Genomic DNA, 71,028 nt, shown 5'->3' with positions numbered 1-71,028 from the left:
TTGGGCGTTTAACTCCCACTTTTGTGCCAGTTCCGGCGTTTAACGCCGGGATTTCTGAAGCTGACTTGGAACGCCTGTTTAGACCATCAAATCTTGGGCAAAGTATGGACTATTATATATTGCTGAAAAGCCCTGGATGTCTACTTTCTGACGCAATTAAGAGCGCGCCAATTGGACTTCTGTAGCTCCAGAAAATCCACTTTGAGTGCAGGGAGGTCAGAATCCAACAGCATCTGCAGCCCTTTTCAGCCTCTGAATCAGATTTTTGCTCAAGTCCCTCAATTTCCGCCAGAAAATACCTGAAACCACAGAAAAATACACAAACTCATAGTAAAGTCCAGAAAAGTGAATTTTAAATAAAAACTAATAAAAATATAATAAAAACTAACTAAAACATACTAAAAGCATACTAAAAACAATGCCAAAAAGAGTATAAATTATCCGCTCATCACAACACCAAACTTAAATTGTTGCTTGTCCCCAAGCAACTGAAAATCAAATAGAATAAAAAGAAGAGAATATACAATAAATTCCAAAAACATCTATGAAGATCAGTATTAATTAGATGAGCGGTGCTTTTAGCTTTTTGCCTCTGAATAGTTTTGGCATCTCACTTTATCCTTTGAAGTTCAGAATGATTGGCTTCTATAGGAACTCAGAATCCGGATAGTGTTATTGATTCTCCTAGTTAAGTATGATGATTCTTGAACACGGCTACTTTATGAGTCTTGGCCGTGGCCCAAAGCACTCTGTTTTCCAGTCTTACCACCGGATACATCCATGCCACAGACACATAACTGGGTGAACCTTTTCAGATTGTGACTCAGCTTTGCTAGAGTCCCCAATTAGAGGTGTCCAGGGTTCTTAAGCACACTCTTTTTGCTTTGGATCACAACTTTAACCGCTCAATCTCAAGTTTTCACTTGACACCTTCACGCCACAAGCACATGGTTAGGGACAACTTGGTTTAGCCGCTTAGGCCAGGATGTTATTCCTGTAGGCCCTCCTATCCGCTGATGCTCAAAGCCTTGGATGCTTTTTATTATCCTTGCCTTTTGGTTTAAAAGGGCTATTGGCTTTTTCTGCTTGCTCTTTTTTTTTTTGAATTCACTGCTTTTTCTTGCTTCAAGAATCATTTTTATGATTTTTTAGATCCTCAGTAACATGTCTCCTTTTTCATCATTCTTTCAAGAGCCAACAATTTTAACATTCATGAACAACAAATTCAAAAGACATATGGTCTATTCAAGCATACATTCAGAAGTCAAAAGTATTGCCACCACATCAAAATAATTAATCTGTTATAAAATTTGAAATTCATGCAATTCTTCTCTTTTTCAATTAAGAACATTTTTCATTTAAGAAAGGTGATGGATTCATGGGACATTCATAACTTTAAGGCATAGACACTAAGACACTAATGATCATAAGACATAAACATAAATAAAACATAAAGCATAATTTTCGAAAAACAGAAAAATAAAGAACAAGGAGATTAAAGAACGGGTCCACCTTAGTGATGGCGGCTTGTTCTTCCTCTTGAAGATCTTATGGAGTGCTTGAGCTCCTCAATGTCTCTTCCTTGCCTTTGTTGCTCCTCTCTCATGATTCTTTGATCTTCTCTAATTTCATGGAGGAGGATGGAATGTTCTTGGTGCTCCACCCTTAGTTGTTCCATGTTGGAACTCAATTCTCCTAGGGAGGTGTTGATTTGCTCCCAATAGTTTTATGGAGGAAAGTGCATCCCTTGAGGCATCTCAGAGATTTCATGATGAGGAATTTCCTCATGTCCATGAGTGGGATCTCTTGTTTGCTCCATCCTCTTCTTAGTGATAGGCTTGTCCTCATCAATGAGGATGTCTCCCTCTATGTTAATTCCAACTGAATTATAGAGGTGACAAATGAGATGAGGGAAGGCTAACCTTGCCAAGGTAGAGGACTTGTCCACCACCTTATAAAGTTCTTGGGATATAACCTCATGAACTTCTACTTCCTCTCCAATCATGATGTTATGAATCATGATAGCCCGGTCTATAGTAGCTTCGGACCGGTTACTAGTGGAAATGATTGAGCGTTGGATAAACTCCAACCATCCCCTAGCCACGGGCTTGAGGTCATGCATTCTCAGTTGAACCGGCTTCCCTCTTGAATCTCTCTTCCATTGAGCGCCCTCTTCACAAATGTCTATGAGGACTTGGTCCAACCTTTGATCAAAGTTGACCCTTCTAGTGTAGGGGTATTCATCTCCTTGCATCATGGACAAGTTGAATGCCAACCTTACATTTTCCGGACTAAAATCTAAGCATTTCCCCCGAACCATTGTAAGCCAATTCTTTGGGTCCGGGTTCACACTTTGATCATGGTTCTTGGTGATCCATGCGTTGGCATAGAACTCTTGAACCATTAAGATTCCGACTTGTTGAATGGGGTTGGTAATAACTTCCCAACCTCTTCTTCGGATCTCATGTTGGATCTCCGGATATTCACTCTTTTTGAGTTTGAAAGGGACCTCGGGGATCACCTTCTTCATGGCCACAACTTCATAGAAGTGGTCTTAATGCACCCTTGAGATGAATCTCTCCATCTCCCATGACTCGGAGGTGGAAGCTTTTGCCTTCCCTTTCCTCTTTCTAGAGGTTTCTCCGGCCTTAGGTGCCATAAATGGTTATGAAAAAACAAAAAGCAATGCTTTTACTACACCAATCTTAGAAGGTTTACTCGTCCTCGAGCAAAAGAAGAAAGAAAGGAGTAGAAGAAGAAGAAAATGGAGGAGATGGAGGGGGCTTTGTGGTTCGGCCAAGAGGGAGAAGTAGTGTTTAGGTTATGTGAAAATGAAGGAGTGAAGAAGGGTTTATATAGGGGTGGAAAGAGGGGTAGGGTTCGGCCATTATGGGTGGGTTTGGGAGGGGAAGTGGTTTGAATTTGGATGGTAAGGTAGGTAGGGTTTTATGAAGGATGGATGTGAGTGGTGAAAAGAATAGTGGGATTTGATAGGTGAGGGATTTTTTTGGGAAAGAGGTATTGAGGTGATTGGGTGAAGAAGAGAGAGAGTGGTGGGGTAGGTGGGGATCCTGTGGGGTCCACAGATCCTGAGGTGTCAAGGATAGCTCATCCCTGCACCAAGTGGCGTGTAAAATGCCCTTTCTGCCAATCCTGGCGTTAAACACAGGGCTGCTGCCCTTTTCTGGCATTAAACGCCAGTCTGGTGCCCTTTTCTGGCGTTAAACGCCCAGAATGGTGCCAGACTGGGCGTTAAACGCCCATTTGCTGCCCTTACTGGCGTTTAAACGCCAGCAAGCTTTTCCTCCAGGGTGTGCTGTTTTTCTTTCTATTTTTCATTGTGTTTTTGCTTTTTCAATTGTTTTTGTGACTTCACATGATCATCAACCTATAGAAAACATAAAATAACAATGGAAAATAGATAAATATAACATTGGGTTGTCTCCCAACAAGCGCTTCTTTAATGTCAGTAGCTTGACAGTGGGCTCTCATGGAGCCTCACAGATGTTTAGAGTAATGTTGGAACCTCCCAACACCAAACTTAGAGTTTGAATGTGGGGGTTCAACACCAAACTTAGAATTTGGTTGTGGCCTCCCAACACCAAACTTAGAGTTTGACTGTGGGGGCTCTGTTTGACTCTGTTTTGAGAGAAGCTCTTCATGCTTCCTCTCCATGGTTACAGAGGGAGATCCTTGAGCCCTAAACACAAAGGATTCTTCATTCACTTGAATGATCAATTCTCCTCTGTCAACATCAATCACAGCCTTTGCTGTGGCTAGGAAAGGTCTGCCAAGGATGATGGATTCATCCATGCACTTTCCAGTCTCTAGGACTATGAAATCAGTAGGGATGTAATGGTCTTCAATCTTTACCAGAACATTCTCTACAAGTCCATAAGCTTGTTTTCTTGAATTGTCTGTCATCTCTAGTGAGATTCTTGCAGCTTGTACCTCAAAGATCCCTAGCTTCTCCATTACAGAGAGAGGCATGAGGTTTATGCTTGACCCTAGGTCACACAGAGCCTTCTCGAAGATCATGGTGCCTAATGTACAAGGTATTGAGAACTTCCCAGGGTCCTGTCTCTTTTGAGGTAATCTCTGCCTAGTCAAATTATCTAGTTCTTTGGTGAACAAAGGGGGTTCGTTCTCCCAAGTCTCATTACCAAATAACTTGTCATTTAGCTTCATGATTGCTCCAAGGTACTTAGCAACTTGCTCTTCGATGACATCTTCGTCCTCTTCAGAGGAAGAATACTCATCAGAGCTCATGAATGGCAGAAGTAAATCCAATGGAATCTCTATGGTTTCGGTGTGAGCCTCAGATTCCCATGGTTCCTCATTAAGGAACTCATTGGAGGCCAGTGGACGTCCATTGAGGTCTTCCTCAGTGGCGATCACTGCCTCTTTCTCCTCTCCAAATTCGGCCATGTTGATGGCCTTACACTCTCCTTTTGGATTCTCTTCTGTATTACTTGGAAGAGTACTAGGAGGGAGTTCAGTAACTTTCTTACTCAGCTGACCCACTTGTGCCTCCAAGTTTCTAATGGAGGACCTTGTTTCAGTCATGAAACTTTGAGTGGTTTTGATTAGATCAGAGACCATGGTTGCTAAGTCAGAGTGACTCTGCTTAGAATTCTCTGTCTGTTGCTGAGAAGATGATGGAAAAGGCTTGCCATTGCTAAACCTGTTTCTTCCACCATTATTGTTGTTGAAACCTTGTTGAGGTCTCTGTTGATCCTTCCATGAGAGATTTGGATGATTTCTCCATGAAGGATTATAGGTGTTTCTATAGGGTTCTCCCATGTAATTCACCTCTTCCATTGATGGGTTCTCAGGATCATAAGCTTCTTCTTCAGATGAAGCATCCTTAGTACTGCCTGGTGCAGCTTGCATTCCAGACAGACTTTGAGAAATCATATTGACTTGCTGAGTCAATATTTTGTTCTGAGCCAATATGGCATTCAGAGTATCAATCTCAAGAATTCCTTTCTTCTGATTCGTCCCATTGTTCACAGGATTCCTTTCAGAAGTGTACATGAATTGGTTATTTGCAACCATTTCAATGAGTTCTTGAGCTTCTGCAGGCGTCTTCTTCAGATGAAGAGATCCTCCAGCAGAGCTGTCCAATGACATCTTGGACAGTTCAGATAGACCATCATAGAAGATACCTATGATGCTCCATTCAGAAAGCATGTCAGAAGGACACTTTCTGATCAATTGTTTGTATCTTTTCCAAGCTTCATAGAGGGATTCAGCTTCCTTCTGTCTGAAGGTTTGGACTTCCACTCTAAGCTTACTCAATTTTTGAGGTGGAAAGAACTTTGCCAAGAAGGCATTGACTAGCTTTTCCCAAGAGTTCAGGCTTTTCTTTAGGTTGTGAGTCCAACCATATCCTAGCTCTGTCTCTTACATTAAAAGGGAATAGCATAAGTCTGTAGACCTCAGGGTCAACCCCATTGGTCTTGACAGTGTCACAGATTTGTAAGAATTCAGCTAAAAACTGATGAGGATCTTCCAATGGAAGTCCATGGAACTTGCAATTCTGTTGCATTAAAGAAACTAATTGAGGCTTAAGCTCAAAGTTATTTGCTCCAATGGCAGGGATAGAGATGCTTCTCCCATAGAAGTCGGGAGTAGGTGCAGTAAAGTCACCCAGCACCTTCTTTGCATTGTTGGCATTGTTGTTGTTTTCGGCTGCCATGTCTTCTTCTTGTTTGAAGATTTCTGTTAGGTCCCCTACAGAGAGTAGTGCTTTAGCTTGTCTTAGTTTTTGCTTCAAGGTCCTTTCAGGTTCAGGGTCAGCCTCAACAAGAATGCTTTTGTCTTTGCTCCTGCTCATATGAAAGAGAATAGAACAAGAAAATATGGAATCCTCTATGTCACAGTATAGAGATTCCTTGAGATGTCAGAGGAAAAGAAGAATAGAAGGAGGAGGTAGAAGAAGAAGAATTCGAACTTATCAAGAGAGATAGAGTTCGAATTGTTGATAGTGGAGGAGTGTTAGTCCTTAAATAGAATGATGTGAGAAGAGGGGAAGAATTTTCGAAAATAAATTAAAAGATTTTGAAGAAATTTTGAAAAATTGAAGAATGATTTTCGAAAATTAAAGTTGGGATAGAAATAAAGTGATTTTTTGAAAAAGATTTTGAAATTAGAAATAAAAAAGATTGAAAATTATTTGGAAAAAGATGTGATTAAGAAGATATGATTGAAGAGTTATGGTTTTAAAAAAAATATGATTGAAAAGATATGATTGAGAAACAATTTAAAAAGATTTGATTTTTAAAATTAATGACTTGGCTAACAAGAAATTTAAAGGATATGATTCAAACATTAAACATTTCTTAACAGAAAAGGCAACATACTTGAAATGTTGAATCAAATAATTAATTGTAGGCAAGTATTTTTGAGAATGGAAAGAAATTGATTTTGAAAATATATGATTGAAAAGATATGGTTTGAAAAAGATTTGATTTTGAAAAATTATGAAACCTTAAAAAAAATTTGAATTAAAAACAAAATCTTCCCTCTTGTATCATCCTGGCGTTAAACTCCCAGAATGGTATCCATTCTGGCGTTTAACGCCCAAAATGCTACCCATTTGGGCGTTAAACGCCCAGCCAGGTACCCTGGCTGGCGTTTAAACGCCAGTTTTCCTTTTTCACTGGGCGTTTTGAACGCCCAGCTTTTTCTGTGTAATTCCTCTACTGCATGTTCTGAATCTTCAATTCTCTGTATTATTGACTTGAAAAGACACAAATTAAAAAATTTTGAATTTTTAATGATGAGAAATAATCAAAATGCAACTAAAATCAAATAAACAATGCATGCAAGACACCAAACTTAGAAGTTTGTATACTATTGACACTAACAAATTGAGATTGCATATGAGAAACAACAAAACACTCAAGACAAGAGAATTTAAAGATCAGAGCAAGGAAATCATCAAGAACAACTTGAAGATCAATGAAGAACATAATGCATGTAATTTTCGAAAATTAGAAGAATAAAGACATGCAATTGACACCAAACTTAAAATTAGACACTATACTCAAACAAGAAACATAAAAATCTTTTTTTGATTTTAAGATTTTATAAATTTTTTTGTGCTTTTTTGAAAATTGAGTGGAAAAGAAAAACAAGGGTTCAAAATTCTTAATGAGAATTCCAGGAATCATTGCAATGCTAGTCTAAGACTCCGGTCCAGGAATTAGACATGGCTTCACAGCCAGCCAAGCTTTTAGTGAAAGCTCCGGTCCAAAACACTAGACATGGCCAATGGCCAGCCAAGCTTTAGCAGATCATTGCTCACAACAGCAAAATTGATAGAAATCAACAAGCTCTTGCGATGATAAGTTGAAACCTCGGTCCAAAAGATTAGACATGGCTTCACAGCCAGCCATACTTCAACAAATCATCATGAAACTCTAGAATCCATTCTTAAAAACTCTGAAGAATAAAATAGAAATATTTTTTTGTATTTTTGAAAAATTTTTGAAAAGTAAAAAGCTTAAACATAAAACAAAATTACCTAATCTAAGCAACAAGATGAACCGCCAGTTGTCCAAACTCAAACAATCCCAGGCAACGGCGCCAAAAACTTGGTGCATGAAATTGTGATTATCAATGGCGCCATCAACATGGTATGCTCAATTGCAATCTCAACTCTTTATCACAACTTCGCACAACTAACCAGCAAGTGCACTGGGTCGTCCAAGTAATAAACCTTACGCGAGTAAGGGTCGATCCCACGGAGATTGTTGGTATGAAGCAAGCTATGGTCATCTTGTAAATCTTAGTCAGGCGGATTCAAATGGTTATGGAGGATTGATGATTAAAAGATAAATAAAACATAAAATAAAGATAGAGATACTTATGTAATTCATTGGTGAGAATTTCAGATAAGCGTATGGAGATGCTTTGTCCTTTCCGTCTCTCTGCTTTTCTACTGTCTTTATCCAATCCTTCTTACTCCTTTCCATGGCAAACTGTATGTTGGGCATCACCGTTGTCAATGGCTACAGTCCCGTCCTCTCAGTGAAAATGTTCAACGCGCTCTGTCACAGCACGACTATTCATCTGTCGGTTCTCGATCATGTCGGAATAGAATCCAGTGATTCTTTTGCGTCTGTCACTAATGCCCCACAATCGCGAGTTTGAAGCTCATCACAGTCATTCAATCCCTGAATCCTACTCAGAATACCACAGACAAGGTTTAGACCTTCCGGATTCTCAAGAATGGCCGCCAATGGAGTCTAGCTTATACCACGAAGATTCTGATTAAGGTTTATATATTTTTTATATTTAATAATTTATATATATATATATATATATATATATATATATATATATATAATATACTCCGGGGCGGGTGATGAGCGGATAATTTATACGCTTTTTGGCATTGTTTTTATGTAGTTTTTAGTATAATCTAGCTACTTTTAGGGATGTTTTCATTAGTTTTTATGCTAAATTCACATTTATGGACTTTACTATGAGTTTGTGTGTTTTTCTGTGATTTCAGGTAATTTCTGGCTGAAATTGAGAGACCTGAGCAAAACTCTGATAAAAGGCTGACAAAGGACTGCTGATGCTGTTAGATTCTGACCTCTCTGCACTCGAAATGGATTTTCTGGAGTTACAGAATTTCAAATGGCGCGCTCTTAACGGCGTTGGAAAGTAGACATCCAGAGCTTTCCAGCAATATATAATAGTCCATACTTTATTCGTGATTATATGACGTAAACCGGCGTTCAACGCCAGTTTCATGCTGCATTCTGGAGTCAAACGCCAGAAACACGTCACAAACCAGAGTTGAACGCCAAAAACACTTTACAACTTTGCGTTCAACTCCAAGTTAAGCCTCAGCTCGTGTAAAGATCAAGCTCAGCCCAAGCACACATCAAGTGGGCCCCGGAAGTGGATTTATGCATCAATTACTTACTTCTGTAAACCATAGTAGCTAGTTTAGTATAAATAAAACTTTTTACTAGTGTATTAGACGTCTTTGATTGTAAGGTCTTTGACCATTCGGTCTTTTGATCACATTTTGGGGGGCTAGCCTCTCGGCCATGCCTGAACCTTCATCACTTATGTATTTTCAACGGTGGAGTTTCTACACACCATAGATTAAGGGTGTGGAGCTCTGCTGTACCTCAAGTTTTAATGCAATTACTACTATTTTCTATTCAATTCGATTTATTCTTGTTCCAAGATATTCGTTGCACTTCACCATAATGAATGTGATGATCCGTGACACTCACCATCATTCTCACCTATGAACGTGCGTGACTGACAACCACTTCCGTTCTACCTTAGACCGGGCGCATATCTCTTGGATTTCTTAATCAGAATCTTCGTGGTATAAGCTAGAATTGATGGCGGCATTCATGGGAATCTGGAAAGTTTAACCTTGTCTGTGGTATTCCGAGTAGGATTCCCGGATTGAATGACTGTGACGAGCTTCAAACTTGCGATTGTTGGGCGTGATGACAAACGCAAAAGAATCAAGGGATTCTATTCCGACATGATCGAGAACCGACAGATGATTAGCCGTGTTGTGACATAGTATTTGGACCATTTTCACTGAGAGGATGGGATGCAGCCATTGACAACGGTGATGCCTTACATACAGCTTGCCATGGAAAGGAGTAAGAAGGATTGAGGGAAGGCAATAGGAAAGCAGAGATCCAACAGGGACAATTCATCTCCATACACTTATTCGAAATTCTCACCAATGATGTACATAAGTATTTCTATCTTTATTTTATGTTTTATTTATTATTAATATTCGAAAACTCCATAATCAATTATTATCCGCCTAATTGAGATTTACAAGATGACCATAGCTTGCTTTATACTAACAATCTCCGTGGGATCAACCCTTACTCACGTAAGGTATTACTTGGACGACCCAGTGCACTTGCTGGTTAGTTGTGCGAAGTTGTGACTAAGTGTGATTCACGTTTGAGAGCGCTACCAAGTTTTTGGCGCCATTGTTGATGATCACAATTTCGTGCACCAGCGGGTAGGGGCGGGTTCACCCTAGCCCCGACCCCCCCACGCCCCGCCAGTGCACCCGCCCCGACAAAACCCGTTCCCCGCCCCAACCGGGTAGGGGTAGGTCGGGTACTGCGGGTTCGGATACTCCTGCCACCCTTAGTCACCATAGCCCAAAGCACTAGAATATCTTCGTTAAACAAGATTTCATGATTATGTTTTCTTGGAATCAGCATGTATGAAAACAAATACATCAATATACGCTACTCATTACCCAAACCACTGCAACTTATGTTACCTCTAGCATCCATATGTGGATTCTCATACTGCAGACTCTGCAAACCAACTAATCTATTATATTCACCCATTCCTCATCTACCGCAATACCTCTAGTAAATTTTGCCCCATGATAAACTAAATTCCATTGTTCGGCTAATTATTCCAAAGTAACTCTATAATGCCATGACCCTAAATCAAACTTAATCAGCGGCATTACTTCCTCACCCTCTTCATTAGTTTCAGGAACAATAAATTTAAAGTACTATAAACAGCCCTAACCAAGTGGGGATAATAATCATCCTTAGTTTGTACAAAATTAGTCAAGTGATGTGTTTGCAAAGCATTCCAGACTAAATTATAATGTCTATCATGAATGAACTCAGCTGTTATGTACCTGGGAGGAACAATTGCCCTTGACTCGAACTTCTCCACATAGTTGTTCAATATCTTCGGAGACGGCAACCACCTTGCCATGTAATGGGATGAAGCAACTAGTCTGACGGATGCAGAACTTTCATCCTCAACCCTAGCTCTTTTAGCATTTTTAGTTCTAGCCATTTTGGGAATATTGGTTTGGTGGATTTTGTAGGGATTTGGATGCAGATTAATAATATGTATGTAGTTTGGAGTGGATGTTGGTGAGATTGGAGAAGAAGAAGAAAGAAGTTTTCTGGATTTAGAGAGAAAAGAGAGGAAAATGCAGAAATGGTGTTGCTATGTTTTAAAAAGAGGAGGGAGGCTGAATACGCATGGTTACCAGGTTTAATATATAGCACAATTCGAAATTCAATCGATTAGATTATCTTACCAATCGATTGAATGCAAAAAAAACTTATTTACATCACATTCCAATCGATTGAATGCTCATACCAATCGATTGAATTTGAATACACCTTTAGTCACGTACAAACTTCAATCCATTGGGCAACACAACCAATCGATTGAATTGTGAGACCTCAAATTGCTTTGAAACCTTTAATCGATTGGGTAATATAAACAATCGATTGAATTATAAAAAATCTACATTCTAGTCAATGTTCAATCGATTGGGTAATATGACCAATCGATTGATTTTTGCGAAAATTATACTGCCTTGCAATTTTCAATCGATTGTTTTGTGATAACCTGAAGTCCAATCGATTGAGTTATGGAAAACCTGAAATTCAATCGATTGTTTTGTTAATCTAATAGATTGATTTTCTAAGAAACACGATTTTACAACCCTCGACGGATCATGCGGATCAAAGATAAACTTTTCACGGTTTGAGATTGCCAAAAGTTATTACAATCAATGGAAGATCTAATTCGTTATTGTTTTAGTTTTTTATTGTTAATAAACATAATAGATGGCTGATAAAATAATAATTTATAAAATAAAAAATAATTTTTATAATTAAATAAAATATATGGGGTTAATTTGTAATTAAAATTAAATAACGAATATTTAGCAATTATTAAAAAACTTAAAAAACATGTTTTGTTATAGGACCATTTAATGGTCCAAACATTCTAGGACCATCGAATTCGATGTCGAGATAATAGAAGAGATTCAGAAGAGGCAATACTTATTTAAGTAAAAATGTATCTTTCTTACCACGTCCGACCTCTTTGGATGAACCTATTATCCTTATTAGATTTGATTTTTTTTTCTAGGCCAGGTACCAACAGTTTTAATATTTTAGGTTGTTTTCTGACCAAAAAACACATTTAGGTTGTTTTGTGTAAAAAAAAGAAAGAGATAATATTTTAGGCTGTAGGTACGTTGATACATTAGCCAGGACCAAATATTAATCGGGCTTTTATACGTGACGGTTCAGACGATTATTTCAGTCTGACAAAAAACTAAAACGATTACTTCGGCCCAAAACTAGGATTTGGCCCATCTTATGCGGCACGAAACGATGCGTTTGGGAAAGACTTTGGAAGAAACAAGTGCCAGATGTGGACACACTTCTTCTGCTTTAGTCTTGTTGCTTGTTCCTTCCTTTTCCTGCACCGTGTTAGGGTTTGGATCAGAATCTCTCGTTTCTTGCCTTGATTTCAAAGTTAGAAGTAGATTCCATAAAAGATGACTCAAGATCTTGAGATGAAGGATCGTTCAACGCCTTCCAACTCTGTCTCCTCAGCTGTTCCATCTACTTTGCAGCGTAAGATTTTTACTCTCACTACTCCTGTTGCGATTTCGCATATTTGGAATTATGATTCCTACTTTATCCTTGTGATTTTGGATTTTTGGAACTCGATTCGAACTCGCAGATTTGAAAGAGATAGCGTCTCTTATTGAGACCGGTTCGTACTCGAAGGAAGTTCGCAGAATTGCTCGTGCTGTTCGCCTTACAATCGCATTGAGGCGCAAATTGACAGCTTCCGTTATATCATCTTTTCTCGATTATGTCCTCACTACCGGTTCTGAGGCTCACGCCAAATTATCTGCCTATATTCCCAAGGTAAGATTTGCTTACCTACATATCTTAGATTTAGGGATACCTCACTATTTAAAGGGATTTAGATGTAGATTTTTCCTCCTGCTAGGTGTTCATCTGAATTTTTCTTTTAAGTGGATGAGCATGGATAATTGTATTTTCGCCAAATTATGAGTTGCATGGATAATTTTGGCTCCTGGAAATTTGTACTACTAGTGGATGAAATAGCATGAAAATCTATTCCCCGCTTCTTAAACTATGTGTCATTACTAAATTGAATGAGTGAGTAATCTGCAAGATAAATAGCTTGAGTTCAATACAGGTCATTAGGTCATACTACTTTGGTCCTCATTATACTAAAATGCTTCTGTTGACTTAGGAACATTGTTCTATTATTGATTGTGATTGACGAAGTGAAACATTCTTTTAATTAAAATGTCTAAGATGGGTGTTCACCCTGACTAATTACGCAAGTGTTGTTTGGTTATTTTCTTCCTATGCTCTTATTTGTTGCAGTGGTTTAATTATAGTCTTGACACTGATTGTATAGGATGAGGATCATGAGATGGAAGTGGATGCTGCTACGTCTGCAATTCAAACTCCAGCTAAACATTTGTTGCCGGAGATAGAAATATATTGTTACCTGCTTGTACTACTTTTTCTGATTGATCAGAAAAGGTACAATGAGGTTGGTGCCCATCTTGCCCTTTTTTTTTGTTTGCTCCCTCCCATCCCTGCTAATGTTGCTTTGATTTTTTGCCCCCTTAGGCCAAAGCTTGTTCGTCTGCAAGCATTGTTTTGTTGAAGAATCTGAACAGAAGAACTGTTGATGTTATTGCATCAAGACTGTACTTCTATTATTCTTACAGCTATGAGCTTACAGGAGATCTTGCTGAAATTCGGGGGTGAGTTAAATGCTTATCTATGTAGTGTATTTATTGAGGATGTTTACGGCTTAATTTATTTTACACGAATTTTGGAATACTTGTTTTCAGAAACCTTCTGGCTTTGCACCGTATTGCTACTCTGCGCCATGATGAGCTGGGTCAGGTTTGTTTCAAGCTTACCTGGTTCTTAATGCATAAGCCACAAGGGCACACAATCTTGTACTAACACAGTGATGCACTGCAGGAAACACTTCTAAATCTGTTGCTTCGTAACTACCTTCACTACAATCTGTACGATCAGGCCGAGAAGCTGAGGTCCAAGGCTCCACGATTTGAAGCACATTCAAACCAGCAGGTATTGTAATTTTTTATTGTGTGTTGAATAGTGATTTGGTTTGGGGGGAGATATGGCTTCTGTGGCCATTGTGTTGAACCTTAATGATTCTTAGTTTTAGTGTTTTAGCTGTCCCAATTTGTTGGTGTTGTTGTCAGTCTGTATTCTAGTTCATTTTCCTTCACTTATCCATGTTTGTGGTATTTCCCTTTCAGTTCTGCCGTTATCTCTTCTACCTAGGAAAGATTCGTACAATTCAGTTGGAGTATACTGATGCAAAAGAGTCTCTCCTCCAAGCTGCCCGAAAAGCTCCAGTTGCAGCACGTGGTTTTCGAATTCAATGTAACAAGTGGGCTGTGATAGTGCGTTTACTGTTGGGAGAAATACCTGAGCGAACTGTGTTTATGCAGAGAGGGATGGAGAAAGCTTTGAGGCCTTACTTTGAACTTACAAATGTAAGTTCACTTTATCCTGCAAAGTTGGCTGTATTGTTATCTCTCTAAACTAGTTATGATATCATGTTATGTGAACTTGACTAGACTGATTAGATATATCAGACTGTGACCTCAGAACAGATCTGCAATATTGGGGAAATTGAGATATCCTTAACTCCTTTTCTTTTTTCAATATAAACTCCTAATCTCCTCTCTTCTCTTCCTTCCTTCCATGCATAATTAACTGGAAGTTGAAATTCATGTGCTGGCTCACCTTTTAGTCTTTCTTCACCTATTTTTGGTTCTGGTTTTATTTTTCGTCTCCAACACAGACCTGTTTCTATTACTCAATTTCACCATTTGGTGTCTTTTTCTTTTTCCTTGTCATTGTTTCTTTTCTTTGCATAAGTCATTTCGTGCTTTGATTCAATTTACCTGTTATTGCAACATCAATCATTCCATACATTTCTGGTAAAACCATATTTAAAAAAATTGAGTGGAAGAAGCTTCATAAAAAAATTATTTACTGAAGGTTCAATAGATGTTAATTGTTTCTATACTTTGAGGTAATCAGTACCACTCTGGCCATTGATCATCTCTAATCTTTAAATATTTGTTTTCAGAAAGTCCTGTTATTGGGTATTTTAATTTTGTACTGAAGGAAATAGCCCACTGTAAATCTCACTTGCAAAACAGATATCTGAATTACTAATCATCACTTCATCGTTACCAAACAGAATTCCATGCATTTGATAGTATTCTTTTTGTTTGTGTGTATGTAGTTCCAGTTCCCCAATGCTTTATTGGAAGGATATTTCATGAATAGCTGAACACATAATCAGTGTTGTCATTTGATTGCGGGGTTCCCCTTGTCATACCAATCTAGTTATAGCTATATTCTTTCGTGGTTCTTAGTAATACTATTTGCTGCAGTACATCTTTGTGGTTGTGTTGGCTAATGCTGTGGAATTTCAGGCTGTCCGGATTGGTGACTTGGAGCTGTTTAGGAATATTGCAGACAAGTTCGCTACCACCTTTAGTACCGACAGAACCCATAATTTGATAGTTCGTCTGCGGCATAATGTCATCAGGACTGGTTTACGCAACATCAGCATCTCCTATTCCCGCATCTCACTAGCTGATGTTGCTAAGAAATTGAGGTTGAACTCAGCAAATCCCGTTGCTGATGCTGAGAGCATTGTCTCAAAGGCTATCCGCGATGGGGCGATTGATGCTACGTTGGATCATGCAAATGGGTGGATGGTTTCTAAAGAAACTGGGGATATCTACTCGACAAATGAGCCTCAACTGGCTTTTAATTCTCGGATTGCCTTCTGTCTTAATATGCACAATGAAGCTGTTCGAGCCCTTCGATTTCCTCCAAACACGCACAAGGAAAAGGAAAGTGCTGAAAAGAGGAGAGAGAGACAACAGCAAGAACAAGAATTAGCTAAGCATATTGCGGAGGAAGATGATGATGAATTCTGATATCCATTGTCCCGTTAAACTTATCCAGCTGCAGTCAGGATCTCTTTATTTTCAATCTTCTCTCATATTTTTCGTTCTAAGAACTTCCATTGCCATTTTATTTTGAAAAGAATGATTTATTCAATTGCTAAGTGGAAGATATCTGGAAATCTTTTAACAAATTGAAATCGTTACTATGCTTTTCATCCTTGATGACGACTGTGGTTTTTAGTAGTATTGTTTGGAGATGTATGCCTTAAGTTATGAAAGAGAAAAATCAACTATTTAGTATTATCATATTGATTTTATCCAAAATGTTAATCATTTGAAGGTTTTTGACGGTTTGTTGAACTATATAATGTGATAATCTCTCTCGACGGTTTAGTTCAGTTCCTCATCCACAAAGCTCAAGAAACCCGTTTTCTGTCGTCGTGGTCGCGGGCACACTGGTTTTATCGAGACTCTGGAAGCTTGATAAGTCTGAAGCGAAATATATTCTGCTGGAGTACACATTTTTTGATTACAAGATAATACTCGATCTAGTTTCTCAACTTGCGAAGAAATTGTTTTTATTTAGTTTTTAAATTTTAAAAATGTATGCACAAATGTTAATAGAACTGTTTATTAAAATTTGTTCTCTCAAAATAAATGATAAGTCGGTTGTTTTTAGATTAGTTGAGCATCAGAAACAAAGTTATATTATTTTACAGATTTTAGTATGATATTTGATTGTTTATTGCAGTGTTTTTTTAATATTTGTGTGTTAAAAATAATTTCAAAATTTAATGTAAAATATTTATAAAATTGAAGAACTAAATAAAGACTATTAAAATTTTAATAATTAAATTAAAACTCTGAATACAAATTTAGAGACTAAAATGACTAGTATATTAAATAACATTGTTGCAGTGGATAACTACTTTCTTCTTTCCTTTTTTTTCATGGCAACCAAAATAATGACTTTCTCGAAAAGAGCAATTGCTTGCTTTTTTATAGCCACAGACTGTTAGGAAATAGGAACTTTCAGGTCGGTTTGCTTGACGGATCTGGCTTATCGCTGAATAGCATCGTTAGATTAGATCAGGTAGATGTCATTTTCATAACTTTATAATATTCATTTGAATTAAATGAGACAAACGGGCGTCCAACAATCAATTAGGAATTACGTGACTCCGTACTCCCAAAATTCTAGGTGGCTTACTGGATATTATATTATATAAAAATATTTGGAGTTATAGTTTGAAAATCATTAGTTATAATTTGTTTTTTTATTTATTAGTTTCTGTTAAATATATAATATTAGGACTAAATTTTTTATATATAAATAATTTTAATGTAAAATATAAAAATATTTAATATTTTAGTACTTTATAGTTTATACTGTTATAATAATGGTATAAATTGTCATTAATATTTTGTAACAAATATTATTTTAATTTTATAAAGGTCTATAATAATATATAACACATAGTCTAAATTATTTTAAAAATATTCACTCTTAATAATTTAATATAAAAAAATTTTAATATTAAATGTAATAAATATATAATTATAAATATTAGAATTTAATTTTGATGTACTATTAATATAAAGTAATTTTATACGTACATTCAATTATGTAATATCATATTAATAGAAATAATTACGTCGGTTTAAACAAATGTTGAATGTATCGAAATTAAACTCTAAATATTATACATATAAAATTATAAAGGTTAAGTTACATAAAATAATTAATTTATTATTTCTCTAGTATTAATGGGGAGTTTCTTGCTATAGCTAACTAAAAATGACACCCCCAATAGGAAGCATTTTTCAATGTGACCGTGGGTGAATTGGCTCCAATGCATAGACTGTTGCGTCTCTCTTGTGTCCAGAAATAGCTACAGGCCAATTAATAAAAAATAAGGCGATAGAGCAAAATTGGGAAAGATAGACAGAGAGAAGACACGACCAAATGGGGTTGTGGGTTTCTGATAAGTTCACGCCTCCTGTGGGGCGAGGCATGTGGGTGTGAAGGGTAAGTGTAAGAGAACAGAACGTGGGAATTATTGAATGCATGACGCTCAGAACTCTTCAGATTTGCACATATCAATCTAGTACAAACAATTAACAAATAATAATTTTAATCATTTATTTGATTGCTCTCTTGTTGCAGCGCTCACATGGGCCTTCGTTGCCTTAGCGAGTCTACTTTTGTTCCCTTATAAGATTACCTCTGTGCTTGGAAAGGACTAACGAATGTAAAGAGAAATTGAGTAACCGCAATCACATTTCTTTTTTCTTGCTCTAGCTCAACTACATCTCATTGTGTCTTGAGCATTCAGTAGAGCAAGACAATGGCTAAATCCATGCTTGTTTTTGCTACCTTCCTTTCATTTTGTTTTACTACTAATACTTGCGCCTTCTCACCTTCTGCATGGACCAGCGGCCATGCCACTTTTTATGGAGGCAGCGATGCCTCAGGCACAATGGGTAAGCCACACTGCTTAAGGATGAAAAATTAAGAATAAATGATTGCAAATGTTAAATATATTGCGTGTTTTATGTGGGTGCAGGAGGTGCTTGTGGATATGGGAACCTGTATTCAGCAGGGTATGGTACTAGAACTGCAGCATTAAGTACTGCTCTGTTCAATGATGGAGCTTCGTGTGGTGAGTGCTACAAAATTATATGTGATTTTCGAGCAGACCCTAGATGGTGTGTCAAAGGAACATCCGTCACCATAACAGCTACCAACTTCTGCCCTCCTAACTTTGCCATGCCCAACAACAATGGAGGCTGGTGTAACCCACCGCTCAAGCATTTTGACATGGCTCAACCTGCATGGGAAAAAATTGGCATTTATAGAGGAGGGATAGTTCCCGTTCTGTTCCAAAGGTCTGAACATGTTCTGTCTTTGACTCTTTTCTATATCTTCTTAGGTTATCTTTGTTAAGCATCTTAAGATAAAGCAACCATTGACATTAAAATCAGAAAATGAGTTAAACTGAACATGTATATAAATACATGATGGCTGATTTGGTGACTGATTTTTAATATACACATGGCATTTTTAAAGATCAAGATATAAGTAAAAAAACAGGATAGAAAATATATATATTTTTTTTATGGGAAAATCAGATATGTCAATACCAAATCACATGAGCGCTTTCATTATTGTTTTGCAGGGTTCCATGCAAGAAGAAGCATGGAGGGGTAAGGTTCACTGTGAATGGAAGAGACTACTTTGAGCTTGTGTTGATAAGCAATGTGGCAGGAGCTGGATCCATCAAAGCTGCGTCGATTAAAGGATCAAAAACTGGATGGATGACTATGTCAAGAAATTGGGGAGCTAATTGGCAATCCAACGCGTATTTGAATGGCCAATCTTTGTCCTTCAGGGTCACAACCACCGACGGCGAAACCAGACTCTTCCAAGATGTGGTTCCACCAAACTGGTCATTTGGACAGAGTTTCTCTAGCAGTGTCCAGTTCTGAAACGCTTTGTTTCGTGATTTTGGAATTTCTCATGAATGGCAGAGGCGTGGTTTTAATTTTATAGGAGCAGCCCGCCAAACCCATGAACTGTTCTTGAAGGTCTTAATGAAGAGGCTTATATATGAAGTCATACGATTTACGTGCTTTGTTATCAATAAGAAAGAGTGATATGTCAGCTTAGGAGCATAGAACAAATATGCATTTTACATAGTTTATATCATACTCTAGATTGTTGTCCTATTGATATGCATACTGTTATTAGATTCTTAGTGTTTGTATCTGTATTGTGGGGGAATTAGGTGAAATTCTATGCTTTTGTTAATTTGAGTTTGAGTTAACTTCTTGTGTTTTGCCTGCTAAATACGCTATACATTATGCTCTTTTAGCTGAGGTTCATAATGGTTCAGGAATCTGAAAGATTTTAGTCTGATTAAAGCACACGGGTTAATAAAGAAAATGGAGAGTTAGCGCATTAGCTTTTCAGCAAGCTCGCTCCATTCTTTCTTGTGTAACATTTATATTGCTGCACATGTTTTAAGTGCTGAGGGGAACTGAAACGTATTTATCATTTATCAACTTCAGATCACTACAAAATTATAAAGACACGAAATCAAAAAGCATAAAACGAAAATAATAAAAGAAAATTTAAAATTTAAAATTTAAATTGATTTTTGGTGTAATTAAATAAAAAATATTCAAAAAATTAATTATATCAATTAAATAAAAAAATGGCTTATGTGTTTTTATAAATAAAAATATTATTAAATATATATTTTTATTTATTATTTGTGATTTTTTGATACATAATATTTGTGAATTCAGATATGTCTTATCTAATACTAAAAAGTAAAAACCAATTATATTAACATAAATTAGTATAGATAAATGAGAAGATTTCTATTTTTTAATCATCTTTTTTATATTCGATATTCACTAAAAAATAGAAATAAAACTTGCTAACTTAAAAAGGTTGTCCATTTTATGCTTCTACAATATCCGAAAAATTAGTCTCCGGCCTGATGGACATCATATTGCAAAAAAAAAAAAAAAACATTATGGCTTGAGAGGCTTTCTCACCATTTTTCATTTCACATGACATGTATGTGCATTTACTTTGACCTTAGCGTCTGATTCAATACTTCTCGAAGGTTTGGAGTATTAAAATTTAAAACTCTTCTTAAAAGAGTTAAATAAAAGTTAATGTATTTGGAGTTTTAGTACTCCTTAATTAAGAAGAGAGAAAAAAAATCATCATTTAATTATTAAGAAAAGAGAAAAGAATTATTAAATTCTATTTGGATTAAATTTTTTGTTTTAATTTAAATTTATTTTATTTTTAAATTAATATTAAATTATTATAAAATTATGATAAAAATAAAAATTTAAAAGAATTAAAAAGATATAATACTCTTATTATTCTAAATTTTTTTTATTTAAACAAACATATTCATATTATTTTAAAATTGATATGAATAAATTTATTTAAAATTTTTAAATTTTAAATAAATATATTCATCTTATTTTAAATAAATGTTCTCGTATTATTTTTTTAAAACGATTAAACATGATTTTTAAATATTTTAACAAAAGAGATAGATATATGTAATCTTTCAAATTAATAATATTAGAGTGTATATATAAATACATAATATCTGAAAAGATTAATAAATCTTACCTAGAAAATATAGTTAGAGATATTTTTTGCTTAAGATAATAAAAATAATACGAATATATTTATTTTTATTAAATTAAATTATTAATTTAAATTATATCTATCTAAATTTTAAATAAAAAATTTTAAAAATTTAAAATTAAAATATGTGAATAAAATTAGATTAATAAAAAAATAAAAATATACGAATACGATTCAAATGGTATAGAAATAGGAATAAGTTTATCAGTGAACAAATTCATTATTTTTAATGAAGAAAAAAAGATAGTATATTAAATAAACTTTATGAAATAAATTATAATTTTAAATAAATAATTAAAATAAATAAAATATAAAATTATTAATTAATTAGATTTTATTAACTAATTAAATAACTTATATACTAATAGAGCATATTAAATTTCTTATAATAATTATAATTATTATTTATTAAAAATATATTTTATAAGTTGTAATTAATATATTTGTAGTTTTTCAAAAAAAAATATTAATTATTTAATATTAACCTAAATCAACGTAAAGTAAATTAAATTTTAAATTTTAATAGTATTTTTTTTGTTAAAATTATATGAAATTTTAAAATTCCAAACATCAAGAGAGTATTGTAACATCCACCAATTACTTTACATCCCTTCATCTTTCTTCTCACAGTTTTCCATGTCTTCATCTTTCTTCTCACAGTTTTCCATGTACATGGCCTGTGTGCACATACTCTTTGATTAGTCATCTGGTCATCCTAGCATTTGATGCTATAATTCCATTCACCCACTTGTCTTCTTTGGTAGTCCTATGTTTTTTAATTTAGAATAATTACTCAAATCAGTTTCTAAAACTTTTAAAATTGAATATTTTAATTTTTATAAATTAATCTCCAAAATTTTATTCTAGCAAATAAATTAGTCTCTAATTCATTTTTTGGCAGAATAATTACCTAAATAAAATAAAATAAAATAAACATTTTAAAAACTAATATACAAATTAATCTCCAATATTTTTTTCTATTAGACATAATAATCTTCTATCCAAAAATAAAATAAAATAAAATAATTATTATTATTAATTACACAATAATATTATACTATATTTTTTGTATTTTTTTGAATAAAAATAATAATAAATTTATTTATTAAATTCTTATATATATATATATAGTCACTCATCAATAATAATAATAATAATAATAATAATAATAATAATAATAATAATATTTTAGAGATTATTTTACAAAAAATTCAAGGTTAAAACTATTTGATATTATATTTTGTATTTAATATAATCAAAAGATGTTTTATGTAAAAAAATATATATTTGTATTAAAAAATATGTATTAAAAGAAAAGATTATATATATAGTCACTCAATAATAATAATAATAATAATAATAATAATAATATTATTATTATTATTATTATTATTATAAGAGATTATTTTAAAAAAATTCAAGGTTAAAAAAGGTGAATGCTATCCTAGTCCTACCGTCTCTAAAATAACATGTAAGTTACCTTTCTGATGTGTCATATTCTAATTGGGTGTTTATTTTAACCTGAGTTACATGAGAGTTAATAATATCTTTGGAAGACGGTGACGGCCTGACAGAGGAAGAAAATGAAATATCCAATAAGACAACACAACGACGACAACAAAGGAGTGGAGAGGAGTAAAATGCAATTAGAGATAGTTGGAGTACCTTTTCTAGAAAAATGATTTGGGAAGAGAAAACAAGACACCCAATGAGACGGTGATGCTTGGGAGGCGTAATGACGACAATGAAGGAGTACAATGGGGAGGAGTAAACGCAATTAGAGAGAGTTGGAGTACCTTTTCTGGAAGAATGATTTGGGAAGAAAAAATAAGACACTCAATGAGACGGTGATGCTTGGGAGGCGTAATGACGACGACAAAAGTGTGGGAAGGAGTAAACGCAATTAGAGAGAGTTGGAGTACCTTTTCTAGAAGAATAATTTGGGAAGAGAAACCGAAACACCAATGAAACAGTGATGCTTGGGAGGCCAATGACGGCGAAAAAATGAAGAAGGTAACTCAGGTTAAAATAAATGCCCAATTAGAATGTGACACATCAGAAATGATAACTTACATGTTACTTTAGAGAGGGTAGGATGACATTACCTTTAAAAATATGTTTCCATTAAAAAAATATGTATTTAATATAAATCCAAATTAAAATCTTTTCTTTTAATACATATTTTTTAATACAAACATATTTTTTTATATAGGACATCTTTTGATTATATTAAATACAAAAATATCAAATAATTTTTACCTTGAATTTTTTGTAAAATAATTTCTTATTATTATTATTATTATTATTATTATTATTGAGTGACTATATATATATATATAAGAATTTAATGAATAAATTTATCATTATTTTTGTCCAGAAAATATAGTATAATATTATTGTGTAATTAATAATAATAATTATTTTATTTTATTTTTAGATAGAGGACTATTATATCTAATAGAGAAAAACGCTGGAGGATTGATTTGTACATTACTTTTTCTTGGGGACTAAAATATCCGTTTTTAAAATTTTTGAGAACTGATATGGGTAATTACTCTGCCGGAAAATGAATTAGGAACTGATTTGTCTGCCGGAGTAAAATCTTGGGGATTGATCTATGTATTAATTTTTCTTGGGGACTAAAATGTTCGATTCTAAAATTCTTAGAGACTGATTTGGGTAATTACTCTTTGGTTTAATTCAAGGTAGTAGTAGTAAATGCTTTGCTAATAGGGGTGTGCATGGACCGGGTGAAACCAGGTTTGATGTGACCCAAAGTCGACCTGAAATATATACCGGGTCTATCTATTATACCCGAACCCAGCCCTAGACCCGATGAAACCTATACACTTTCGGGCCACGATTATACCGGGTAAAAACTGGGTGAAAACCGGGCCATTAACATTATATTAACTTGATACCTTCTTATAAGCTAGCATGTGAAAATATCCAAATTTCTAAGGCTCCAACTATTATTTGACATGGTAAAATTCACTTAGAAAAATATAACAAGAACCAACTATTCTCTAAAATTAAAGCATAACCATAATCAATACTAATATTGTATAATAACACCAAATATTTAAATTAATACAAATAATACAACATTATGCATTAGTCTAAAATCTTATGCATTTTAAACATAAAGCATTAACTTATAGTCTTATAATAACTAATAACACAAAATATTAAGGTTTACAATACTTAAATTCCACTTAAGAATAGTCATCATCCATCACTAATAACACAAAATATTAATTGTGTATGATGACCGGACCACCGGGCCAACTTCGGGTGACCCGAGCCATGACTCGGGACCCGAAATAATAACCGAGTCTATTTTTGAGACCCTTACCCGACTTTAAACCCGATGAAATCATACCAAATTAACCCCTAAAATACTCGAGACCGAACCGAATCTTCAAATCGGACCAGACCATGCACACCCCTATTTGCTAATGAGTGATATTTTAGTGCTTCCCTGTCTCATACAAGCTTATTTTTTAACGTGAATATAATTTTAACCAAGTGATCGAATATAATTTTTATGGTTTGAATCATATAAGCAATGTCATAAAAATTATATTTTAATAAAATATCCCTTCACAAAAAAATAAATGTTTAAAATAAATATTTTTTATCACTTATTTAATATGTATATAATATGTAGATTTTATTAAATAAATAAAATAAATATTTTAATTATGAATATACATTAATTTGAGAGTATTTACTCGATTTTCATCGAGTGCTTTATCTTATTTGCAGTGTAAACAAGATAAGTTTGACCATATCTTATTTACACGTAAACGAGATAAGGCACGAACACGTGGTAACATATCACGTTTACAAATGTGATACGTGAGAAATAGTTGTTTATCTGTAAACGAGATATGACCAAACTTATCTTGTTTACTGAAAAAAATCTCATATCTTAAACTGTTCAAGCTGTGATGTTGGTGGTTTGAAGAACGGGAAGGGATTAAAACAGGAGAAAAAAATAAGTTATTCATTGTTGAAGAGAATGAAAAATCCTCTTAACAATATCTGTTGAGTTACTACACTTTATATACTATATACTCGTTATGGACTTCAATTAAAAAAATATATAACAAATAAGCCCTACATCTATTATGGATAAAAAAATAATATAGGTAACACCCTCTCGCAAGCTAGAATTGTATAAATCTAACAATCTTAGCTTGGAAACATTAGTAAGAAAAGGACCTGGTGACAGAACTTTGGTTAGAAAATCAGCAAGTTAGTCTTTGGAACGAACTGACATCAGATGAATAAGATCAAACAAATGCTTTTCACGAATAATGTGGCAGTTCACTTCAATGTGTTTGGTTCTTTCATGAAAGATGGGATTATTGGCAATATGAATGGTTGAATGATAGACTTTTGAAGCGGCAAACCAATGAAATCCATTAAGAAAGATAACCAACTAGCTTCACAAGTAGCAAGAGCAAGAGACCTATATTCAGCTTTTGGAGAGGACTTGGCAACGTTTGCTTCTTACTCTTCCAGTTAACGAGAGACTTTCCAAGCATGAAGCAATAACTGGAAACGAAACGACGAGTATCAACACAGGTAGCCCAGTCAGCATCGGCAAATTCGGGAGATGTAGATTAAAAGTAGAGGAGAAGAATAGACCAGTTGCAAGTCTGCCCTTTAAATATCGGAGTATGCAAAAAGTATCCTGTAGGTGAGAAGTGGTTGCACAGTCCAAAAACTGGCTCAAACGTCCCACATCATAAGAGATATCGGGTCTAGTGTTTGTGAGATAAATGAGTTGGCCGATGAGCTGTCTGTAAGTAGTAGGGGTGTTCGCGGTGCAGTTTGGTTCGATTTTTAAGGAAAAAGTCATCCGATCCGATCGTGTAATTAAACTGCGATTCGGTTTAGTTTGGTTTTTTATTGAAACCATCCGAACCAAACCAAAACAATTAAAATCAGTTTGGTTTGGTTCGGTTTATTCGATTTTTTCAATCAATTAAAAAAAATACATCACGATTAGCAACGCTTTGAGCAAGGCTGATGCCCCTTCACTATAATCCGTACCAGTCAAATCAAAGAACCTGAAAAGGTAGCAAGAGTAAGATTAATAACACATGCAATACAACATAAAAAATCTAGATATCTCTCACAAACTAATAGGCAGAATTTCCAAGTACTTATAAGTGTACCTTCCTTCCAAAAAAAGTATGTAATAGTATATACATTTCCATGCCACCTTAATGTAGCAACTTTCTTTGTTTACTTGAATATATCTTTGTTTTTCATGATTTTCACATATTCACACCTTGCTTTTGATGCTATGGAATTCTCATTTAATTAGCAATTAAATATATTTGTGTAAGAACAAATTTATATGGCACAAGATTCACATGCCTTCCGATTTCTAACAATACACATTTTGTTATAATAAATAGTAATTCAGAAATTTGCTAACTTTTACAAAGTCTTTCTTTTCTCTTTTTATATATAAAAGAATTATACAGCATATATTACTAAAAGTGCAGAACATCGCAAGAAATATCATACCCTTGTTTAGCTTATTCTTGGAGAAGCAAACCATTGCCTGTCCCAATGTCAAGTACACTCCAACTAGACAAAATTTTATTTCCTAATTCACTAGCTTCAGCTTTAACATCATCAACATGATTTGGTATGCGGCCTTAAGAGATGTCAATGCACAAGACTTTTATCCAAGATGCAACTACAAGCAAGATCAAATTACCAACATAAACTGAACAATAAACCATTAACCAGCATTCCAGTAATACCAAATTATCAAGAATAAAGTGAACAAAATCTGAACAATAAATTGATAACCCTAAACTGAACAAGAAATTAATAACAAGCAAGACCAAATTACCAACATAAACTGAACAAAAAATCAATAACCAGCATTCCAACAATACCAAATTATCAAGAATAAAGTGAACAAAACCTGAACAATAAATTGATAACCCTAAACTGAACAAGAAATCAATAACAAGCAAGACCAAATTACCAACATAAACTGCACAATAAATCAATAACTATTAACCAGCATTCCAACAATACCAAATTATCAAGAATAAACTGAACAAAACCCGAACAATAAACCAATAACACTAAACTGAACAAGAATGGTAAACAACTAAACATTACATGAATAGATGGCTCGGGCTCCATATTCACTTGAATCGGCTGCTGGGTGGAGGTGGCGAGGTGCTGTGTTGATCGTGGGTGCTGTTTGCTGTGCTGCCCTGTTGGGTCAGTGGGTGGTGGCGACTAGCGAGGTGTTGTATTGATCTGGGTCTCCGTGTTCGTGGTGCACCGGTGGTGGGGGGGTCTCTGCTCTGTTCGGCGGTGGGATTCAGAGGAAGGCTTCGAGGTGGTGGGACTTGGGAGGAACATCGGTGCTGCCGGCCTCGAACTCAAGGACGTGAGTGGCTGCTGGCTTGCTCCGTGGCTGGGTGCGCACTGCACAGAGGGCGAGATATGGTGCGTTGCGTGGTTACTGGTTAGGTTTCCATTGGGAATTTGGGGGTTAGGTTTCGATTGGGGATTTGGGGTGGGTTAGGGATGCAGTTGCGTAGCAGTAGCATTTAGCACACTAGGACTCGTTTGGGGGGGGTGGGGTCTGGGTTTGGTGGGTGGGGTTGGTAGTTTTTAGGGTTTTTTGGTCGAACCGGTTTGGTTCGGTTCAGTTAGGGTTTTCATATTAAGAACTGAAAACCAAACCGAACCGCAGAAAAAACAGCAAAACAAATTTTTTTTGGTTTTTTCAGTTTTTGGTTTGTTCAGTTCTCAGTTTTTTCGGTTCAGTTCATCGGTTTAGTTAGGTCCAGATCGGTTTTGAACGCCCCTAGTAAGTAGTGTTGTCCGTTAAAATGTTATCGGATTCCTTCGAGAGTTTCTTACTATAATCAAAAGGAGTGGAGAGAGGCTTGCAATCTAGGTAACCAAAATCCTTGAGAAGGTCCATGACGTACTTCCGCTGATAAATGTGAATTCCAGAGTTAGAGCGTGCTACTTCCATTCCCAAAAAGTACTTGAGATTACCAAGATCCTTTATTTTGAATTTGTCATCCAAAGTTTGCTTGATGTTATTGATTTCGCCAATGTCATTTCTGGTTAAAACCAAGTCATCAACATATACTAGAATGGTAGTGAAGCTTTCGGATTGTTTCTTGATGAAGAGTGAATGATCATAAAAAAATTGTTTATAACCAGCATCCACAAGAGTCTGAGTGAACTTAATGTTCCATTGTCTGCTTGCTTGCTTAAGCCCATATAGAGACTTTTGTAATTTACAAACCAAACCTGGTTGTCACACAGCCAAACCGGGTGGTATTTTCATATAAACTTCTTTGTCCAAATCTCCGTGAAGGAAGGCAGTATTGACATCCAGCTGTTTCAAATGCCATTTCTTTGCCGGTGCTAATGCTAACATTACTTGTAGGGTAGTCATTTTTACAATTGGACTAAAAGTATCACCATAATCTGCTCCTTGAACTTGGGTGAATCCTTTTGCAACTAGCCTTGCTTTGTGCCTCTCTATGGTGCCATCGGGATTGAATTTTACCCGAAAAACCCATTTGCAACCCACATCCTTCTTGCCTTTTGGGAGTTCAGTGAGACACCAAGTTTTGTTCTGATATAGAGCTGTCAATTCATCTTGTATTGCCTTTCTCCAAGATTCATGTGCAGTCGCTTCCTCATAAGTGCTAGGTTCTGGATTTGAGGTGATAGCTAGAGAAAGTGACTTATATTTTGGAGTTAGTTTATCATATGACAAGTGTTGTGAGATAGGATATAAAGAGTTAGAGTTACCAAAGTTGCTAGAGTGAGCTGTGTGGGTTATCATACAATGATAGTCCTTCAAATAATCAGGCGGTTTCTTGACTCTCTCAGATTTTTTAATGATGCAATCATGTGTGATGTCATAGTTTTATGATGCAGGTGCATTGTTGGTGTGTGGTGTGGTAATGGGTGCAATGGTGTGTGAAGAAATTGGTGAGTGCATTGAACTTGAGCAATATTCATTTGAATCTGTGAGTGTGGTAGGTGTGGGTGATTGCAAATGATGTGTGAATAGTGTATCATATTGAAAAAGATCAATGCATTGTGGAGTACGAGTGGATACCGCATGAATATCAGTGCTAGTGGAATGTAAAAATAAAAAATGAGTTTCATAGAAAGTTACATTTCTATATATGAAAATTTCCTTTGATTTTAAATCAATAAGTCGAAAACCCTTTGTTCTTAATTTAAAACCGAGAAAAACTGTTTTTCTAACTCTTGGGTCTAATTTTGTTCTTGAATTTGTTAATGTGGAGGCATATGCAAGAAAACCAAATACTCTTAAATATGAAAGGTCAGGTAAATTACCATACAAAAGCTTATAAGGACTAGCATTATCCAGTTTAGTGCTGGGCAGCTTATTAATTATGTAAATAGCGTGAGCAACTGTGTATTGCCAAAAATAATGTGGAATTCCTGATTGAAATAACAGTGCTCTAGCAACACCTAAAATATGATGGTGTTTTCGCTTTACAATTCTGTTTTACTCTGGTGTTTCTACACACGAGGTTTGGTATAAAATGCCAGATGATGCAAAAAAGAATTTTAGAGTGAATTCTGACCCATTGTCAGTCCTTATACACTTAACTTGTTTTTCAAATTGTACTATAACAAAATTCACAAAATTGATAACCAATTATGATACCTCAGATTTGGTTTTTATAAAAAAATCCAAGTGAATCTGCTCTTACCATCCACCACAGTAAAAAAATACCTATGTCCTTCATTGGAAGGGACAGAAATAGGACCCCAGATATCCATATGAACTAAGTCAAAACAGTCTTTTATTTCAGTGGTACTAAGATCAAAAGATAATTTCTTTTGTTTTGCAAAATGACATGAGTCACAAGGAAGTTTTGAAGCAATACAATCTATAAAAGGATAAAACTTCTTTAGTAAAATCAATTTATGCATGGGTATATGTCCTAATCTAAGATGCCAAATGTTGTTGTGCTCACTGTGTGAATGTGTTGTGGGATGAGTAGTAGTCGTAGTTGCCGCCAATGAAGCTTACTTTGTTGGAGGAGGGGAAAGTGATAGAATTCTGATTCTCTACTCATTGTATATAACCCTTCTATATACTCAGCAATGCCAATCATCTTTGATGTGGATCGATCTTGTATCTCACAACACTTATCATTGATTAACAGTTGACAATGTAGGTTTGAGATTAATTTTGACACAGAGATTAGTTTAAAATCAAAAGAAGGAATGTATAAAATATTTTTTAAGAAAAAATTTTTTAGAGAATGTGATTGTGTCAATGATGGTGCTAACAGATTTTGTTCCATTTGGCAATAACACATTGATTGGAGCAATATTTTAAAAGCTTACAAAATCTTTTTAAGTCAAAAGTCACATGATCTATTGCACCGGAGTCAATGACCCATAGTGCAGATTTTTGAGTGATAATACTCATAATTCTCACATTAAAATATAATGCAATGGTTTTACTTGGAGTGGAGGTCTGAATGGAATTAGTCAAAATTTGATTTGCATTATGAGTTTGTTGCTACACACTTTTATCTTTGATCAACTCTAACAAGACAAATCTTTGCTCTGGAATGAATCCAAATCTTGATATTTTAGTGTTTTCTTGAAGAAAATTGAGCTGGGATTGTTTGTCATTGAGTATATCATCATGCCCTTCAGTGATCACGTGATTAATGGTGGTGTTATATTGTTACCGTTGATAGAAATGGGAGGAGTACCCATGCTTTTTGTAGCACACATCTTCTGTGTGGCCTTGTTTGTTACAATGATAGCATGCCAATGTAGCTCCATGACCTCTACTACCTAAATTTTTTCTAGGGGGGAAGAAAATAGGAGTTTGATTAATATTGAATCGGACTTGTGGTGTTCTTCAAAATTTGAGATTGAAGATTTGTGAGTTGATGGAGGAGATTGGTATTGCTCTGGTTGTCAAAATTACCACTCGAGGATTTGTTTACCATGTTCGCCATTTTAAAAAATTAATAAATTCCATAATAATAAGGATTCAGATCTTCTTCCTTCCAACTCGTTGATCGGAACAGTTATGTTCACCAGGAAAGAATCTTGCAAAATAGGCTTTCACCAAACTCTATTGAATGAGTTTGAAGGAAGAGGTAAGAAAGGGGAAAGGAAATGTTGAAAGAAAAATTAGGGAAAGAAAGAAAATGACAAAATTGGCAACAATTGGATCTCAATTCACAACTTTTTCAATTTGATTCACAACTTTCTTGCTCTCCACGCTCATCGCACCATGAAGAAAATCTCATGTTGTAAACTATTCAAGCTGTGATGTTGGTGGTTTGATGAATCAGAAGAGATTAAAAGACGGAGAAAAATAAGTTATTCTCATTGTTGAAGAGAATGAAAAATCCTCTTAAAAATATCTGTTGAGTTACTACACTTTATATACTATGTACTCCTTATGGACTTCTATTAAAAAGATATATAGCAAATACGCCTACATCTACTATGGATAAAAAAATAATCTAGGTAATATACAGTGTAAACGAAATATGTGGGAGTGAAAAAAGTTTATACAATAAATGAGATAGAATAGGACAAAAATAACCCCTTGTAAAAGGATTAGGAAACCATTAGTATTCCTTAGAAATGTCTCAATTCTTCTTTCTCTTCTATTTTTCTTCAAAAAACTTAGGAAAAATGTCTAGTGGCAATGGTTTCTTTGTTATGATGATGTATCCCAACTGTCAGATGAGAAACAGTGACAATGGAATTATATTTGAGTGTGAAAGTCTTGCGCCATTCTGAACTCGAAGAATAAATTCGTTGTCCGAGTTAAAGAGTATGATATTGACGAACGTCTGTGGTGGTCGGAGAAAAGAAGTTAGTAGAGTTGGATATAGGATGCACTGATGGGGAATGGTGTATTTTAATTTCGTGTATTCTGGCTCGATGGTGATGAGTATGTGCGCCTAATGTTTGATGTGCACGACAGAATTATGGTTGAACAAGTGATGGAGCTTTCTGCGGAGGTTGGTAATGCTGGTGGTGGTGGTGCTGGCGGCTCGAATTTTGTACCGGATGACCTTCAGCTCGCACCACGACCGTTATGCTAGTCCAGTCCAGGACATGGATATTGAGAATGAGAAATCCGATGAAGAGTACGTTGCTGATAGCCATGAAAGTGGTTCCTCTAACGATGACGACGACAATGAGTTCATAGTTGAGACTTCTATTGGTGGATCAGTTTGATACTTTTTGCCTACTCTGCGTCCAATTCCAGACTTATCAGTTGTACCCAACCACTACCATACATTAGATTTGGATGTGATGCACGAGAAAACTCTGTTTTCTAATATGGGGCCCGATAATGGATTCCGGGAGTGCAAGTGTGTGACTAACCCGCCTAGGTAAATAGCAAGCGAGGCCTCTATTTAAAAGAAAAACTTTTATAAAGATTCGATTCCAAACTAAGTTCTCTAGCATGTCCAAATCTATTCTAACAAATCTAAAATGCAACTCAAATAAATATCACAACATAATAAATAGGATACAAAACCAATACTTAAAAATCCTCTCCTAATTTAAAGAAAATATTAACTAAAAAATATTTAATTAACTAATCAAATCAAAGTAATTACTTATCTAACTTTCACTGTAACGACCAAATTTTCGGCAGGTCCAGATCACTGCCAATCATCAGGTGTTACTTCCCAATAGCCCTATAAAATTCTAGACTCAATAATATTTACTACATATGAGCCTTTCGTACTAACGGAATTGCGTACGTTAGCTTATTTTTATTATATGCTTTTCTTAACAAACCCGTTAGCAATAAACAATAACATCATTAGAGATATACAATATAAAATAAATACCAAACTAATTGTAGAATCAAATGGCAGCAAGATCATGAATCTACGAATCCTTCGTATGGCTTGAGTGTAGTAGGCAACACAAAGTTCTTTGGCATCTGAAATTTGACGATGTCCTCTGAGAATGGATTACTTATCGTCAGTTTTTCTTTTGGTGGAGTGATCTCCTAAGGTCATGCATCATTTGAGGTTGCGTTTTTAGGATCCCCTCTGCCGAACATCCCGTTTTGGCTTAAGGCTAAGAGATCAGTCTTCTTAACTTCAGCCAAGAGGGTAGCGTTCATGGCTACAAACTCATTGTGAGTGGGGGGGGGGGATGAATTTGGGGTACGACATCATCAGCTATGATCCTGCAAAAAGATAGTAAAATAAAATATGCGTGGGGTTAACTTTAAACTTCGGGCCTCACGGTGGATGCCAAGTGTTTCGTTCACGTTGAGGTTGTTGAGCAATAGCGACTCCTTCTGAGCAATGCGGTGCCTGGCTTGGAGAGCTATACATCGACTTGGCTTGAACATCGCGGTAGGAATAAGCTAGAATGAAACCTGTTTATGCCGAGGTTAGTTCCTCGTTTATATAGATGCTTGGTTAACTAGTTTGTAAAATTTGGCCGAAATTTTAGGCAGAATTGTGAGTGTTATTTTTTAGGGTAACAGTTTGTTGATAATATTTTGACTAATTGTGTTTTATAATCGACCTTATCGTTTCTACCGAATTATATGGTTCATTATTGTTTCTTAGCTGAAGTATACGTAGCATTATATAATTAAGTTTTAGAATTATTTTATATATAAATTAAAAATATTACTATGTTGTTATATCTGTTTTGAACGCATTTTAAATAAAAAAACATATAATTCTATTTTAAAGACTAGTTAAATCTTTTTCATACATATCTTGCATATTTTTAATTATAAAACAGAGGTATATCACTTACGAATAATTTTAAATACGTTTAAATATCATTCATATATATATACGTTTAAATATCATTCATATATATATATATATATATATATATATATATATATATATATATATATATATATATGTCAAGATGTTTTTCCATATGTGAATTGCATAGGTTGTTAAGCTTACCTATATGTAAGTTCTTTTTTCTTGATTAGAGAAAAGAAATATTAACTAATTATTAATGAAAAAAGTTGATTCTCAATTTTTTTTAAATTTTTTTTATATGAGCTACTTTTCATTTCTTACTAGTATTTTGTCAAAACTGAGAAATTTAAAGGAAATCAAATTTTTTTTGGTTTTTCATAGTATTTTTTAATTTGATAGGTTAAAGACTAATTCGTTACGTATCAGAGTTCCATTTAAAGATTTGTCGATAGCCGATGTGTTGTTACATGCACAAGTCACAGTTTAAAATCCTAACACTTACTTAAGCGGACTAATAAACTAATTACTATACCAACCCGCCATAGAAAATAAATTTATTAGTCGATTGTTAACCTTTTTTTTGGTTCAGGAGTTAATTGTTAACATAAGCTCCTTCCCCTTTTCATTTCTACTATGTTTTGGTCAGAAGAGCCTGTCTCGTTTTGGTTTACAAAGAGGCGCCAAAGGCCCTATTAGAAGAACTCTTTGTTTTTATACGTTTTTATTGATTCGATTGGGTTTTCTGGAACAGGCTCAATGAAAAAGTCTGTAGGTCTAGCCCATTAACTAGTAACAATGAGACAAAAAATGAACAAATGAAAAAGAAGAAAGGGTTAGTTAGTATCAAATTTGGAGGATGGGAATGGAATTTGTTTTGCCTTTTCAGTATTTGAGGGATTAGCCATTAGACTTTTGGGCCGATGAATACCCGGTGCAAACAAAAAAAAAACTTGGATTGGCCAGTGTGAGAATTGGAATTCCGTTTTTGTATGCAACAACTTAACCGAATAAAAAGAAAAGAAGGGAGGGTTGAAAATTGGGATTCGCATGTTGTTCCTGCGATTTGAAGTACTTCTACAGTTCTACTTTCTAACTAACTGGTCTGTCTGGTCGGTTACGGGTTACCTCAACTGACCTCACCTGAAACCTTAACGTGGTGGTGGGCTGGTGGCAACTGCCTCTGGCTCTTTCCCAGTTCGTAAAGTGCTGCTTCACTCTCCTCATCTTCCTTTTTTTTCCATTTAAAAATTTATATACACACATAATAATTAATAATATGTCCAACCACGTCATCGAAGAATCTACCTCTTCAGCAACCAAAGAACTCGAACAAAAACAAGAGAAGGAGAAGGAAGAAGAGGAAGATGAAGATGAAGATGACGAGTTACAAAAACTCCTACTCCCCGATGTCTGTAATCTTCCTTCAACTCCTCCTTCCGCCGTTGAATCCAACTTCGCCATTTACTTCGCTCTAGGTACTCTTTTTTTTTTACACTCAAATTGAAACTTTTTTTCCCTTGACATAAACCCTAAACCTCTGTTCCATATTGATGTTAATGACAATTAATGAATGAATTAATTAATTAGTATTGTAAATCTAACTGCATTGCTCTGTTGTTTCGATTTTCAGATTTTATGAAGCCAGGGCACGATCAGTACGTTTACCGGCACGCCAATGGGTATAATATGATATAATTGTTAGCCTCTTAATTTTTCTTCCTTAACGTTGCTGATGGTTTTTCATTTTGATTTGATTTTAAAGCTTGTGTGTGATTGGTTTGGCTCCTTCCCACGTTTCTTTCAAGGATGAAGGTGGAATCACAGCCATAGATTTCAATGTGGGAAAGTCTGATCGCAGTGGGGTCAAGGTCACTGGAAAGCGTAAGAAGGTGTGTTTAAACTTGTCATCCATGACGAAAATACGCCAAGCTTATTCTGATAAATGTAAATTCATATCTGTTTGTTGACAATGTACTAATAAATCAATGAGGTTGCATCATAAATCATATTACTGCTTTCTATATTATTAAGATATGGTTTATTATTTATGTAGAATGCTCAACACTTTGAGTCCAACACGGCTTTGTGCAAAGTTTCTACCAAAAATGATTCCTATATAGTGAGGTAAGTTCCCTAGCATGTATGATACAACCTTTATTTATGTCTATGGGTTACCTCTGAATTCTTTGATAACCTGAATTGTGGGGATTTGTCGTAGGTGCTGTGTCAAAGGCTCCCTTTTGGAAGTGAACCAACAACTGATCAAGCAACCAGAACTACTTAATGCTTCGGTAACAATACTAAATTCTTATCCTGTTTCATTAGATCATTGCTGTGATAATGCAGATAAACTTTTACCAGTCCATTTGTCTTTGAGAACAATTGGTACTGCTGCTGAGTATTTGCAAGTCTGTGAATATAAAGTTAAAGCATATACTCCAATTTTCTGTTACTTGTCTTCACCTGAATACCATGTGTTGGTACCATGAATTATTCAATTTCATGTTATCAATACTGCAGGCAGAAAGGGAAGGATACATTGCTATTATAATGCCAAAACCTGCTGATTGGCTTAAGATCAAGGCCTCCCTTGTTAACATTGAGGAATACAAGAAATTGAGGGAAGTCAGTTGAATTAGAACGATGCATTGATTTATGATGACACGTACCATATTTCATTACTTAATCCATGGTTTCCCCATATGATGCTTCAAGTTCTGTGATCTCAGAAAGCTTCAAATTTGAAGAAATAAAAAAACATTTAGGTGCTTATTGTGGGAAACCTCTTTACAAGACTGTGGCACAGTCATTGGGGCTCGACCGTGTCAGTTTTCGGCACCAAAGAATAGATTGATTTTGATGCTACTGTAAGACCGTTCTTTAGAGTTTCCATTTTGGTTTTGGTTTGTTTTATGCTCTGTGAACCTTCTTTACCCCGCAAATCAAGATATCAGGATTCGGAATAAAAATTCAAAGCCGAACACATAATTAAATAAAAAGCTGTGTAATAAAAAATCAGTATTACTTGATCTGAAATTTTATCAGTATGAATATATTTGGTTCGCGGTAAAAATGGCATACAAATCATATTAGTTTTTGTAACATTTCATATTGATTTCATTTGCGTAAAATTCCATCTATTTTTACAGTTGACCAAATATACCTTTGTGTGATAATATATATGCTCTACGAAAGGCAAGTCAAAGAATTACAAAAAATGATTTGAAAATTGAAACTCGTTGAAACTCAAAACCACAATCTCAGTTAAAGGGATGAAGAGCCAAGCCACTTGTGAGACTTTCCTGTTTCAAAGGAGTGTGTGACGACACAGAAATTTGTTCTTGTTCCTCCATCACAATTTCTTGCATAACAAGTCTTCTAGATCTGTTTATGGTGAGGAAGCACAGGTAGGTATGCTCTTCAAGCTCTTCCAACTGATCCAAAAAGTTGGACTCATAGTCGTGAAACTCCCTCACAACCTGTTTGAGTATTTCAAACTTGCCATTTCCGCTCTTCAAACATATATCAGCAACCTCTCTTCGGTGTTCTACCTCATTGTGTAACCTATTAACCATACGGCTCATAGTATCCAAATCATTAATTAGTATATAAACCCCTCTTGCAGCAATATCAAGTTGCTCACAAAGCCTCTTATTATCATTAGAAGAAGGGGTTCTGGTGAAGTTGAACCTCTTCCTCATCAACCCAAATGAGCCACCTTATATACACGGTGCTGCCACAAAGCCAACAATGCTATGGAATGCAAACACAATTAAAGCAACAACAAGAGCACTATACGAAGCAATAATAGCAATTCCTCCAACTTTCTTGCAAACTCTCTTTATTGTTAACATTCTTCGAACTTTCCCTCTCTTTGACTTTAGCCTATGCAGGAGTACCAAGTACTTATCGTGAATTTCACGGAACATCATGGGACTAATAATGGACAAAGGGTTCTTTTGCAATGCAAATGAAGCAAGATCTCCACAAATAGCTTTGCGGGGTTGGTCATCCTCATCTATGCCATCCAGAACACTTTTACTTAGCTTGATGATCCTTGTAACCTTTGCATAGGCAATTCGAGTTTCATGGATACCTTGGAGGATTGTGTCGCAACATTGAGATGCTTCTAAGCTGGCTTTGAAGTATTCAAGCACAAGATGGTGCACCTCTGACCTCTCCACCATGTTTGCTATAATTTCTTGCCGCGGTTCAAGTAAATACTCTGTGAGATGCATGAAGAAAGGAAGCGGAGAAGACGTGGAAGAAGATGATGATGATGATGAAGAGAGGCCTGTGGTGCTTCTTATCTTTCTGAGCTGCCCTTGGAATTTTTTGCATATTTCGACGTAGGACTTTGTTCTGAATGCTTTCAGGTATTCTTCATTCACGTTCGGCTTCCTATAAGATTTATCTTCATCTTGGGTTTTCGGTGATCTACCTGCTGGATTTTTAGTAAATTAATTAATGAACGATTTCACTAATGTTTAATCCAAAAAGTTAATGATCATGTATATATATAGTAAATGAGGCAAGGATAAAATTAAAGAGCTGCAGAAATAAAAATTCACCTGCTGCTCTTTGCAAGGAAGAAAGCAATCTACTTCTTGTTGGTGTCATCATCTCTCGAACAAAGCATATATAAGAGGTCAGAGATATGATTTTTTTGATGATGTTGATTATATTAATTATTCTTTTGCTTCCTAAATAATGCTATATTGTACGGTATATATAATCCTATGGTATTATGGGGAACGATCTGGATTCTAGCGAAAAGAGAGAAAGAGAATCAGAGAGAGGTGTCTTGGGAAAAAATCTACAATAAGAGAAGTAACCCCGTTGGCAATCGGAAATGCCGCAAATACTAAATTACGTATATATGTTATGTTATATATGTTGTGATTATTATTATTGTTACCATTACCAATGGCTTTAATCACACGTTAGCTTAGCTCACACGCTCTGTTCTCCTACGTGGAAGCTGAAGAGATCCGATCCTTCTCCATCTCATAAGCTCATCAACCTATCCGTTTACATTCTATTGATTGATCCACAAGGTAACATAAGTCAACTGACACTTTAATTCCCATGGTGTTTATTGTTAAAGCCAAATAAAACATACATTTTCATTTTTTGTGAAGAAAATAATAGTATTTAGTGGATATTGATAAAAATATCTTCATATAAAAATAATAAATATAAATTAAAAAATGTTATATTTAATATTATTTAATTATTTTTTAATTAAAATATATTCTTATTTTTTAGATATACATTGATAATTAAAATTAATTTAAATTTTAAAAATTAAAATTTTTTTAACTTTCTACCTACTTCACATTAGTTATTGTTTCCTTCTTTTACGTTCCTTCTCTTTCTATAATACGATTTTCTTTTATCTCATTCTCTTATACAAGACCGCTTCTTTTACTATCCTTATTTATGTTATATTACTTAGTAGTTGTAAAGGTTAGGTTCATTGGTTCAAATGAATGAGTTTTAGATGTGTGCAGGAACCGATTTAAAAGATAGGATATTATTTTGGATGTGATGCAAGTCAATCTAGTTAGCGTTTGGAAAAAATTTTATCTGCTATAACTAAGTGTAATTTATGCACAATGAATAAACAATTAACAAGTTGGACACACTATACAAAGAAGTAAAAATACTAATTAGTAGTCATAGTAATAACTCCACCTTAAGAACTTGAAGACAATGCTTTAAATTTATTCCTATTACATATCCTAAAATTTATAATATTACACATATAAAATTATACGTTTACACAACCCAAATCACAAGCTTGCACACAAAATAACTAATAATCAATAAAAATCACCAATAAAAACAAATTAATCCTCAACACAAGTATGAGAATAGAACAACTAAGAAGCAGTAAAATTCACATAATATTTTTTTGCAGACAACTAAAACTCACGTAAACACATCCAAAACTCAGTGAAAAACGTAAATACTTTCAGAATACAGAAATTGCACGTACAAAAATAATTTAATATTACAATATATATGAGAATCTCTTCAAATCATTTTAATTAATTTTTAATTAAAAAAAAGAATATTATACAGAATAATAAGAAAAGAAATGGTGTCAGAGAATGCACAAAGAAAAACTCTATGAAAAGAGACCCATCCAAACTTTAGGTATGTTTTCGGCGCGGACGAACGGCGACGCTGATGCGGACGAACGATGAGGAGGAGGAGGAAGGCGGCAACAAAGATGAGCGCCGAGGAAGAGGAAGGCGGTGTTGTGGATGAGCGCCGACGAGGAGGAAGGCGGCGTCGAGGATGAGTGCCGAGGAGAAAGGTGGTGCGGATGAACGGTGGCGGATGACGAACCACGGACAGCGTGAGCCTCTGGGTTTATGATGTGCAATGAATGTGACTGCTCTGCTTTCTTCAAAGTTTTGTAGGTATTAATTAATAATTAGATTGTTTAAGATTTATTTTAAAATTTTAAAATCGAAATTTTTAATTTTAATTAATTTGATTTTTGGATGTGTATTTAAATTGTAATATATTAATAATTAAATATATTAAATCTGAAACAAAAATTTAAAAATTTTAAATTTTAGTTTTATTTAGTTTGTATTTTGGATGTGTATTTAATTTTAAAAAGACACTAAATCTTTTCATAATTTTTAGATGTGTTTATTTTATTTTTTCTTAATTATTGTAATAAAAAACTGAATATTGTACAATTTTTAAAAAATATCTAGTTGAATTTATATAAATTATTAGATAATAAGTTTTTTATTTTTTACGGTATCTTTAATTTGAGAGGCTAAAGACTAATTCGTCGCAAATCGAAGTTCCATTTAAAAGTTTGTTAACCAATAAATTGCACAAAGTAAAATTTAAATTTCTAATACTTATTTAAATAGACTAATAAATTGATCAATAGACCATTCAAATTAGTTATTAGATAATAATTTTTTTTGGATATTAGTTATTAGAGAATAGTTTAATCTGCAATATTGTTTTACGTACAATGGAGGCCCGAAAGTCGAAAAGAAAAACTACACTAAACGGGAAAACAATATCCCACTACAATCAGCAATGAGCTTTAAGGAGAGCTGAGCAAGAATGTGATCAATCATAATGAACTCTTGATTAGTGTCTAAGATCATATTGGCCAATCCATCAGCCACTTGATTTGCTTCTTTGAAAACATGGAGAATTTCCACCTTCTGTTCCTCTTGAGCATGGTTCGGATTCTTCTAATGCTACGAGTGAGAGAGGGATGCGGGTTTGAAGATGAGTTATCCCGCCCCTTTTGAATCCAAGCAAGCTCCAGCCTAGAGAGAATAGCTTCGTTCTTTGCTTCAATAGCCTTTGCCTCACCAATTTTCCTGGCAAAACCATACAACCAACCACCCAATTCATTTTGAAAAGCACTAGTGCAACTGGCCGGTCCCAGGTTCCCACGAGAGGCACCATCCATATTGAGTTTAACCCAATTGGCCGAGGGAGCAGTCCAAGCAATGGGAACAGTGGTGCAGTTCTTTTCCTTGTCACGTATTTGTCTGACATCCATCACCTCTTTAATTGTTGATTTAATGCGAATATCAATGATTCTCAAGGGCGGGTTACTATGGGAGTGAACTTCCTCATTTCTGAGTTTCCAGATCATCGAAGTTGTTATCATAAAAACATCTAGCCAAGCTAGATCCTTATCTCTGCCAATTTCGCTGGATAGGTTGTAATCTATCCAACTCTGAATATCAAGCTTGAAGGAATTATTAATAGCCAAAGAATTTGAGACTCATCCAAATAATAGAGACCTTTGGACAGTCCCCGATAGCATGTAGGGGGATTTCAACATATCAATTGCATCGACTACAATAAGAATTATTATACCTTGACTCCATTTAGCAACTTGAGATGCTGTCAAAAGTCTATTATGGTTTAATTGCCACATAAAGACTTTGACTCTTTGGATTCCATTCCACTTCCAAATTCTTTTCCACACTTGAATGGAAGGGGGTTTATGATGAATAAGGGCTTGGTAAGTATGCTTTATGGTAAATTCATCTTGAGGGTTTGGCCTTCGCTCTTCAGGAAAGATTGTCCTATTCTTCATCCGATGTGTGGCGGTTAATGGTGCTAAATCTATTTAGAACTTGATTGGGAAGTAAAGTGTCCAGCATATTAATATCCCAGGTACCGTCGCTGCAAATGTACTCATTCAACTTATAGTTTTCATCCCCTAACATAAGCATTGGAGATGCCAGATTAATAAGTATCATACCCAGTTCTAGCCAATCATCTTTCTAGAATTTAATATGACTCCATTTTCAATACGAAAATATTTAATAACAAAAAAGAATTAACCAAAGACAATCAGAATTTTTTTTATTTACTAAATAAAAAAAAAATTGGCTATTATTTTTTGTCCCCTTAACATTATTGTTTCTAATAACATGGCCAGTATTCATCAAAAGTTTGGCCAAATATCAACAATATTTTTACAAAGGGAGGAGTCTCCACTGCAGGCACGAACTCCTTCTAATAATGAACAACCTCTCCCATACTTCCCAAGCATGACATAGACCCATAGCTCTTGAGGTTTATTCATGATATTCCAACCTCTTTTCATTGACTTTGTTGAGATCCCGGAACTCCAATCCTTCCTGCATTTTAGGAGCAAATGGGCCTTTTTTAGTTGAGGCCGTGTCTCCACAAATCAGCAGTATTTTAACATCAACTGTTTTGGACACTACTAAAACTACGGCCAATACTTTGTTTTGCATCGTACATGATTATTCTTATCAACATTCCATCTCATGCATTCATTATAAAGCTCTAATGACGATTAACAATATGCGGACCCAAATATTGACATGTTCATTTATAGTGAAAACAGGTATATCAGTTATATTAAATATATATAAAAATTAACTACTAAAATTAACTACAATATAAAATATAGAATAAATAATTATTTTTAACAATAAAAGACTTTAACATGATCAAAATCGACAAAAAAAACAATAAAATTAATATTATAATAATAAAAAATGAGTTTCGTTTAACAAAAACATCCGAACATTAAATTTTTATCGACTCTACTAAAAAATTAATTAAAATACTCAAACTATTCTTATTTTTTTCGTTATCTTCAACCTTTCAACTTGTTAAGAACAAAACCACCGTCCTTCTTTCAAAAATTAAACATCATTGCCTTAACTACTTTTTGCATTATAACAGCAGTCACACCATCATTACTAAACTACCACCACTTTTAACACCGTCAACACTACACAATACAGCAACAAATTAAAGAGAGACAGAGGGAGTGAGATGGAAGTAGATAAACAATAACATGGCGAGACTAAAAACAATTTCAACAAAACTAAAAGACAATTTGAGATTGCACATTTCAGAAATGAAGAAGCGAAGCTGAATTGAAGAAAAATTAATAAAAAGTGTATAAAAAATAAAACAAAAATAAAATAGAGAGAGAGGCTTCACCAATAGATGAAGAATAGGGACAGAACAAAGCGGAGTATGCCCATTTCAGCAGTGACGTGATATAGGCGAGCTGAGGACAACACAAATCTAAGAAGGTGCATATCACGACGATTTTCAGCAGCGACTTGGTGGTGGCGGACTGAGCTGGAAGACACAAATTACGATGGCTTTAGCAATAGCGTGGTGGGGCCGACAGAGAGCGGCGCAGATATATTAAAAATAAATTAAATTACATATATATATATATATTAATTAATTTTTTTGTGTTCCCGTAATATTTTTACAATTATATACATGAGAGTAAGCTTAATGTTAAAATAGATGAACTAAAAAGTTAAAAATCAAAATCAAAACATTTTGTTGACACTCGTTAATAAAAAATATAACTAATGTAATATTCTGATAAAAAAAATCATATACTTTAGTTTTTCTCTAATTTATTGAATGTTTAACACAAAAGAATCTCATTTTACTTATTAAAATGTTATATGCACTTTTAAATATTTTTATTAATTAATGAACATGATTAATAATAATTAATTTTTTTTTTTTTCTAAAAAAGAAGTAACCAAAACTGATTTTGGTCATACATAGATACAAAAGAAAGGATCTACAATCAGTATACAGTCTACACTATTTGGTGTTTATGTTAAATTGTTAATAGTGAAGGAGAAAGAGAGGAGAGTGAGGGATCGCAGGTTTTGTGTTTGGGACTGAAGGGCGAGCGAGGCAACCATAATGGCCATTTCTTCCAATCATTAAAATCGTCCTTCTCAAACCCCATTCTCCCAACTTAAACCCTCACTCTTTCTTTCATTTATTTTTGGCCCCCTTCTCTTTTATCTTTTTCCTTAAATTACTGTTTTGTCGATTTTATTTTGATTTTGTATTCCGATCAATCAGCAATGGTTACCACCGCGGCTGATTCTTCCTCTAACCACCACTCTCCCATTGTTGCTGCCGCCACAACCACAAATGTTCCCACCAGTAACCTTAATTTCCCGCGAAAAAACCTACCTTCTCCTTGGGCTCAAGTCGTTCGCGGCACCGACGTTGAGCCACCCTCCGCCGCCGTCCACCAATTGCTGTCGCCATCGTCTTGCTCGTCCTCCTCTGCAACCGACCAACTGCTGCAATCCTCCGATCCCTCGCCGCCGTTTGAAAGTTCTAATTCCGATGGCGCCACCGCGGCTGCAGCAAGTGTAGATAGCTTGAATGCTGATAAGGCGGGCAATAATGCGGGTGGACCTAAGAAACCCGCGTGGAGGAGGCAATCAAACGGCGTAGAAGATGCTTGTGCTGTGAAGGTAATGGACGCTGTTTCTTGGCCCGCTTTGTCAGATTCCACCAAGCCTACCACTAAGTTGTCACCTGAGGCCTCATCTTCCAAGACTGCTTTTGATGGATCGCAACCTACTCCTCGGGTTAGATTTCCCTACTTAAGCTTATTGTTTATCCCTTATGATTATGATTGTATTTATTCATTTATTTTTTATTGGGTTGATTTGTGATTGTGCTACAAAACCACAAATTTGTGAGATGATGTTATATCTACAGAATATGATACATGACTTTGGCAGGGTCCGGTTGCTTCACACTCTCCTCGAAAGCAAGGAGTTGGCAATGCAAGACTTAATCCAACATCAGTTTATGGTGGGGCTGGTAGACAAAGACTAATAAAGTGTGGAGGCGGCAATGTCAATGGCAATGGCAATGGCAATGGCAATGGTGCTGGCCCTGTTCAAGCAATGAGGAGCTTCTCTGCTCCTCCTCCTCCCCCACCACCACCCCCTTTTCCTGTAATTCAGATGCCTCCAACTAGCTTTCCTAATGGGGTAGCAGGGGTGGCAGCCCTTGTTCCAAGAGATCCTTACAGGAATAGTAGCTGGGGTGCAAGGTCTCCGGTTGGGAGTTTCGTGCCACCAATGATTGAACATAGGAGTCCATCTCGCAGGGGAACTTTTGGGCATCATCCACGTACTGGTGGTTCTTTTCATAATTATGGCATCCGGAGTGATCAGGATCGCCAAAATTATGCACATACCAGAGATCCTCAGTTACACCCGCCAAGGATGTTTCCAACACGAGCAATGGGCCCGCTTCCACCTAATACCCCTTCATTTGCAGGTCCTCAGCCTATACCACCGTTTGTAAACCATGCTGGTTTTCCTGGTTAGTTGGTTATTGAGTTTGTTGGTTTTTTAATTCTATTAGGTGTATTCTCAGAAAAGCAAAAACAAATAATGTTTTTTCTTTTCAGAATATTGTTATTTTCCAACGTTACAATTTGAACCATTTGGGGGTATGCCATTCTTTACCCATGGACCTCCTTCTGCAATGTTCTATCCTGTTGCAGAAACTTCTCTTGTCAATGCAATAGTCAAGCAAATTGATTATTATTTTAGGTAAATTTACATGTTTTGTATTATATAATTTGAAAATAAAGCCTTTTAACAGTTTGCTATTATTTCTCAGTGATACTAATTTAGTGAAAGATGAGTTTTTACGTTCTAACATGGATGATCAGGGCTTTGTTCCAATTAGATTGGTTGCAAGCTTTCGTCGTGTAAGTTATTGGATTATTGAATTTTAACTGACCTAACATTTCTTTGTGAATATATATAGTATAATCCATGTGTACGACTTTTCCAGGTTAAAAGTTTGACAAGCAATGTTGAGTTGATTATAGATTCATTGAGAATATCTACTATTATAGAAGTGAAGGTAACCTTTCTACTGCATTATATATTGCATAATTTAATGTATTGAAGTTTAAATTGAGCTTCTCCTCTTTTAACTTAATAGTTTCAATGCTAATTTATTCTAGGGTGATAAGTTGAGAAGGCGGAAGGATTGGATGAAGTGGCTGCCCACTCCCTTGAATCGGGCAGATTTTGGTTCAACATCTATGGGTGGATCAAGTTATAATAACTCGGCAACTGATTTTGAAAAGATCACTTTGGATAAGACCACTGTGGATAGACTTAATTCCAATTCTATCACAACGAGTGATGGCAATGTGAATGAAGAGTCCTCTAGTTCGTATCAATTCCATAATCATGATGCTATGCTTAGCAGCAATTAAACTTAAATTTAACTTACATATCTGTCCAAATCATACCATTGTTAGTCTTTTTTTAGTATCCCCTCCTTATTCATATTAGAATAGGCTGCAAGTGTGATACCTTTCTACTGTCATATGGTCAATTTTGAGAGTAATTAAGTCTGGTAACGTTTGTTTTTTTTTTTCCTCAAAATTATTTTCTTTATGGTCTAAAGATAAAGAACGAAATTAAGAATTTGATTAAGGCAAATTTATATAGCTTTATATTTGATGATATTTTCTATGAAGTTTTACTGTTTTATACCGGTATATTTTGTAAGTATTTTTATTAGGGGAAAGTGTTTTGGCTTGTACTTGAGTTGCATGATAAAGATATATTGTAAGAAAAATAGTGTTATTTTTTAAATTATTTATAATTCATATATGATGATAAGGTAGGTTAGTAATTGTTCACATATTAAAACTGATTTATTATTCTTTTTGACATAAATTTAAATTTTTTTATGAACTTACTCTTTGTTAACAAACTCATGTAAGGTGTACATGCGGGTATATGTATTCAACCCAACCATGAAAATTACTTACGGGTATATATACTATCTAATATTATTCTTCTCCGCCATCAAAATTACTTGTGACGTCGTTTTCCATCTTTTCCACCTCTATGTTAGTTACAGGTTTTTTAAACTATAATCCAATTCAAGTGGATATTCCATGGATGTATTCCCCAACTACTAATTTGTAATTAACCATCTTTTAGCTGTTCAAATAGTGCTTGTATGTCTCCAGCTGACATTTTTTTCTTCTATAGTTACTTGATTTTCTTTTAATCCAAATATATAAAGGAAAATACTATGTATAAAGAAAAATGCTATGTGTCTTTTAAAATTCAGTTTACATCAAAGGGAAAGAGCATAAGTTTGTAGACTTCAGTAGTCTTTATAGTATCACAGATATGTAAGAACTCAGCTAAAACCTGATGTAGATCTTCTATTGGAAATTCATGGAACTTGCAGTTCTGCTGCAGAAGAGAGACTAACTGAGGTTTAAACCCAAAATTGTTAGCTCCAATGGCAGGTACAGAGATACTTCTGCCATAAAAGTCAGAGGTAGGCATGGTGAAGTCACCAAGCATCTTTCTGGCATCACTCTCAGGTTTGGCCATGTCTCCTTTTTCTTGTTCAAAGTTTTCTAAGAGGTTTCTTCCGGAGCATGTCTCCTTTTTCTTGTTCAAAGTTTTCTAAGAGGTTTCTTCCGGAGTATTATGCTTTAGCTTATTGTAAACACCTCCTTAGAGTCTTTTCAGGTTCAGGAAGAGTGGTTCTTTATCCCTGTTTATGGTCATAAACAAGAAAAGAAGAAAGAGAGAAAAGAAGAAAGCTTTTTGTGCTACTTGGACCAAAGAGCTTCTAGTTAGACGTGAAAAGAGAAGAAGATAGAATAAAGAAGTAGAAGAAGGAGACTTTGAAAATAGGGGACAGGAGTAAAGAAGTATAAATAGAAAAATAAATAAGAATTAAAATATTTTTATTTTTATTTTATTTATTAATTGTTTTTCGAAGATTAAGTTTAATTAAAATAAAAAGATTTGAATTTTGATTATTGTATTTTCAAAAAAGAGAAGAGAGAAATAGGAGGGAATTTTCGAAAATTAAGGAGATGAGTTAGTTAGGAAGTTTTGAAAAAGAGGAGAGAGAAGATAATATATTAATTAAGAAAAGATTTGAATTTAAAATAAAATAAGAGATAAGATAAGAAAAGATTTGAAATTAAAATTTAAAAATTAGAAAAGAGATAAGAAAATATAAGATAAGAAGTTAAAAAGATTTGAAAAAAGATATAATTTTAAAATTGGAAGTTAGAAAAAATAAGATAAGAAATAAAAAAGATTTGAAAAAGATAAGATTTTGAAATTTGATTTTGAAAAAAATTTAATTTTAAAGTTTGAAATTTGAAAAAGATAAGATAAGATTTTTTGAATTTTGAAAAAGATAAGATTTTTGAAAAATATATTATTTTTATTTTTAAAAAGATTTGTTTTTTTTTTTTTGAAAACTTGAAGACTAAGATAAGATATGATAAAAATTTAAAATTAAAATATACATTTTTATTGTTAATTTCAAAAATTACGTAAAAGATAAGATAGAAAAATATATTTTTTATTTTTTAATTTAATGATGAAAGAGAAAAACAAGTAAAAGATACAAGACTTAAAATTTTTAGATCTAATGTCCCTAATTTTCGAAAATTTTGGAGAAAAATACAAAGAGACACCAAACTTAAAAATTTTAAGATCAAACACAAAAAAATTCAAGAATACTTTAAAGACTAACAAGAACACAAAGAACAAGACTCAAGAAATTTAAAGAACACAAGAACACATAAAGAATACCAAAAAATTTTTTTCGAAAACTAAAAGAAAAACAACAACAAGACACCAAACTTAAAGATTTGACACTAGACTTAACCAAAGAAAAACTATTTTTTTTTTAAAATAAATTTTAAAGGAAGATACGAAAAAATAAAAAATTGCAATAAAAACAAAAACAAAAACTCAAAGAAACAAAAATTTACCAAGAACATAAACAAAAAGACTCAAATAGAAAGCTAAGGATGCTTGAAAATAAACTTTTTGAAAAAGATTTTTTGAAGAAGTTTAAACTTTTTGTAATTGAAAGACAGACAACAAGTAAGATTCAAATCAGGAACAAAGATTAAACACAGAAAAGACAAATATTTCTTGAAAAAGGTTTTAAAATTTTTCAAAAAAAAAAGAAAAAAGAAAACAAAAATTAAAAGACTCAAATAAAATAAATTACCTGATATAGGGAGCAAGACAATCCGTCAGTTTGTCCAAACTCAACAATCCCCGGTAACAGTGCCAAAAATTTGGTGCACGAATCCCCACACTTTTGTACAACTGTACCAGCAAGTGCTCTGCGTCATCCAAGTAATACCTGAACGAGTCATGGTCGATCCCACGAGAATTGTGGTTTGAAGCAACCTATGGTTATCTTGCAGGTCTTAATCAGGCAGATCAGAAAATTGATAGATAAATATTTGTGAGATTATTGGAATCAGTAATAGGAATATAGTTGAAGATTGGAGTTGCTTTGTCTTTTTGGATTAACTCTGGTATTACTGTCTTCTTTGCTTGTGAGTGATTTCTTCAATGGTAGGCTGTATGTGATCAATGCCATGGGCCGTGGTCATTGATCTCCTCTGCTATAGATTGAAAGCCATTGGCCGTGGTCATCCAATCTGACAGAGTGAAGCTCTAGCAGATCATTCTCTTGGCGATCCTACTTAAAACGCCACAAACAAGGTCAAATCTTCCGGATCAGAGAATGTTGCTTCTTTGGATTCTAGCCTATACCACGGACTGAACTGGTGTCTCGAGAAGTCCCCAACGAAGTCGTGGATTAGCCGTCTGAGAGATGTATAAACATAGCTGTTGGCTCGTGCTTTCTATTCACGTATTCACACGAACGCAAGTAGATGTGGGTGTTTGTCAGGTACGTTCGTCTTAGTATGATAAATAGAGCTGATTGTCAATGATCATCCTATTCACCATGTTGAAGATCGAATATACATCTTAGAAATAAATCAAACACGGATCGAAGAAGAAACAGTAATACTTTTATTAATTCATAGGACTCAGCAGGGCTCCTCCCCTCAATGTAGGAGGTTTAGAAACTCATACTGAAAGGAAATACAATGTAAAACTCGAATGTGGTGTGTAAAGTATGGATGTTGTTCTAATGACTATGTAAAAATAACTTTAAATACTAAACAGATGACTAGTAAGGGCAAAATAGTCTAATAGTACTAAAATCCACTTCTAGGTCCCACTTGGTGAGTGTTTGGGCTGAGCTTTGATATGATCCATGTGCTATGAGGCTTCTAGGGTGTTGAACGCTGGCTAGGGGGTCCTCTCTGAGCGCTTGGATGCTGGTTTCTGCTCTTTGGGCGCTGGACGCCTGGATGGGGACAGGAAGCTGACATTGGACGCCAGTTTTGGGCCTTCTAATCCGAAGCAAAGTATAAACTATTATACATTGCTGGAAAGCTCTGAAAGTCAGCTTTCCATAGCCGTTGAGAGCGCTTCATTTGGACTTCTATATCTCCAGAAAAGTTCTTTCGAGTGAAGGTAGGTCAGATCCAAACATCATCTACAGTGCTTTCTTTGTCTCTGAATCAGACTTTTGCTCCAGCTCTTCAATTTTAGCCAGAAAATATTTGAAATTGTCCAAAAATACAAAAACTCATAGTAGAATCCAAAAAATGTGAATTTAACATTAAAACCTATAAAAACTAAACAAAACATACTAAAAACTATATGAAATAGATGCCAAAAATCGTATAAAATATCCGCTCATCAGAGGTGCACGAGGTAATACCTCAAGAGATATACAAGATAGCAGAAAAGGCCTCCACCCAAGCACAGCTAGCGCTTCCCTACCTTATCTATCGCATATGCAACTCAACTGGAGTTCACATAGTAGGAGACACCCTCATTGAGATAGACAAACCCATCACAAGAAGGATGATGCAGAATGTCAGGGAGCCTGCACACGCACCACAGCACGAGCCTATTCAGCCACCACCACTAGAGGTCCCGGAGATGCCTCAGGGGATGTACTTCCCTCTCTGTGACTATTGGGACCAACTGAACACATCCCTAGGGGAGTTGACTTCATCTGTAAATTAGTTGAGGATAGAGCATCAAGATCACTCTGTCATCCTCCATCAAATAAGGGAGGATCAGAGGATCATGAAGGAGGATCAGAAAATCATGAGGGAGGAGCAGCTGAGACAGGGGCGAGATATTGAGGAGCTCAAACGCTCTAGAGAATTCTCCGGAGGGAGCAGTAGCCGTCACTGAGGTGGTTTTCTCCTTCCATCTATGTTATTTCTGTTTTCATTGTACTTTATTTTATCGTCTATTTTCTATTCTAGTTCATGATCATATCTAGTATTTCGTTCTTTTCTAGTATTGTTTTCTTTTCTTTGTGTTGTATAAGATGTCACACGTATCCCTCAACAAGCTTAAAGAAAAATATTGAAAAAGAGGTGGTAAAAATGCACAAGGTTTTGAGTTATATCATGAGTTATTCTAATTACTTAAGATGTGGTGGCCCTATCTTTACTTTCTGAATGTATAAATTAACTGTGCATGTTTGATATTGAGGTTGAGCATATTGGCTCTTGAAGAGCAGTGAATTTAGAGAAGTATTATTAATTCTTTAAAAAATAAAAAATATTGATTCTTGAAGCAAAAGAAATAGTAAAAAAAAAAGAGAAATAAACAAGAAGCAAAGATCCAAGACTTTGAGCATCAATGGTTAGGAGGATCAAAATTGGCCTAAAAAGCTCAAATGAGTTGCTATCCCTAACTAAATGCTTATGGTGTGAATGTGTCAAGTAAAAAGTTTGAGACTGAGCAGTTAAAGTCGTGATCCAAAGCTAAAGAGTATACTTAAGAACTCTGAGCACCACTATCTGGCAATTTAAGCAAAGCTAAATTTGAATCCAAAGGGTTCCCCCAATTAAGTGCTTGTGGCGTTTATGTATCCGGTGGTAATACTTGAAAACAAAACGCTTAGAGTCACACGGCTAGGCTCAAAGGTGCAAAGCACAAAAAAGAAGCTGTGTTTAAGAATCAAGAAAAGATAAAAGAAGAGAATCAATAATATCATCCGGAATCTAAGTTCCAAAGCATGCCGATATTTCTGAGCTTCAAAGGAAAGTGAGAGGCCGAAGCTATTCAGAAATAAAGAACTAATATCCCCATTCAGTAATTGGAACTAAGCTTCATTGACAACTCTATGATCTTATGTATTCTTCTCTTTCAATTAGTCCTATCTTGTTTTTTGTTGCTTGAGGACAAGCAACAGTTTAAGTTTGGTGTCGTGATAAGTAGATTTCTTATACGCTTTCATAGCATCTTCATAGCATTTTTAGTAGATTTTATTAAGTTTTAGCGTGTTTTAGTGAAAAATTCATCTTTTGGATGCTACTTTGAGTTTTTGTATTTTTCCTATGATTTTAGGTGAATTTTGGGCAAAAATGGCAGAATTAGCAACGTCTTGTTTAGAGAGGAAGAAAGGATAGCAGATGTTGTTAGTCCCTGACCTCCGTGCACTCCAACGAGTATAGCTTGAGCTACAGAGGTCCAATTGATGCATTATCAACGGCGTTGGAAAGCTAACTTTCAAATATTTCCATCAATATATGATAGTCTATACTTCTTTTCCAGATCATTGTCCATAACTGGCATTGAACGCTCACATCTGGCATTCAACGCCCTAGAAGGATCAAGGCCCAGTGTTGAACGCCCAAGACTAGTGTTCAATGCCACCAAGGGACCAAGGGAGTACGAGCTCACCCCCTAACTAGCGTTCAATGCCCATTCTCCAAGTTGAGCGCCATGCTTGGACGAGCACAACACCAAAGTGGGCCCAAAGTGGATTTTCGCACTCTTTAGCATAGTTTAGTTTATCTTTGTACTTTTTAATTTTAAATTAACATCTTTTAAGGTTAACATCTCCTATATAAAGAGGAGATCACTTAGGTTTAATCATCTGGAACTTGTATCATACTTTTCAAATATAAGTCTTTTCTATAAATTATGAGCAATTAAACCTCCTAGGTTAAGGTTAGGAGCTTTGCTGATTCCTATGGATTAATAATACTACTGTTTCTATTTCAATATATGTTTGATTCTATTCTTTGATGTATTGTCGTTCTTCATCCAAATGAGACTGGGCATGTCCCTTTTTCTACATGAGTTCTTTATGAGTCCTGACCCGGATAATATTGAGTTAAAGCTTGAGAATACATCACCTGAACTAATAATTCATCTGGGCTAATGATGGGTGGATAAATCCCGGTTAAGAATTTTCGAAAAATATTTTCTAAAACAGCGTTACAAGTACAGCCTTAACCGACGAAATTTCCACTATCAATTTCAAATATGTCACAATTAATAATAAATAACCGGGAGTAGAATCCCGGGTCGTTTCCCTAAGAGTTGACACAAGATGCAAATTATTGGCTAGAATTTTCCTGAATATTTTTTTTTGAAATTGTGAACGGAAAAATAAATAGCTAGAAATTAAAGCAATGGATAACTAGCAAGAGTTGATAATTAATAAAAATAAAAGGCCTTAGTTAGGGGAGAGAATTGGAATTTCTATCTTTGTTGTCTTTTCCAAGTGTAATGATAAAGGTTCATTGCTCCCACTTAGTTATCCTCTAGCAATTAAAGGAATATTGTCAAATTAGCCAGTCCCATTGCAGCTCCTGCGGTCATGGATCTTCTGGAGGTTTCCTTGTTTCCGGTCAGATTGATTTTATGTCTTTCATTGGCCGTTGACGTCGAGGTACTTGCTTTTGGGTTATGCAACATGTTTTTAATGTTATCGGTTTATTTTGGTCATTGATAAAAATGTTTCAGTTTTCAGATGGTCAGGGTATCACTCAACGTTGAGCGACAAGGGGCCTCGAGTTGCATATTGGAGGCTTAGGATAGATTTACTTCACTTCAGGGATGTGAGTATTTATGGTTTCAATATATTTCATCGCTAATATGAAAAGTGTGGGAGGTACTGCTGAGTTCCTGAATTAGATGCTCCACCATCCACAATTGGAGAAGTCCTTGCTATGTCATCATTACTATCATCAGCTATCGTGGTGAACTCTATATCACCATCATCATCATCATCATCATCATCATCATCATCATCATCATGCAATACATCTTCGACACCATCCGATACTCCACCCCTATCTGAAAACTAGGACCATAACAGCAGCACTGGCCGTCGCAATCGCAAGCTCACCCAAGAGTCGAGAATCACCTATTTCTCCGTCACAAGTATCGTTTAGATCAGCTGCAAAGGACAGAGATGCAACTAAAACTGTCTCATGTGCAATCACCAGCACAGTTGATGAGGCACCAAAAGGCATTGAACTAGAGCAGACTGGCATTGTTGAGGATTGAGGATTCTGGTTTGAACCTCCTGAACTACAGACCACATCCACAAGCTTCGCCAACAGCTAAGGGGTCCTCACCTCGGAAAATTGACGATGACAATGGAACAGAACTTATAAATCTTCGTTACTGCCTATGACAAATGAATCGTACTTCACATTATCGCGCAACACGCAAATCAGAATTTTGTAGAATAACTTCTCCATCCGTTTCACACCGTGCAGTCCCAGTTTTTGGAGTATAGTATTCTGAAACATGGTGAAACTCGTTGAAGTTTTGAAAAAAAAACACTCAATGGGTCCTTATTAGTAAATTTAATTTCCGATCGCATTTTCTTTTTAATCGATTCTCTATAGTGCATCAGAATTAAAAAACTCTCATCACTAGTCATTGTGAGTACCATTATGGTGAAAATTTCACATTTAGCTCGTATTTATATACATTAGGAATATACTAAATCGAATTAACTCCTTTTGATTTATACATATAGTAGAATTCATAGTAAATCGAGCCTATTGGACTCAATTTACCATTAGCCACTACTGAATGTAAATCGACTTCAGTTCATTCGATTTACTAAGGGACTAAATCGAAATTGCTTGATTTGATTTAGTAGTAGCCAACTAAATCAAAACTTATTGATTCGATTTAACGCTACTTAGCCTAATTCAAATTTATGAATTCGATTTCCGTGTAAACTTTAAATCAACTAATTCAAATTCAGTGAATTTGATTTACATAAAAACATGCAACGAGACACTCACGTAACGTTTTTTTGCTTTGGGGATACACGTAAAATTGGGTTAGCTTTGGTTTATGAAAATCATTTATTCCGTATTTAGTGTATATTTGGTATTTCAATAAATATTTTATACTAATTTTAATTAGTAGTTGATTTTGGTATATACCTATCATCTTATTTTTATAATACTTTTAAACATCAATTATATATTATGTATATACTAAAATTAGTCATCAAAGTATAAAATATACATTGAAATACAAAGACATATTAAAAATAAATTAAATTACACATGTATTTATACATAAATATATTGATAACTAATTTTAGTGTCTGATTTTAATATATAAATAACATTTTCGTTGTATATATTAATAAGACTTACTTAATTAATTGTGAGCACTATGAGGATTACGAGGCCGTGCACAGACAAAATGCATATCAGTGGCGCACTAGAATTATTCTCAACATGATAGAGTCTCGCAGATAATATAGAGTCAGAGATGCACCAAACAGTGTGGGAATACGCATCAAATAAATTAGATTCCATCATTTAACTTGAAGTTTGAGAAACCAATTCGACACCTACTCAACACTGCATATATTTTTCCCAATATTGAAAAATATTGCTTGCCTTAAAGATATCCATTTCTCCACAAACGGTGAACTTATTAACCGTACCATTCATCAGCTAAATGATTAATTTCCATGTTGATTATCCATTTGCCAAACCCACTAATACATTTATCCTGTATCTAATAGATTAAAGGACCCACCAGTTTAGCTTAATTAGGCCTAAAATAAAGGTAAAATGTCCTTTCATTACATATATATAATAATGACATTAAGTTTTTGCATCTGGTAAGAGTATAATGGCTTCACTCAATAAAAATCTTTTTATTTTTTAGTTTTGATATAACATGTACAGTCAGCTAGAAACAATGAAGTATTAACAAATAACAACTAATTGAAAGTTCCATCGATTGCTGCCAAGGATAAGGAGAATCTTGCTCAGCTGAATCGCGTGAAGTTATTGTTACGTTGCTAGTTTAGTTTCTATTTTAAAAGGACTCTGTCATTATAAATTAGCTACCAAGCTACACATACGTACGGTAATGTTAATGTTAAGGCTTGCAAATGAAGCCAACAAAGTTTTATACTTGCCGCCACTAACAACTCAAGCTAATATACCATTTAACCCACACATTTTTATGATAAACTGCATGGCATCATTACATGTTAGTAGTTGCTACCTCCACTTTGGGTTAAAATATTAGTCATCACTAGTCAAAGCCAAGCAATACATATATACAAGTATATGGTTATGGCGCACTTTGCGTGGATTGAATGCTTGGACGCGTATATGCGAGGAGCATAAAGGGAATACGCATGCGCATCATCAACATGCAGTTACTCCACCCAGCCAGCATCACACATTGTACACTGTTATTTTTTAATAATATCGTTTTCAAATCAGATGATAATAGTAATTAATCAGGAACTAATAGTAGAATAGACGGATTGCTCCTATATATATCCGCATGATACCCATGCCTAATCTTCAATAATATTAGTTCACATTAACAGCAAAAACATACATGAAAGAGAATAACAACTATCTAGCTTCCTTGCCGCTACTATTCTGCTGCTGTGTTCTCTTGTGCCTGGCAGAGTCATCAGCAGATAACGACAATAACAATAATAATAATGAAGTTTATATAGTATATATGGGAGCCGCGAATTCAACAAATGCATCCCTTCGTAATGATCATGCTCGTGTTCTCAACTTGGTCTTAAGAAGGTATTTATATTAACAGGAACGAAAATTGCAGGGAGCTAAGACTCTTGGTGCAAAATAAAAAATTGACTAAGTTGATTCAAATATAAAGAAAAGAAAAAATATGTTGGTCACTTAAGATTTTTTGTAATGTAATATGTCTATTTATTAATTAAATTGGGATGATTGTAATAATATAAAGTTGATGTATGTGAAAGGAATGAGAAGGCTCTAGTACAGAACTACAAGCATGGATTCTCGGGTTTTGCGGCTCATCTATCAAAGGAAGAAGCGGAGTCAATAGCTCAGAAACCAGGAGTGGTATCTGTGTTCCCTGATCCCATTCTGAAGCTTCACACAACACGTTCATGGGAGTTCCTCAAGTATCAAACTCAAGTCAAAATCGATTCTCTCCCAACCGCCGCAAATTCTCAGTCATCAGACACCATCATTGGCATCTTAGACACAGGTTATTAATTATATATCCTATACATAGTTCACGATAATCTACTATTTTATTTTATATGTATGCCTTTCATGAATTAATTGAATATCTGGACGCACCTAATATGTTTCATCATTTAACTTTCAACATTAATTAATTAACAAATTAAATAACTCAATATTTGAAACTCATCAGGTATATGGCCAGAGGCGGAAAGTTTCGTGGACACGGGCATGGATCCTGTTCCATCCCGTTGGAAGGGTACCTGCATGAAATCGACAGATTTCAATTCATCCAACTGCAACAGGTATAGTTATAATAAAATTGATAATTGAGATCCCACCAAATTAAGAGAACAATGAAAAACTACGTACCACCACTGCTATGCGGCACCTTGCTAAGTTAATTAGTTGGCTTTCTGTTTCTGATCAGATTACATGAGGAATGATATAATTTATTATTTTTTACTAACAGTTAAATTTAATAATATTAAAAATATTAAAAATATAATACTGAACTTTTGAATTTAAATAAAAGAAAATTTTTTTTTGAGAGATGCTAAAATAATATTCTTTTCTCTTTTATTTATAAAATATACACTCTCTTTCTTTGTAACTTTTAAAAAATTTTATTTTTAATTCATTTTAATTTTTTTGTGTTAATTAACATTAACTTTACTCATTTTTCAAGAAAAATAAATTATTTTTACAAAAATACTCTTTAACAAAAATTTTATTTTTGATTAAATTTTATTTATCAAAATGTCCTTTAACAAATTATTTTTCTACCGATTAAATTGTATTTTTTAAATATTTTTTTAAAAAAATTTAATAATTAAATTATTTTTTCTAAGGTACTTTTCATAATTTTTTTTATTAAAAAATTTACTTTATAAATATGTAAAGGAATGAGATGTTAATTTTTAAATTTGAAATTTATCCATCTCGACTTATTTTTAAATCTTCATAAAGTTGTTAATAATTTTATGAAATAAATTATTTATTAATATCAATTGTTATACATATTAACATTGCTAAGAGTTTTTTAATTTAATGTTAAAATAATAAATATTGATATAAAAAAACTAATAGTAAAGTACAAAAATAATTTTTAATAAAAATTTTGGTAAAATCACAATTTAATAATTAAAAAATTATTGAAGGATATCTTAAAAAAATAATTTAATCATTAAATTTTTTTAAAAAAATATTTTGGTAAAAATATAATTTAATTAGTAAAAAAATAATTTGTTAAAGGGTATTTTGGTAAACAAAATTTAATCAAAAAAATAATTTTTGCTAAAACGTATTTTTATAAAAAACAATTTATTTTTTTTTAAAAAATGATTAAAACTAATGTTAGTTAACACAAAAATTTAAAATAAATTAAAGAAAATTTTTTAAAAATTATAAAAAGAGGAATATATATTTTATAAATAAAAGAAATAAAAGTGTCATTTTTACATCTCAAAAAAAAGTGAATAGAATTTTCTCTAAATAAAAATATTAGATTAACTAAAAATATTGGTTAACATAAATTAAAATTATTAATATTTGAGGCTTTCTATTAATCGCATAATCATTACTTTTATTATGATATGCATGGAGGTGTCGAGTGGTTCCTTTTTATTAAGAGAATCATTTAGGTGTTATGTTTCGTTTTTTGTTTCAAGCAATTAGAATTTTTATTCTATTGTTAATTTCTTAGCAAAGAGGAAGTTATTAGTTCAAAAAGTATGAATTTTTAAAATTTTGAAAATTTAATTTTAAACAATAAAAATGATCTAATATATCATAACATAAATGAAATCGAATAAAAGTCCTCATTTGTTTTTGGAACACCTAAGTAATTATTCGAGATAAAAAAATAAAAAAGAAAATGTTATTTAATTTGTAAGGCCTCTTTCTATTTATCTCCTTTAAATATATAATGAGGTATTTATTAATATGAAAATATGAGCTAACACTACGTATTATATACTAGGGATATAATAATTTAAAGGTTAACTTATTATGTGAATTTTTATATTTTCATTAAATTTCCATAATTTAAAATAATATTTTAAATTTAATGTTTATATTATTTTTAATTTTATAATTAAGTTATTTCTGTACCAAAAATATTTGAGTTAACAAAATATTTTAAAAATGAGAAGACGTTTGATTTAAGAATTTAGCCCATAAATATTAGTATCTTTGATTTTAATAAAAAAAATATTCTATTAATTCTAAATTTTTTGACACGATAATAACTTAATTTAATTAAAAAATTTTAAATTATAGTAATTTAATTATAAATTTGATAAAATTATAAACCAATACAATAATTTAGTCTATTTTAAAGTTATCTTATCTAATTTAATATTTATATTTATATTATATATCTATTATATATTATTAATTTTACAACTAAAATATCTTACATATCATTTTCTCATTGCAAATAAAATTAGATCGGTTTCTCTAAAATTAAAGAATTTTTTTCTCTATCTCTTTTTTTCTATCTCTTTCATTCTTTCACCACTTTATCTCTCTTATATATTCTTATTAAAGACTAATTACAAATTTTATAATTAAATGTGCAACATGACATTCTTTAATTGCATTTAAATTAAATAAAATTAAAATATTAAAATTAATATATATATATATATATTACTAACTAATTTAATAACCAAAATGTGTCACATGACATTTTTTTTATTAAAATTGAGAAAAAATATTTCTTTCCAAAATTAATAAATTTTCTTCTTAGATTCTCTTATCTACCTGTCTCTGTTTTCTATTTTTGTCTATTCTTTTCATTTTATATATAATTTATAATTTATAATTTATATTTGTAATTTGATAAATCAAAATGCATCATTAGATAATTTTTTATTACAATTAAAATAAATTTTTTTCTTTTAAAATTAACAAATTCCCTCTCTCATTCTTCTTCTTTATATTTCTCTCTCTTTTCTCTTATTCTCTATTTTTTCTACCCTTTTATTTTACAAAATATAAAATTAACAACATAATATAATTCAAATAAAAGATATTATTATTATTATTATTATTATTATTATTATTATTATTATTTAATTTTAAAATTTTATTACGTACCTTTCTAATCTATATTTTTACTTTTTCTTCCTTCTTCAAGTATTTATTAAATATAATTTAGAAAGAATATTGATAATATTGTGATTAAAAGTTAGAATCAAAATTCAATTATTTTAAAAAAAAAATAATTTTGAGTTAATTTTATAACTATCAATGTAATTTTTTTATGCTAATATTTAATTATATTTTTATATACAAAAAAATATTTTTTAATAGTAAGCATAAAAATTAATTATTTTTATTTGTGAAACAAACTTAACACACCTAATCAAAGATACAGAAACTCAAATCCGCAACCTCTAAATGAATATAGAGAAACTATACCATTTAAACTGTTGTTCATTGGCTTAAATAACAAATGTTAAAATTAATTATTAACAAAAAATTGAACACTTTCATATGAAAATAATAGCTAAAAAATGTATTATATGATTTTTTTTATCTACAAAAATTCTGATATTTTTAGCCGATAACTTTTATTCCTCTACGACCTTTTTATTAAAGTAGTTTAATTTTATAAATCTTTTGTACTATAATCTATAATATCAAAATAAAATTAACATAATTTTAAAACATTTATATGCTCGTTGTTATTATGGATAAAAACACTAGTTTATTATATCTAATATTAATAACTTATGTTTAATCGTAATTAATGAATGGAAAGTAAAATAAATTTTAATTGATTTATATTAATTTTTATTTATTTTCAAACATTTTTAAACACTTATTACGTGTTATGCCAAATATTTTATTTTTGGGAAATGTTAGGGGGGACAACTTTTCCTTTATTCTTTAATTCTTTTTAGACATTTTCATGTTGTGAATAATAATAATAATAATAATAATAATAATAATAATAATAATAATAATAATAATAATAATAAAGGCGTGGTTTTCATTTTGAGCAGGAAGATAATTGGAGCGAGGTATTATGCAGACCCTAATGCGGGTAATGACGGGGATAACACAGCAAGGGATTCCAATGGCCATGGGACTCACGTCTCGTCCACGGCGGCGGGTGTCAACGTCGCAAATGTATCCTTCTATGGTCTGGCGGAGGGGACTGCCGTCGGTGGCTCCCCACAATCCCGATTGGCAATGTACAGAGTGTGCACCAACTTCGGGTGCCGGGGCTCCGCCATCCTCGCCGGCTTTGACGATGCAATCAACGACGGCGTCGACGTACTGTCTCTCTCACTTGGATCGCCGTCAGTGCTCCGACCAGACCTCACATCCGATCCCATTGCCATCGGATCGTTCCACGCGGTGGAGCGCGGGATCGTGGTGGTTTGCGCCGCCGGAAATGATGGGCCGTCGTCGAAAACTGTCGTGAACGACGCGCCATGGATTTTAACGGTTGCAGCCACCACCATCGATCGGGAGTTTGAGTCTAACCTTGTGTTGGGTGACAACAAAGTGGTCCAGGTACCAATTCATGTAGCAACTTTTTTTTTTCTGTATATTCTCTTCCTTCTTCACTTTTAATTTCAACCTTTAATCTCCATTACCTTTTTTCTTTTCTGTCTGGATACTGCTTTGTAATAATAACAACTAATAACCATTGTTATTGTTAACTCTCCAAATTAAATAAAATTCTTTATATTTATTTTTAGGTCGCTTTATTAGTATTTTTAATGATGATATACCCGCATGAAGCTAATAGTTTGACATGTTTGATTGAATATGTTTTACTAAATCATCTAACGGTATCTTCATATATATGTGAGTATTCCCCTTGAAATTAGTGAATTCACGATGAAACAGTAGGTTACTATAGAGGTTTAACTAAGGACTAGTGTCTACTGATATATGTGGCGAACTGGTGATGAATGGAAGTTACTAAATTTCAGGGAAATGCTATAAATTTCTCTCCGCTTTCAAAGACACCGGATTTTCCATTCATAAATGGCGAGTCTGCCAAGACAAGCAGTGCCACGGTTTCTGACGCAAGGTACGCATGCATGCAAATTCTAGCAAGCAGTGAATTGAATAAACTCCCTTGTATTACTTTAATTTGTGAAACGCATGCAGGCAATGCCACCCAAATGCGTTAGATGGAACAAAGGTGAAAGGGAAGATCGTGTTTTGCGATGGGCAAAACGATACTTATTCAACTACCGAAAAGGCTTTCCAAGTGTCACAAGCGGGAGGATTAGGCATGGTTCATGTCACTGACCAAGGTGGATCTGTGACACAATTTTTTGGGAACTTTCCAGCAACCACTGTAAGTCCAAAAGATGGCGCCCCAATATTTCAGTATCTCAATTCCACTAGGTAAATTAAATCAATCTCGCATCCATCTTTATAATTTTACTATGACCATGAATTTATTAATTTTATCATGTGTATGAAGCAAACCAATGGCAACAATTCTGCCAACAGTTTCAGTCATTAAGTATAAGCCTGCACCCGTGGTGGGATACTTCTCTGCAAGAGGCCCTGCAACACTTTCAAGTAATATTCTAAAGGTAATTGTTTTTAATTAAGCCGCCAATAATACGTTTATATATGGTTCTCTGAAGGCTGTTTCTGCGTTGTAGCCTGATGTTGCAGCACCGGGAGTTAACATTCTTGCGGCATGGCTTGGCAACGGTGCAGACGATGATGTCCCACAAGGACAAAAGCCCTCAGCATACAAAGTCCTTTCAGGGACTTCCATGGCATGCCCTCATGTTTCAGGCCTCGCAGCCAACGTTAAATCTCGTAACCCCACTTGGACTCCCTCTGCTATTAAGTCAGCCATAATGACTTCAGGTAGGTTAATGAATCGGTTAACGATTACTTTCTAATGTAATCCACTCCTTAATCATCTTTCTAAATGCAGCAATTCAGAACAACAATATGAAGGCTTTATTGACAATGGATTCAGGGTCAGTAGCCACACCTTATGACTATGGAGCAGGGGAAATTACGACATCTGAACCGTTGCAACCAGGGCTAGTTTACGAAACCACCACCATTGACTACTTGAACTTCTTGTGTTACATTGGGCTTAACGTGACCACCATTAAAATCATCTCCAAAACTGTCCCTGAAAGCTTCAATTGCCCAAAGGATTTGAGCCCTTATCAAATTTCCAACATCAATTACCCTTCCATAGTAGTCTCCAACCTCAAAGGTGGAGGAGCAGTGAATGTGAGTAGAACAGTGACAAATGTTGGTGAAGACGATGAAACAACCTACTCCTCTGTTGTGGATGCTCCCAGTGGGGTAAATGTTAAGTTAATTCCAGAAAAACTTGAATTCACGGAAAGTAGTAAAACACTAAGCTACCAAGTTAGCTTCAGCTTGAGTTCAAGTTCGAAGTCGTTGAATGGAGATCAGTTTGGATCCATTACTTGGAGTGATGGCAAATATAGTGTTCAAAGTCCATTTGTATTGACTAATTAAGTAGCTAGTGCTTAAAAGCCAGTAATATGAATAAATGCAACTTCTTATGTGTGCCTTGTTCCATTATTTATTTGCACTTCATTTACAACTAACTATATATCAAGGTACCGTACTGCGAGGGAGACAATAATCCAAAATTGTCTTACTTAGCTTAACATTCATAATTTTACATATTACTCAAATCAAAAGTTGTTTACATATTTATTTAGGACTTGACTCACAAGAATCTGGTAGGTCCTTTGTGTGGGATGAAAACTGTCCCAAAATACATATTTAGAATCGTCATTGCAGATTTGCAGATCCAAAGGGTTACATAGTATAGCCGCCTCTACGGTCCCCGTGCCACAGCATCCCCTGTCCACAACTTCAAACCCTGAATTAAATCAATGAAATGAAACATTTAGAATATAATAATAAAGAAATGTATGTATAAATTAAATATACGTCTTTAATTTGTAATACCATATTCGGATGGATTTTCAATAATATGAAGCAAAGGATTGTAAACATCCATATCTACCAGCTTGGCTTGAGTGAGACTATGTCTCAGGGAGTTCATGACTGAAGATAATTTAGCATTGAACAACTTTGATGCATCGTTGACTTCCTGCGAGCACTTTCTCTCTGTACCTCCAAATAGAGTTCGCTGAAATGGCAAGCATCCTATTGGGGGTGCATTAAATACTCCGATTCTTCTTGCTCCCAACTTATATATTTCCTTTCATTATTTAACTTTCAACAAATTAAATAAATAATAATAAAAGTTCATGATAATATTCATGAGAGGAGCTAGCTAGTGACTAGTGAGATTATTATTGATTTATTACCATAATGAAAGAAGAGGCAATTTGGACCAACATATCAGTGTAGGAGTTAATATCATATTGCGCTTTCCTGATTCCTGTTGCGAAATAAGAGTTGGAAATGTCGTTGCTGCTGGCTACCACAAGTACTACACTTTTTGACAAGATGAAGTTGGTTCTTTCCTCTCCAAAATTTGCTTTCAGTTTTCCAATGTACTCTTTGAATTGCTCCAGTTGCTCGGATAATGGTATCACAGACTAATGCATATGCATTATATTAATTAAGAGGTATGGATCGGATTTATTGAAATGCATGCATGTAAATAAATACACCTACTAATTAATGTACCAGAAGTTTTGGAGTCAAAGGATCGTAACCAGAGCCACCGGAAGCGAAGTTGACTCCGGTAAGAAGATCCGCGGCCGGCAAACTTACAGACATATACGATGGTATCGGCATTTTTATTCCCAACTCTTCGGCTGAACTATCAAACAAGACAATAGTGAATCACAAAATCAATGTGATCAACTCTTGTGGAGTCTTAGAGGGAGTTATTAGAGATAAGAACTAAAAGAATATTTAATCAGAGTTGTCAAACGGGTTTACTCGATCCATTTAGACTCAATCTGTAGGTTATAACACTCGTTAATTTTTTTTACGAGCTTCAAACTTTTAAGTCTATGCGGTTGGTTACGTTAAGGCCAACGGACTAAATGGGTTGATTAGTTTGTATTTTAATTTTCAATCTTGCTAGGTAATTAATTAGGATATCAACTATAGTTAATTATTAGTTGGTTGCAAAAACGTCTAGAAAATACTAAAAATAACTTGCAATTTATTTCAAAACTTCAATTTTATTACCATAACAAAAACTATCTAAAACCCTAATTCTTTCGCTTTCTTCTCTCACATCTTTCTTCCCCAAAAAAATGCCTCATTCAACAACGTTTCTCTCCGTCGTGTGTGCACTTCCCTCCACCATGCCTTTGCTTCTCTTTGTTGTGCATTCACTTCTCTCCCCAGCACCCTTGCTTTCCTCCGTTGTGCCATTGTCCCTTTTTTATGCGCCTCTCTCCGACGTTGTTAGCCTCTCCTCATTCTCATCTAGATTTTAAAAAGAAACATTCAAAACTAAAAGAAAAGAAACATCTAAAATAAAATAAAACAAACATTTAAAATTAAATAAAAAGAAACATTCAAAATTATTATAAAGTATCATGTTTTAATTTTTTGGATTTTTTATTTTTAAAAAAGAAACATCTAAAATATAAAAGCATCTAAAAGTAAATGAAAAAACATCCAAAATTATTATAAAAAGAATACTCATCAAAATCCAAAAAAAAAATATCTGAAACGTAACAAAAAGAAATATCCAAAATCTTGTATAAGAACTTTTAAGGGTGAGCCAGAGAAGAAGAAGAAGCTGAGGGAGAGACGACACTGATAGAAAGGCAGCGTAGAGGGAGAGGCCGACGCTGATGAGGAGGCGATGTGGAAGGAGAGATACGGAAGAGATGCGAGGAAGAAAAGAAGAGAAGTAAAAGAGTGGAAGGACGCGTGTTTTTTTAGCATAAAATTATTTTTTTAAATCTAAAAATTAAAATTTTTTAAAAAGTTGATTGCTTAGCTGTATATAAAGTTGGATTTTTAGATTTTTTTATTTTTATTGTTGAAAAAGAAATTTAAACTAAAAAATTTTCGAAAAAATATCACTTTTAGGCAAATAATTTTTTTAATGAGTCAAATCTTTAGATTAGGTCAAGAAAAAATATTGAAAATAAAAGTATTTATTTTTTTTTTGTAAAATACAAAAAAAAAAATATTTAAACGGACAGCCGTCTAACTTGGGAGATAGCCCATTTGATCCATTACTTTTTCAGGTAGATCAGACTCTACCTATTTAGCCTAAAAGATTTACCTTTTATCAATTCTTTTAGAAGAATAATCTAAAAGAACATGAGTATAGTTTTACATCTTATGTATTTTGTTCTTGAAAAATGTTATATACACAGTAAAAGTCAAGTACCAAATTATTCATGATGTATTTGTGTATATTTATATATATTATTTTATATAAATAATTAATTTTTAAGTTTAAAAGGTTTAATTTTAAAGATAAAAACCACCTATTTGAGTAAGTAAACAGATTGACCTATGAATTTGATTCATTTAAACGATTTTATATTCAATATTGATATATAGGAGGGCCAATCGTCCAAGGACTGTGTATACAACATATTTAATTAGTATAGAATAGATAAAAGTGTAAAATAATTCTATATTATTAGTATATTCAAATTAAATTACATTTTTGTTTCTTTTTGTTTTATGAAAGTATATAAGTTTTGGTGACTAAAATAAAACTGTCAGCTATTATTTTTATATGAACAATATCTCACCTAATTATTTTTATGTGGAGATAATAGATAAAAATAGTTAAATAATTTAACATATTTACGGTTATATTTTTTAACTAAATCAAATGAACCTAGAAAGCATTCTTCATAAGTTAACCAATTACCTATAAAGTCAGTTGGGACTTTGCCATTGGAGAACCTTCCCGTTGGTTTCCCGCCAAGAAAGTCCCTTCCATATGGAAGGAAATTGCACTTAGCCAATGTTGCTACCTCATTGTTATTTCCTGTGTCCACTATTGAGTCACCAAATAATATCATTCCTGTCACCGTTGCGTTCCTTGGCATCTTAATTATACCATCTGCTCTGTAACAATAAACACCCAGCAACAAAACCCAATAAGAAAGAAACACCACAATAATCTTATTAGTATTACTATTATTATTGTTCCTGCACTGTAGTGCCTCCATATTATTTCTCCTTTAATTCGCTAATGCTCAATTGTGTGATTCGTGAGCCCAATAACATTATATATATATATATAGAGAGAGAGAGAGAGAGAGCGAGAGAGAGAGAGAGAGAGCTATATACTTGGAGCATAATTCATGCTTGTATATGAAATATTAAATATTATATGATATGCTCAAATTTTATCATCATTTATTAGTCCAGCAAACCCAGCGCTAGGAAGGTTCATGTATCTCATTTTTTTAACATAATAAAACATGTACTGGGATATTTTCTGTGTGATTTCCAATTTTCCATACATAATTGCTTCAAACATACACAAGTCTGATCCCCACACATACAAATCAGAGTTCATTGCTCCAATTCACTTCCACATATCTTATCATAGAATATGTATCACCAATTATAATATTGCTTTTGTGCAATTAATAGTAATAGCGGAGAACCCCAACAATGCAAGGAGAATAACTCAGATATTGCTATGTTCCTTATATTTATAAGCAAGAAAAATATGTAGTGAATGATCTAGAATTGGAATCATGCCAACGAAAAGAAGTAGGTTGCATGACAGGAATAATAAGAAGTACTTCGAAATCAGCTCAACAACTTCATGGGAAACTAAATGTGAGGAGACAGACAACTAATTATAATAATAGAAAATAAAATATTATATACTAATCAGAGATTTTGAATCTGAAAGCAATCGATCTAAAGTATACTGTATACAAACGTGGGCGCCCACATTAAAAGAAATTTGATAATTTAATATGGTTTAATAGATTTTCTAATATAATATATATCAGTATGTTAATTATTATTTTATTTGTTTTTAAATCTAATCTAATACTAAACTATTAATAGAGAATTGTTAGGTAGTAAAATTTCAACGTGTTTTAAAGGAGAGAACTTTAAAATTGGGTTAATTATGGTGTTCTATCTGCAAATTATATTATCTATGATTTTTTATTCTCTCGTTTATTCTGCATCACTATTTTTTCATTCCCTCAATTATTCAAGTTTTATGCTTTCTCTCATTCTCAATTAATTTTCTTTTTCTTTTTGTACCTGTTTCCTTTATTCTCATTTACTTTTATTTCATTCTTTACTTTAACATTTATTTTCTTCACCTAACAAGTACTAAGAAGGTGAAATTTAAAATTTAAAATTTGAATCACAGCTAAAAAGGATATATTTTTCTCCTATTCTTCAATTATCCTCTCAATTCTCTAATTCTATTTTTCTTCAATTTTTTTCTCATATTTTGACTTGAAGGTGGAGATTATAGGGTATATTTTTTTTGCACCAAGATGGTTGATGGCAGTACCTGATGGCTCCAACCTTCAGGGGAGTCGTCGCGGTAGAAAGGACAATAGGAGTAGTAGATAAGGTGGCGGCGACAACAGCTATGGTGGTGTAGGAGTCTAAGGCAGCGGCAGTCCCAGTAAGCGGTGGTTATAGTCGATATGGTGGTGATAGACAAAGTGGAGGATGCGATGTTGGTCGTGCATGCTAGAAATATGCTAGAAATATGGGCATTTCTAATCATTTTGCAACCGACTGACTAACAAGGTCAGTGAGAAAATGAAAATATAAGATAAGTATTATTGCTGACAGATGCTCAACTACTTTTGTTGGATTTGGGATTTGAATATTAGTCGGTTAGAATCTTTTTGTTTTGTAATTTGGTTGACTTATTGATTTAATATTTTTGTTTTTTTTCTTTTTTTTTATAGATTTACAGTTGAGATATTTGAAGAAAATCTCATGCTCTAAACTGTTCAAGCTGTGATGTTGATGGTTTGATGACCCAGAAGGGATTAAGAGAGAGAGAAAAATAAGTTCTTCTCATTGTTGAAGAGAATGAAAAATCCCCTTAGAAAATATTTGTTGAGTTATTACACCTTATATACTATGTACTCTTTATGTACTCTCACTAAAAAATAATTACAATGGTAAGCCTATTATTGATAAAAAAAAATAATCTAGGTAACACCCCCCGCAAGCTAGAATTGTGTAAATCTAACAATCCTAACTTGGAAGCATTAGCAAGAAAAGGACCCGGTGGCAAAGCTTTGATAAGAAAATCAGCAAGTTGATCTTTGGAACGAACTGACATAAGATGAATGAGACCAGACAAATACTTTTCACGAACAATGTGACAGTTCACTTCAATGTGTTTGGTTCTTTTACGAAAGATGGGATTATTGGCAATGTGAATGGCTGACTGATTGTCACAGAATAGAGTGATAGATTTTTGAAGTGGCAAACCAATAAAATCCATTAAAAAAGATAACCAACTAGCTTCATAAGTGGCAACGGCAAGAGACCTATATTCAGCTTACTTGGCAACTGTGCTTCTTACTCTTCCAGTTAATGAGAGAGTTCCCAAGTATGAAGCAATAACTGGAAATGGAGCGACGAGTATCGACACAAGTAGCGCAGTCAGTGTCGGCAAATCCAGTGAGATGCAGATTAGAAGTAGAGGAGAAGAAAAGACCAGTTGCAGTTCGGCCTTTTAAATATCGAAGTACGCGAAAAGCATCCTGTAGGTGAGAAGTGGTTGCACAGTCCAAAAATTGGCTCAAACGTCCCACAGCATAAGAGATATCGGATCTAGTGTTTGTGAGGTAAAGGAATTGGCTGATGAGCTGTCTGTAAACAGTGTTGTCTGTTAAAATGGTACCTGATTCCTTTAAGAGTTTTTGACTATAATCAAATGGGGGTAGAGAGAGGCTTGCAATCTAGATAACTAAAATCTCTGAGAAGGTCCATGGTGTACTTCGCTGATAAATGTGAATTCCAGAGTTAGAGCGTGCTACTTCCATTCCCAAGAAGTATTTGAGATCAGCAAGATCCTTTATTTTGAATTTGTCATCCAAATTTTGCTTGATGGAATTGATTTTGCCAATGTCATTCTCGGTTAAAACCAAGTCATCACCATATATTAGAATGGCAGTGAAGCTTTCCGATTGTTTCTTGATGAAGAGTGAATGGTCATAAAAAAACTGCTTATAACCAGTATCCACAAGAGTGGTGAACTTAATGTTCCATTTCCTACTTGCTTGCTTAAGCCCATATAGAGACTTTTGCAATTTACAAACCAAACCTGGTTGTGACACAACCAAATTGGGTGGTATCTTCATATAAACTTCCTTGTCCAAATCTCCATGAAGGAAGGCAGTGTTGATGTCCAACTGTTTCAAATGTCATTTCTTTGCCGCTGCTAATGCTAACATTACTCGTAGGGTAGTCATTTTGACAACTGGACTAAAAGTATCACCATAATCTACTCCTTGCACTTGAGTGAATCCTTTTGCAACTATCCTCGCTTTGTGCCTCTCTATGGTGCCATTGGGATTGAATTTTACCCGAAAAACCCATTTGCAACCCACAACCTTCTTATCTTTTGAGAGTTCAGTGAGACACCAAGTTTTGTTCTGATCTAGAGCTGTCAATTCATCTTGTATTGCCTTTCTCTAACATTCATGTGCAGTCGCTTCCTCATAAGTGCTAGGTTCTGGATTTGAGGTGATGGCTAGAGAAAGTGACTTATATTTTGGGGTTAGTTTATCATATGACAAGTGTTGTG

At 34.0% G+C, this 71,028-nt stretch overlaps 6 protein-coding genes and 1 long non-coding RNA gene across 9 annotated transcripts; 5 read left to right on the top strand and 2 right to left on the bottom strand.

Annotated features, from left to right (window-relative positions):
* Positions 1-12,187: 12,187 nt before the first annotated feature.
* LOC112705664 (probable 26S proteasome non-ATPase regulatory subunit 3) lies at positions 12,188-16,117 on the top strand. Its single transcript, XM_025756558.3, has 8 exons — positions 12,188-12,425; positions 12,535-12,725; positions 13,252-13,389; positions 13,470-13,606; positions 13,697-13,751; positions 13,833-13,943; positions 14,138-14,377; positions 15,332-16,117. Exons 1-8 carry the CDS (start codon positions 12,347-12,349, stop codon positions 15,842-15,844), a joined length of 1,464 nt encoding a protein of 487 aa, XP_025612343.1. The 5' UTR covers positions 12,188-12,346; the 3' UTR covers positions 15,845-16,117.
* Positions 16,118-17,729: 1,612 nt separating this feature from the next.
* On the top strand, positions 17,730-19,641 carry LOC112705665 (expansin-A11). The gene is made up of 4 exons (XM_025756559.3): positions 17,730-17,843; positions 17,982-18,298; positions 18,382-18,703; positions 18,994-19,641. Exons 2-4 carry the CDS (start codon positions 18,163-18,165, stop codon positions 19,301-19,303), a joined length of 768 nt encoding a protein of 255 aa, XP_025612344.1. The 5' UTR covers positions 17,730-17,843; positions 17,982-18,162; the 3' UTR covers positions 19,304-19,641.
* Positions 19,642-34,751: 15,110 nt separating this feature from the next.
* On the top strand, positions 34,752-36,835 carry LOC112705663 (uncharacterized). Its single transcript, XM_025756557.3, has 6 exons — positions 34,752-35,274; positions 35,430-35,478; positions 35,562-35,688; positions 35,853-35,923; positions 36,018-36,090; positions 36,320-36,835. Exons 1-6 carry the CDS (start codon positions 35,076-35,078, stop codon positions 36,431-36,433), a joined length of 633 nt encoding a protein of 210 aa, XP_025612342.1. The 5' UTR covers positions 34,752-35,075; the 3' UTR covers positions 36,434-36,835.
* A 53-nt stretch (positions 36,836-36,888) lies between these two features.
* LOC112705662 (UPF0496 protein At1g20180) lies at positions 36,889-38,703 on the bottom strand. 2 transcript variants are annotated; one of them, XM_029288242.2, is made up of 2 exons: positions 38,371-38,703; positions 36,889-38,240 (listed from the first exon to the last, which is right to left on the bottom strand). In XM_029288242.2, exons 1-2 carry the CDS (start codon positions 38,420-38,422, stop codon positions 37,519-37,521), a joined length of 774 nt encoding a protein of 257 aa, XP_029144075.1. In that variant the 5' UTR covers positions 38,423-38,703; the 3' UTR covers positions 36,889-37,518. The 2 variants fall into 2 exon arrangements, with proteins under 2 accessions (XP_029144075.1, XP_029144074.1); XM_029288241.2 differs by having other exon boundaries at positions 36,889-38,243; positions 38,371-38,665.
* A 3,443-nt stretch (positions 38,704-42,146) lies between these two features.
* LOC140174568 (uncharacterized) lies at positions 42,147-43,432 on the bottom strand. The gene is made up of 2 exons (XR_011864302.1): positions 43,292-43,432; positions 42,147-42,450 (listed from the first exon to the last, which is right to left on the bottom strand). It is a non-coding gene; the product is annotated as an uncharacterized lncRNA (long non-coding RNA).
* Positions 43,433-43,877: 445 nt separating this feature from the next.
* Positions 43,878-46,631, top strand: LOC112705661 (la-related protein 1C). 2 transcript variants are annotated; one of them, XR_003155525.3, is made up of 6 exons: positions 43,878-44,715; positions 44,872-45,463; positions 45,552-45,696; positions 45,819-45,857; positions 45,944-46,015; positions 46,119-46,631. XR_003155525.3 is itself a non-coding variant. In XM_025756556.3 (6 exons), exons 1-6 carry the CDS (start codon positions 44,197-44,199, stop codon positions 46,374-46,376), a joined length of 1,677 nt encoding a protein of 558 aa, XP_025612341.1. In that variant the 5' UTR covers positions 43,878-44,196; the 3' UTR covers positions 46,377-46,631. The 2 variants fall into 2 exon arrangements, 1 of the variants encoding a protein (XP_025612341.1); XM_025756556.3 differs by having other exon boundaries at positions 45,767-45,857.
* A 9,577-nt stretch (positions 46,632-56,208) lies between these two features.
* Positions 56,209-63,859, top strand: LOC112705658 (CO(2)-response secreted protease). The gene is made up of 9 exons (XM_025756551.3): positions 56,209-56,894; positions 57,089-57,339; positions 57,511-57,622; positions 61,331-61,847; positions 62,273-62,373; positions 62,454-62,696; positions 62,776-62,890; positions 62,963-63,176; positions 63,247-63,859. The coding sequence occupies exons 1-9, from the start codon at positions 56,692-56,694 to the stop codon at positions 63,810-63,812; spliced, it is 2,322 nt and encodes a 773-aa protein (XP_025612336.1). The 5' UTR covers positions 56,209-56,691; the 3' UTR covers positions 63,813-63,859.
* The last annotated feature ends 7,169 nt before the right edge of the window (positions 63,860-71,028 follow it).

Source organism: Arachis hypogaea, chromosome 8 (genome assembly GCF_003086295.3).
Source record: "Arachis hypogaea cultivar Tifrunner chromosome 8, arahy.Tifrunner.gnm2.J5K5, whole genome shotgun sequence".
NCBI classification, from domain to species: Eukaryota; Viridiplantae; Streptophyta; class Magnoliopsida; order Fabales; family Fabaceae; genus Arachis; species Arachis hypogaea.
Note: the sequence above shows the minus strand (reverse complement) of the source record. Positions and strands in the feature narration are given on the sequence as shown.

What these genes read in the sequence shown, in the direction of transcription:
- LOC112705661 (XM_025756556.3), top strand. Translation starts at nt 44,197, where the DNA reads ATGGTTACCACCGCGGCTGATTCTTCCTCTAACCACCACTCTCCCATT. An exon ending in CAAATTGATTATTATTTTAG is followed by an intron (nt 45,697 to 45,766) that starts GTAAATTTACAT and finishes ATTATTTCTCAG; the next exon opens with TGATACTAATTTAGTGAAAG. An exon ending in CTACTATTATAGAAGTGAAG is followed by an intron (nt 46,016 to 46,118) that starts GTAACCTTTCTA and finishes AATTTATTCTAG; the next exon opens with GGTGATAAGTTGAGAAGGCG.
- LOC112705662 (XM_029288241.2), bottom strand. Translation starts at nt 38,422, where the DNA reads ATGATGACACCAACAAGAAGTAGATTGCTTTCTTCCTTGCAAAGAGCA. An exon ending in TTCCTTGCAAAGAGCAGCAG is followed by an intron (nt 38,244 to 38,370) that starts GTGAATTTTTAT and finishes CTAAAAATCCAG; the next exon opens with CAGGTAGATCACCGAAAACC.
- LOC112705665 (XM_025756559.3), top strand. Translation starts at nt 18,163, where the DNA reads ATGGCTAAATCCATGCTTGTTTTTGCTACCTTCCTTTCATTTTGTTTT. An exon ending in CGATGCCTCAGGCACAATGG is followed by an intron (nt 18,299 to 18,381) that starts GTAAGCCACACT and finishes ATGTGGGTGCAG; the next exon opens with GAGGTGCTTGTGGATATGGG. An exon ending in GTTCCCGTTCTGTTCCAAAG is followed by an intron (nt 18,704 to 18,993) that starts GTCTGAACATGT and finishes ATTGTTTTGCAG; the next exon opens with GGTTCCATGCAAGAAGAAGC.
- LOC112705658 (XM_025756551.3), top strand. Translation starts at nt 56,692, where the DNA reads ATGAAAGAGAATAACAACTATCTAGCTTCCTTGCCGCTACTATTCTGC. An exon ending in GTGACAACAAAGTGGTCCAG is followed by an intron (nt 61,848 to 62,272) that starts GTACCAATTCAT and finishes ACTAAATTTCAG; the next exon opens with GGAAATGCTATAAATTTCTC. An exon ending in GCCACGGTTTCTGACGCAAG is followed by an intron (nt 62,374 to 62,453) that starts GTACGCATGCAT and finishes AAACGCATGCAG; the next exon opens with GCAATGCCACCCAAATGCGT.
- LOC112705663 (XM_025756557.3), top strand. Translation starts at nt 35,076, where the DNA reads ATGTCCAACCACGTCATCGAAGAATCTACCTCTTCAGCAACCAAAGAA. An exon ending in TCACTGGAAAGCGTAAGAAG is followed by an intron (nt 35,689 to 35,852) that starts GTGTGTTTAAAC and finishes TTATTTATGTAG; the next exon opens with AATGCTCAACACTTTGAGTC. An exon ending in AATGATTCCTATATAGTGAG is followed by an intron (nt 35,924 to 36,017) that starts GTAAGTTCCCTA and finishes GATTTGTCGTAG; the next exon opens with GTGCTGTGTCAAAGGCTCCC.
- LOC112705664 (XM_025756558.3), top strand. Translation starts at nt 12,347, where the DNA reads ATGACTCAAGATCTTGAGATGAAGGATCGTTCAACGCCTTCCAACTCT. An exon ending in GATCTTGCTGAAATTCGGGG is followed by an intron (nt 13,607 to 13,696) that starts GTGAGTTAAATG and finishes ACTTGTTTTCAG; the next exon opens with AAACCTTCTGGCTTTGCACC. An exon ending in AAGCACATTCAAACCAGCAG is followed by an intron (nt 13,944 to 14,137) that starts GTATTGTAATTT and finishes TTTCCCTTTCAG; the next exon opens with TTCTGCCGTTATCTCTTCTA.